Below are 55815 nucleotides of genomic sequence, written 5' to 3'. Positions count from 1 at the left end.
GGCCTCAGGGCTGGGCTCTTAAGGCTCTGGGGAAGATCTGGCTTCCAAGCTCACTGGCTGTTGGCAGAATGCACTTCCTTCCGCTTCCCATACAGCCACATTGAAAACAGCAAGCATGTGTCCAAACCCAGAGGCTTCAGGTCTCACTTCTGCTTCCAGCTCCCATGATCACACTGGGCCATCGGATAATCCAGGATAATCTCCCTATTTTAAGGTCAACCCACCAGTTACCTTAATTTCATCTGCAAAGCCCCTCTTGCCACGTGATAAGAGCATAACCATGGGCATGGCCCCAGAAGGTGAAGGTCATGGGGGCCGAAATTCTGCCTACATCAGCAACAGGTCCAGTTCGGGGTGAATCGCCTCTGAAGGGTGCTCTGAAGTGCTCCAACTGAAGTTTTGGCCATCTCCGCCGGCCACACCCCACTGGGTTCCTCCTCCCCAGCTCTGGCTGTTTCGTCCCCTCTAGCCATCGCCCACCGTCTGCACTGCTACACGGCCTCTCAGGACATCCCAGTTCCCTCCTGCCCCTGAGAGCTCTTATCTGAGGACACGCATCATTCCTCAGGAAACTCTCTTTCCACACCATCCCCAGCTGTTCTCAGCCACCCAGAAAAAAGGAACATAAACGCTAATGGGGAAAAACGTGGGGACACATCTCATTTCACCCCACACTCCCTCAGCTCAACCTGGGAATGTGACCTGCCGGGCAGCAAGACCAGAAGCAACACCACTCCGGTTCTCCTGAAGGCCAGTGGCGCAGCCCTTGGGTATTCTCAGGGTTCTCTTGCCCAGATAGGTGGCCAGCTAGCAGGAGTGCATACTCTTCCAAATATCAGCTAAAGTCAAATGACGGCTCAATCTTCTCCATCTACTAAATCAAATTGGTGCTAAGCTCAATGGCCAAGGATGCAAAGCTGGTTGTCTTTGGTCCCTTCCAAACTGTGGTCTGTGAATGAGCAGTGGTAGGTATTACCTTGGAGTTGCTACATCTATGGAATCCCTCCTAGCGAACTGGAATCTGCATTTTAATGATACCCAGGTGATCTGAAAGCACATCCTGAAATCCTGAGGAAAACCCAAAGTCAGCAGCAGAAAGGCAGACTCCAGCTGTGTCCAGGCATCCTTTGTTCCGAGTCCAGTCCTTACCCGGCCCATACAGGCCCAGCTCCCAGCCACTCTTCCTCCTCCATCAAGCACCACCTATCTCTTGAGATCTTTCACAAAAATAAACCTTTGGAATAATCTAGTCTTACCCCACCTCATGGCCTCTTGCATGTCAGTGCCATCACCATCATCACGCCACGTGCTGTGTCTCAGAGCCTGTTCCCTCCTAGTTTAAGATCTTTGAGAAACCATGTCTTTTCATCTCTGTATCCTCAAAGTCTGGCTGATCCAGTCCAGTATATAGCAGGTCTGCTAAATTGTTGTTAAACTGCCTTAATTTTGATAGATGAAGCAAGCAGAGCCAGAAGTTGGGGAGATCAGCTAAGATCATGGGGCAGTCAGGGGCTGATCCACGTCCAAACTTCTGAACCAGGGAGGCATACAAGATGCTTTAGTGACTTACATGTGTGTGCTATTTTTATTTCTCTCCAACACCCACCCCATGTTGGATGCCATCTCAATTCTTCTTGTGTATTCTGAGAATGAGTCTTTTATCTAAGCTCATTAAAACAGAAATTCCATCCATATTTACTTCAAAAGACTCAAAAATACAATAGAATACTTAATATGAATTTCACAGGCACCAAAGTTTACAGCTGTTGAGGATGAGATCACACTGGCCCAACTAAAGTCATGTCACCTCTCTCACATTGTAGCATTCTTTTATCCTTGTTTTACACTCTTAAGAGATAGCATAAAGAAGAAAATCAAAACCCAGAAAAGGTTTGCTATAATTACTCCAATAATTTCCTTCAGTGAAAATCTCTTATCACTATGATTTTAGTGATAGAGGAACAAGCAGAGCTCTCACGTGGGGCTGAGTGCCTGCTACTAAAGGGCAGAGGCTGCCGCCAGGCCACCAAGGCCCATCTGGCCAGGCAAGGCCACCCAGAGCCCTCATGTTTACTCCAAACGGCCATTCTTGAGCCAGCTGGGTTGGCTCCCACCCCTTCTGGCTTGCACCACCACAAAGAAAACCTCAAGAATATCTGCTTTGCCGTTTTTTTTTTTTTGGAGACGGAGTCTCGCTCGTGTCACCAGGGTGGAGCGCAGTGGCGTGATCTCGACTCACTGCAACCTCCGCCTTCTGGGTTCAAGCGATTCTCCTGCCTCAGCCTCCCAAGTAGCTGGGACTACAGGCATGCACCACTACGCCCAGCTAATTTTTGTATTTTTAGTAGAGACGGGATTCCACCATGTTGGCCAGGATGGTCTCGATCTCTTGACCTTGTGATCCGCCTGCCTCGGCCTCCCAAAGTGCTGGCATTACAGGCGTGAGCCACTGCGCCCGGCCGCTTTTTTTTTTTAAAAAAAAAAAAGGAGAAAAGTAACAATAAACAATAGCCTTAAGAAAAAACAAGAAGCAACACAGATCATATGGGAAGCACAACTTTCTCAGCCAAGTAGCCCAAATTATGATGAATAATCCTACCAAGAACACACCTAATACTGGAGGGGAAAGAATGCTTACACAAAACTGTTGTTTGCTTTGAAGCTTTGAATAAGTTCCAAGTTTTTATATTTCACAATTTATATACTTTATTACAGTCCACAGTCTGCTAAATAAAAGCAGTAACAAGATATTTCACAAACTATTGTACAAATTACGTCTTATGAATTTAATCTGATAAAAAATTAGGTGCATCGTCATACTGGCTAACCTAAAAATGCTATTTTATCTACAGCCTAAAATAAGAGACAGTTCCAACACTAAAAATTAATCCCGGTTTTTTTTTTTACATGTTTTACAAAAAAAAGTTTGTGCTCTTAATCAAAAAGATCCAGGCTAATTCAGCATGTAAAAAATAAATTTTACAAAGAACCCAAGATAATATTTTTCAAATACACTTTTATTTTCTTTTTTTCTTTCCTCACATACAGAACTTCTCCACATACCACATTTCTTGCAGCTATAAAGTCACTTGATGTTGGCCGGGTACCATTTTATCCCTAAAACTCTGTTGACATCAAAATATGACAGTTGTTATATCCATAAAATATTTACATAGCACGGCATATTAAGCTTTGGACACTTGGCAATTAAACCACATAAAAAGAGGACAAGACCCCCATCCTACATATTTGGAATCAGGTGTTCACCGGTCCCTATCTGGCGACTGTACACTGGTTCAAAGGGCAGCAGAGGCAACAGGCAGTTACTTCAGAGGACACTGAACACTATGATCTGGAAGCACGTTATGATGTAACCCAGTGTCATGTACCACACACCTTTCTCCAAGGTGGTCTCATAATTCTAGAATGGAAGGTCCAGCTGTTACAAAATGAAGACAGACAACACAACATTTACTCTGTGGAGATATCCTACTCATACTATGCACGTGCTGTGATTTTGAACATAACTCGTCCCAAAAACTTGTCACGATCATCCTGACTTTTTAGGTTGGCTGATCCATCAATCTTGCACTCAATTGTTACTTCTTTCCCAGTATTGTTAGGAGCAAAGCTGACCTGAACAGCAACCAATGGCTGTAGATACCCAACCTGGCAATAAAAGGAAAATATATTAATTCAAACTCTATGGAAACTTTACACTTTTCTCTACCAGGAATTGGCTTATTCTGTACATTTTCTTTTTGAGACTGTTGCCCAGGCTGCAGTGCAGTGGTACAATCATGGCTCAATGAAGCCTCAACCAATCCTCCCATCTCAGTTTCCTAAGTAGCTGGGACTACAGGGACACGCCGCCACAGTCCATTAATTTTTAAATTTTTTTGTAGAGACGGGGTCTCCCTGCCTAGGCTTGTCTCAAACTCCTGGCTTCAAATGGCCCTTCCACCTTGCCCTCCCAAAGTGCTGGGATTACAGGTGTGAGCCACCACACGTGGCTTGTAAATTTAAAAAAAAAATTAGATCTATTATTTTCTGTTCTCTGCATTCTTTTTAATTTTTTGGAGCTGTAAGTCCATACCTGTAATTACTGATAAAAATGTTGGCTGGGTGTGACAGCTCATGCCCCTGAGCTCAAGTGATCCTCTTGCCTTGTCCTCCCAGAATGCTAGGATTACAGGTGTGAGCTACCACACCCGGCCTATTATCATTATTATTATTATTATTTTTTGTGAGACAGTCTTGCTCTGTTGCCCAGGCTGGAGTGCAGTGGCATGATCCCGGCTCACTGCAACCTCCGACTCCCGGGTTCAAGTGATTCTCCTGCCTCAGCCTCCCAAGTAGGTGGGATTACAGGCACCCGCTACCATGCCCAGCTAACTTTTGTATTTTTAATAGACGGGGTTTCACCATATTGGCCAGGATGGTCTCAATCTCCTGACCTCGTGATCTGTCCACTTTGGCCTCCCAAAGTGCTTGGGAATATATAGGCATGAGCCGCCACACCTGACCCTTATCATTATTTTTTAATATTCTTTTTTGAAATGGAGTCTGTTGACCAGGTTGGAGTGCAGTGGCACGATCTCAGCTCATTGCAACCTCCACCTCCCAGGTTAAAGCGATTCTCCTGCCTCAGCCTCCCATGTAGCTGGAATCACGGGTGCCCACCACCATACCCAGCTAATTTTTTAATTTTTAGTACAGGGCTTTGCCATTGCTACTAAAGTTGGCCAGGCTGGTCTTGAACTCCTAACCTCAGATGATCCACCTGCCTCGGCCTCCCAAAGTACTGGGATTACAGGTGTGAGCCACTGCACCCGGCCTTACTTTTTTTTTTGAGACATTGTACTCTGTTGCCAGGCTGGAGTGCAAAGGTGCAATCTCGGCTCACTGCAACCTCTGCCTCCCTGGTTCAAGCGATTCTCCCGCCTCAGCCTCCTGGGTAGCTGGGATTACAGGAGTGTGCCACCATGCTCAGCTAATTTTTGTATTTTTAGTAGAGACAGGGTTTCACCATGTTGGTCAGGCTGGTCTCGAACTTCTGACCTCGTGATCTGCCCACCTCGGCCTCCCAAAGTGCTGGGATTACAGGCATGAGCCACTGTGCCCAGCCCCGGCCTTACTTTTTAATATTCTATAATCTTGATTTTAATTTACCTTTTCATCTTAAGTTGTTTAAGAGACAGTTTCCACTTGTCCCTCCCCCCATATAGAAGGGTCTTTTAAATAATTTTGAGTTTTATTGCATTGTAATCACAATGTATTGACTGTAATGTATTTCTACTTTATGGAACTTAAAAGATTTTATTATTATTTATTTATTTCTTTTTTTTTTTTTTGAGATGGAGTTTCGCTCTTGTTCCCCAAGCTGGAGTGCAGTGGCACAATCTTGGCTCACTGCAACCTCTGCCTCCCAGGTTCAAGGGATTCTCCTGCCTCAGCCTCCTAGATAGCTGGGATTACAGGCATGTGCCCCCATGCCCAGCTAATTCTGTATTTTTAGTAGAGACAGGGTTTCTCCATGTTGGTCAGGCTGGTCTCGAACTCTCCACCTCAGGTGATCCGCCCGCCTCAGCCTCCCACAGTGCTGGGATTACAGGCGCGAGCCACCGCGCCAGGCAGTAACGAGCTTTTTTATTTTCTCCCCACATGATACTTATTGATGACAGAGGAAAAAAAGTACATTGTAGAAACCTGGCTGATACCACCTTAACCAAGGAATCAAGGTAGTATCACCATTAATGGAACGAAATGATACCATGTCCCTCCTGACACTCTGAGAACTCAGCATTTCTTTTGAGGCACTCATGCCAAAATGCACAACCTACATTTAATCATGAAAAACCACCAAATTCAAACTAATGTACATAAAATAAGACATAAAGGTACTTATTTTTGAAGAGCACAAAGGCATGAAACAGACTGAGGAAATATTCCTGATTATAGGTTGCTAAACATGTTAACAGTGTGACATCTGGGATCAGGAAAACACTCTTGTCTTTTACTATAAAGAATATTACTGGAACAACTGATGGATTTTCAACGAAGTCTACAGATTCATAAGAGTACTATATGTTAACTTTCTTTGTTAACTGTAGTACTGTCTTTGTTTTCTGTTGCTTATAACACAATACTTGAAACTGGGTAATTTATAAAGAAAGGAATTTATTTCTTACAGTTAATGGAGGCTGAGAAGGCCAAGATCAAGGAGCTGCATCTGGTGAGAGCCTTCTTTGCTGCTGGGTACTTTCAACAGAGTCCCGAGGTGGTGCAAGGCATCACATGGCCAGGGGGCTGAGCATTCTAACCTGCTAGCTCAGTTCTCTCTTCCACTTCTTATAAAGCCACTAGTCCCACTCCTATGATAACTCATTAGTCCACTAACCTATTTTTTTTTTTTTTCTTGAGATAGAGTCTTGCTTTGTCGCCCAGGCTGGAGTGCAATGGTGCAGTCTTGGCTCACTGCAATCTCTGCCTCCCAGGTTGAAGCGATTCTCCTGCCTCAGCCTCCCGAGTAGCTAGGATTACACGCACCTACCACTATGCCCAGCTAATTTTTGTATTTTCAGCAGAGACAGGGTTTCACCATGCTAGTCAGGCTGGTCTAGAACTCCTGACCTCAGGTGATCTGCCCGCCTCAGCCTCCAAAATGCTGCGATTGCAGGCGTGAGCCACCACACCCGCCTGCAATGAGCTTTTGATTTTCTTTTTTCTTTTTTGAGATGGAGTCTCGCTCTGTTGCCCAGGCTGGAGTGCAGTGGCACGATCTCGGCTCACTGTAGCCTCCGACTTTCAGGTTCATGCCATTCTCCTGCCTCACCCTCTCGAGTAGCTGGGACTACAGGCACCTGCCACCACGCCCAGCTAATTTTTTGTAATTTTTAGTAGAGACGGAGTTTCACCGTGTTAGCCAGGATGGTCTTGATCTCCTGACCTTGTGATCTGCCCGACTCGGCCTCCCAAAGTGCTGGGATTACAGGTGAGCCACCACGCCTGGCCTTGATTTTCTTTTCATTTATTTTTTTGGTGGGGGGAACAGAATCCCATTCTGTCACCTAGCCTGGAGTGTGGTGGTACGATCTTGGCTCACTGCAACCTCCACCTCCTGGGTTCGAGCGATTCTCCTGCCTCAGCCTCCCGAGTAGCTGGGACTATAGGCACACATCACCACACCCAGCTAATTTTTGTATTTTTAGTAGAGAGGAGGTTTCGCCAAGTTGGCCAGGCTGGTCTCGAACTCCTGACCTCAGGTGATGCGCCCGCCTTGGCCTCTCAAAGTGCTGTGGTTACAGGAGTAAGCCACCACACCCAGCCTTGATTTTCTTTTTAAGTACTTTTCTACTTTCTCTACATAAGCACCTACTACTACCTCTATAATGAAAAAGAAAATGATATTTTAGAAATAATCATCTAACTTTAACGTATCTGCTTGGGTTCTGTGTTCTGAATTGTAGATGTGGGAACTCCATTTACCATCACCATTAAAATAAAACAAAACCTGAATAGATGACGCACAAATTAAACAGGGCTGGCGTCTACCTACCCCAGACAAGTGGTACGTCAACACATGCTCCAGCTTCCCAAAAGAGTAATCACCACATAAGAACTTCTCAATACTTACATGCAGTTTTTTCCCATAATATGGGAAATATTTTAAGTCTATCATTCCATTATGAGGATAAACTGCTACATTTGGTATATCTTCATTCTAAAGTTGAAAACAAAAGAAATCCTCTTTAGGTCACAAAAAGAATTTGTAAAAACTATGTTTATAATTAAAGGAATATCAATCCTGAACAGTTTGCAGAAACTACAATGCTGCTCCAACTATACTATCATTACAAGTGTATTTCTGAGAAGAAGCTTGCTCATCTTGATTGCAAATATTATCTAACTAAACCCTTCCACATGAACTATCCTGATACTTACACTTCCAGATACACTCTATACTCTCTTTCATGAGAGTCCCTTCTTAATTATAGCCAGTTCCACTCATGTACTCCTGTAAAATCTTATCTGCCCTCCAAATACCAAATGCCAGCCTTTCTACCTACTAACAGCAGGAATGCACCAGCAGGTTTAGGACCAATGTTTTCCTGAAATGAATAAAATGCTGTGCTTCCAGACTGGAAAGCAACAGCCACTACAAGGTGCCAACCTAGAATGCAGCACTCAGGCCTGGGAGACAGCAGGTGTGAGTTTCATGTGATTAATAACCAGAACTGCAACCAGAGGGGAAGCACGAGGGAAAATTTAAGGTACTCCAAGCAAAACTCTCCTCCACAAATTTAAATACTGTATTTATCAGGAATAAATTTATGAGCATATATAAATCATTAAGTATTACTTGTCTACTTGTCTACTAGAATTCCATGTTTATCAACATTCAAATCAAGCATCACCTATAATCCAATTAATTCATGCTATTAGTTATTTCTAGTATTATTCATGATAAATAAGCAATTTATGAAAAGTCACATGTAACACTTTCCAAATGGGCCTAATTCGAATGAGTGTAACTTTAACACAGACTGAGTAGTAGCAAACAGACCACAATGATTAAAATCAGTGCTGGGCTTACGGAACACTAGTTAAAATAAAACATTATTAAATACTTGAATTATATATATATATAAATTTTTTTGAGACAGGGTTGAAAGCACACATGAAACAGCATAAAGCAAAACTAAGAATCCATTCTAAGGAGTTCTAGATTCTGCTCATTTTGTTTCATTATGAAGCAGCATATGGCTGTGGGGTGGGGTGAGAAACAGATGAAAGGCACCGGCCAGACAGCACAAAGGACAGAGTGATGATGCGCCCCACCCACCAGACAAGCTCTAATGATCCAGATGAAGAATATGTGGAAAGGGTAGGAAGTAACAACGCTAGGAGAAATCGCAAAAGCCATTTTCAATCACTACTCAAACTCTACCCTACATTTGTACTCTTTAACTTAAAAAATAAGCTTAAAATCAAAGATAACATTTTATATTAGAGAAAAACTAGTCACTCTGATATCAGTGATTTTCTGCATTAATTGCTTTTGTTGAACCTATTTTACCTTAATATATGACCTTCACAGAACACATTTCTGCAAAATGAAAAAAAGGATTTTTTTTGAGAAACAGTTTACTGAGTATCTTGGAGTATGTTTCCTTTTTCTTTTTTTTTTTTGAGACAGAGTCTCACTCTGTTGCCTAAGCTGGAGTGCAATGGCCCGATCTCGGCTCACTGCAACCTCCTCCTCCCGGGTTCAAGTGATTCTCCTGCCTCAGCCTCCTGAATAGCTGGGATTACAAGTGTGTGCCACCATGCAGGGCTAATTTTTGTATCTTTAGTAGAGACGGGGTTTTGTCATGTTGGCCAGGCTGGTCTCAAACTCCTTACCTCAAGTGATCCACCACACCCAACCCAGAATGGGTTTCCCACCAGATACCACACTTAGCTTACACTACCGTCCTTTAGGCCTAACAACCCTTAGTGGACAGCATCAATTACACAGTAGGGCACTGGGGCTCAGAGTTAAGGCCATCAGGGCTCAAGACCAGCAGGTGTGGCAGATGCTCAGCTGCTCTCTCAGTGTGTGCCTAATCCGTGATCTTGGCAGGATTTTTCTTAATCTTTTAATTTATACCTTCTGTGAAAATAAACATTTAGAAATTGTAAAATATTAAAATGAGTATCTGAATAATAATGAGATACTCAGGGTGAAGCGTGTATGTCATAATTTTCTAAGTATATGAATAGCATATTTTTTTTTCTTTTTGAGAGAGTTGCTCTGTTGCCTAGGATGGAGTGGAGTGGCGCAATCATGGCTCACTACAACCTCTGCCTCCTGGGTACAAGTGATTCTCTTGCCTAAGCCTCCCGAGTAGCTGGGATTACAGGCACATGCCACCACATCAGGCTCATTTTTTTATTTTTAGTAGAGACGGGGTTTCACCATGTTGGCCAGGCTGGTCTCGAATTCTTGACCTCCGGTGATCCGCCTACCTTGGCCTCCCAAAATGCTGGAATTACAGGTGATAGCCACCGTGCCCAGCAATAGCATCATATTGTAAACTATGAGCAACTAACTCTAAGAACCTACTGATGGTCACTAAGTTCCACTGAAACAAAATGGAGTTTAAAAATTAATGCATTTTGTTTCTTCCCATTTTTTGATTTTCTTAGTATGATTCATTTTCATAAGAAAATAAAACACTGAGAAAATATGACATAAATATGAAAATTACATCTTTTGCAGGGATCATCTTTTAAGTTGATAATATAAAAGGCCACCTTGGCCATCTGCGGTGGTTCACACCTGTAATTCCAGCATTTTCAAAGGCAGAGGTGGGTGGATTGCTTGAGGCCAGGAGTTTAAGACCAGCCTGGCAACATGGCGACACCCTGTCTCTATGGAGAGAGAGAGAGAAAAAAAAAAGCACCTCCAAGGGTATATTCAGTGTTTGTATTTTCAGGACTCTAACTTGTATAAAAACAATCAAGGCAGAACAAAATCAATACAAGACAAAATAAAAGACATAAATATTACATAAAAGAACTAAAGAATTTAAAGAACGCTTGATATAGACAAATGTAATAGAAAATTGCAATTATGATATGTAGTAAATGCTTCCATCTGTTCTGGAGAGCCACACTTCTAAAATTTGTGGGTTCTAACTGGTTTACTACTTGTGACTAGCCTAGGGAATAAATGCCAAATTTTACAAACATTTCTTCCACTTTTGTGTTTTTCTAAAAACAAACAAAAAATCCACAACTAAATAAACAAAACTAAAAACCCACCTGCTTTGATTATTTTATGTACTTCACACACATCTCTCCAAAGCAAAAGGGAAAGCTAACTGAAATCCGAATAATTAAATCTAGATTTTTCATTACCATTTCCCCCAACTATTCTAGAAGCGAAGGATACATAATAGATAAACAATAAGAAAAATGCATTTAAAACCTTAAGGGGGCCAAGTGCAGTGGCTCACGCCTGTTACCCCAATACTTTGGGAGGCTGAGGCAGACGAATCACGAGGTCAGGGGATCGAGACCATCCTGGCCAACATAGTAAAACCCCATCTCTACTAAAATACAAAAAATTAGCCGGGTGTGATAGTGCGTGCCTGTAGTTCCAGCTACTCGGGAGGCTGAGGCAGGAGAATCGCTTGAACCCGGGAGGCAAAGGTTGCAGTGAGCCATCGCGCCACTGCACTCCAGCCTGGGCAACAGAGAGAGACTCCGTCTCAAAAAAAAAAAAAAAAAAAAAAAAAAGGAAGAGGTATATGGAATTGTTTATACTGACCAAAGGTTTACACAATTTAAAGCTTTTGCACTTCTGGCTTGAATGTGTTTTCCCTTTAGGTGGTATTGGCTTTGTAGACCCAGCACTCCATCCAAGCTTATCTATGCAGCCTGCTCACAGGCTCCTGTATACAGGCGCACTGTCATGAAATTAGCACTTCTACCCAGCTGAAGCCTAGCACCCAAGCCCCAAGAACTTTCTACCAGAAAGCTTTGTGAGCAAGCCCTGAGGATCATAAAGGGTTACCCAACATTTTTTCTAAATGTATCTTGTAGCTATAATGTTCTGACTTGAGAGCTGACAGTATATGCTGCCCACTAGATTTTTAGAAGAATTTATCAAGAAAAGCTCAGCTGGGTGTGGTGGCTCACGCCTGTAATCCCAGCACTTTGGGAGGCCGAGGCGGGCAGATCACGAGGTCAGGAGATCAAGACCATCCTGGCTAACATGGTGAAACCCTGTCTCTACTAAAAAAAAAAAAAAAAAATTAGCCGGGCGCTGTGGCGGGCACCTGTAGTCCCAGCTACTCGGGAGGCTGAGGCAGGAGAATGGCATGAACCCGGGAGGCGGAGCTTGCAGTGAGCTGAGATCGTGCCACTGCACTCCAAGTATGGGCGACAGAGCGAGACTCCGTCTAAAAGGAAAAAAAAAAAAAAGAAAAAAAAGAAAAAAATGCAAATTTTGGGCCCTATCTCAGACCTACTGAGTCAGAAACTATGGGAATGGAACCCAACAAGCCAACGTGATTCTGATGAGTGATCAAGTTTGAGGACCACTGAGCAAGAAGTTTCTGGCCAAATAAGAAGTCCATTAACGGTAAAAAGAATTTTTTTTCACAACTTTAAAAGTGATTTCAATGTAACATTTTAAGTAAAATATTTCTGCTATACAATCAGAGTTGAAATGTTAATATTTAGCACAGTGATAAATTTAGAACTTAATGTCTCCTCAGAACTCTTACCCATCTTTTACATTATTTGTCTTAGTGGCATTTGCAGCATGGAGAGAAAACAAAAGAAAGTTATGAGATGAAAACTGCACAGTATTCTGGAAAAAAAATTAAGTAGGGATAGGGGAGATAAATAATGCTTCTACCTTAAGGAAAATGCACCATATTTCATTAAATCTCAGATAGCACTGACTAGCACGCCAACTAACTATTAAGAAAGAGAAAAATGTCATGATACAGTATTAAGACACCATCAATTATAAGGGTAATCCCAATTTCAGCGTTACTGAGCTGGCAGAAAAAAAGTGAATCTTAGAATTGATGAAATACGGTATATGTGAAAATAAAGGCAATGTGTGCAAAATCAAATACACATGGAAAATGTCTTTCTGAATTATCATTAAGGAAGAGAAAGACTACTCTCAAAAAGGTTGGTGGAATTTTATTCTAAGGCACTACAAAGGACTTTAAAATATGACAGGAAAGAAAAAAAGATGACTAAATCATTAGACTTTTAACGTATTTTAAGAAACAACAAAGATTTAACAGGAGTTACTTTTTGAATACTAACCTTCGAAACACAATCTATCCTTGGCACTCCTTCAGGCTTTAATCCAATTATCTAAGGTTAAGAAATAGTGATAAATTTAAACTTCACGTAAGTGTGCAATGGAACTTCCTCCCTCTGTTGCTGGGAACAAGGGTGAAGACTTTGAGATTAACACCAACTCTGTATATTAACCCAGTGAGTTACATCTGCCTTTTACTTTAATCTTATTTAAGGGTATTAAAATGAACTTTTAAATAAAATAACTTCAGCAATCAGATATCTTATTACTGTACTGGGGCAATTTAGAAAATAAATAAATTACCAAAGAATTAACTGAAACAAAAGTATCCTTTGCTACCCTTAAAATATGAAACAGACAGAAACCCTTAAATCTAATTATTAATATGTATATGAACAAATAATTTAATGTATATAATAAGAACTGCAGAAGCATAATAATTAACTGTTCTTCACAAAACTACATTAGGTCACACTCTCCATGTTTCCATGAGGGCCCCACTGAGCCTCACTGTATCTCACAACCCATCTGCTCCCGAAAAGGCACGCACTGGGAGAGCCCTATTTTAAGACTCCTTTCATGTATGTAGCTGACAGAACTGAATCCTAACATATTTATACATTTTGTGAGATAATTTTTTGGCATTCTGAATTTATACAGTTTCCATGTGAATGCACGTAAAATCTAAATATTCCTCTCAAAAGACAAGTATTGTTGCGTCCTAACTGGGAACTATACTGGTATGAAACCTCCTGCTACACTACGTAAGCTCGTTTCATCACTGACTCCTGTGTGTCTGATGCTGTCCTGACAAAGCCATGCCCTGAGTCATCAGCAAGCATGGTCACAGGCCATTATCATTCAAGGAGACCATCTTGAGAAAGAAAACAAACCCAGAAGGTTGATCCTCTCCTGGCTTTCTACTGGGAACAAATGTTCAGCAATCTAGATGTCGTGAGGATACTTCTAGTAGACTGGGATTACAAAAGGCATCTCTGTTAAAACAAACTTAATTCATTTTATAAACTAGATCATCTAGTTTCACATTACTTTCAGCTTACTTCAATTCTTAATTCTGAATAAAGTCTGGTTGAAACATCCCACTAATCATTTACTGAGCACCTAGAATGCTATGGGACAATCTGGAAGCTGTCAGTTGTCCAAGGCCTCCCAAAGGGATGAAGCAGAGGTTGGAGGGGTGTCAGTCTGGGCACCTCAGGACCTAGCTGGTTCTCCCTACAGGGAAGCTCCTTATTTAGCAGTGTCAACTTCAAAAGATCCAAATTTTACTTTTATTAGGGATGGTGGTAATTTGCTCACCAATGATGACTTTAGTGGTTCATAAACTCATGATTTTGAGAAGTCTACACCTGTTTTAAATGACCAGGAATGACTTCACTCTTCAAGGGAGACCTTGCAGGCCTCAACAGTAAGTGCATCAGAATACAACTCTGAAGTACATTTACAGAGCAGCAAGGCACAGGGGCTAGGGATCACTTCATGACTCAAGAAAAGCCGTAACATCTTCCTTTGCACAATGACCCTAATTCATTATTCCTGTCACACAGAGAACATCAGCTTCTTCTTTTGCTCATTACTATACAATTTAGGCACCCTTCTGTAAAACAGCAAAATGCTGCTACTTTGGATACAACTGCAACATCCCACTGAACTCGTTAGAATGGGATTTTATTTGTATTTCCGTTATTTAATTACATATACATATACTGATACTATAAAACTATGCTTTGCTACTATTTCGAAAGTTAAATAAGTTTAAACTTTATGGAGTCTATGGAATTTTAAATTATTTTACAACACAGGATTCACAGATGAGCACTGCACCCTAACAAGTCTCTGCTTTGGGTATGACAAGAAGAACAGTTGCCCCTTGGAGCGTTAATCTGTGCTGAAATGCATGTAGGTATTTCCAAAGAAGAAAAGTTTAAGTTACTTTAACTCCTTACTCCATGATTAATCTATGAACCTCTCTTTTTTTTTTGCCATATAAACTTTCTTCCAGTGATCAATAAACATTACTGCTAGCCTTTAAAGCAAGCTACCCCCCAAATGATAACTTTTAATAAGGAAGGCGTTAACCCAACCACAACAATCTAAAAATCGTTGCCTCCTTAAAAGAGAATATTTGAAAAAAGCAGCAGCAGAGGTAAAATATGTACGTACTCTGTTCATTTTCACAAGAATACAAGGGTTTCCTTGAGAATAGCCAAAATCAGGATCATTCATACCACTGCATGCTTGAAGTAATGAAACAGGAAACTGACATGCAACATAAACTGGACCCTTCTGTTCAAAAAGTGCTCCATCAGGACAGACTGTGAGGTTCTTCTGTTCTTCTAAAGTATATGCTAAAAAGGAAACATACATGTGTGCTAGATCAGCCAAAAAAGGTATTAAAAACAACCAGGAATATATTAACCTTTGGAAAATGTTCTTCAAAGACAAAAACAGCAATGTCAATTACCAGATAACTTTCGGGAAAGAATGTTAAGTTTGCCCCTTTGCCTTTTAACAGCTAACTAGTGCTCTAAAGTTACTGGATTTCAATAATCATACAAACTGGATTATAGCTCTATCTCTTCTGTCACCATTAGGTGGCGGTACCAGCCATGGCTAAAGCATTATCTGAATGTCTTCTGCATGCTTGGTGATACAATGGAGAGGATGTAAAAAGGCACTGCTGCTGCCCTCATGGAGCTTACGGTTTTGTGGGGAAGAGAGACATTAAGTGAGTATAAAATCAGAATTGCAGAGGTATGAAGACACAGTGTTATGACAACCTACACTATCAAAGAGCGTTACAAACTGGTAACTTTGAAAAACGGATGTATTAAAAATCAGATACAGACATAACTTTAAAATAATAAACATAATTTCCCCTCCCCCAAGCAAGCACTGCATTGGAAACCTGCACGTTGTGCACATGTACCCTAGAACTTAAATTAAAAAAAAAAAAAAAAAAAAAAAAAGAATGCCTGGCACAAAAAAAGAGAAAAGATTCTTCCTTCTCAGTAACTATACTGACCTATTTCAAATTCAACATAAATGTATATCAGCTACAAAAAAAAATAATAAAATAAAATGGCAAAAAAAAAAAATCCAAATCCTCAGAGACACTATTTCATACAATATAGATTTGCTCTATTAATTAAAATATTTAGTTTTAATGCAGAATAAATGTTACATTTCAAGAAACTTAGTGTCCTTATTATAAGACAGAAAAATCAAATCTACTGCCCACGAGTAAGCCCCTGTGTCTTTCTATAGTTAGAATAGTCTCACAAGTAATTATAAAATGCACTTGCTCAGTTGTCTGTTTAACAGAAGGAAATAGAAGATAATACACATTCTAAGAATGATGTCTCTAAATGTAATTACAACTTGGGACTTTTTTTTTTTTTTGAGATGGAGTTTCGCTCTTGTTGCCCAGGCTGGAGTGCAATGGTGCAAACTTGGCTCACTGCAACCTTTGCCTCCCAGGTTCAAGCGATTCTTCTGCCTCAGCCTCCCGAGTAGCTGGAATTACAGGCGCGTGCTACCATGCCCAGCTAATTTTATATTTTTGGTAGAGATGGGGTTTCACCATGTTGGCCAGGCTGGTCTTGGACTCCTAACCTCAGGTGATCTGCCCGCCTTGGCCTCCCAAAGTGCTGGGATTACAGGCGTGATCCCACCGCGCCTGGCCCACAATTTGGTACTAATTTCTATAACTAAAATCTCTGACCTTACTCTAAGAAAACATACTCACGTTTTAGAAACTTCTTAAGGTCTTCAATGTACCCTGCATACGAAGTTGGATCAGACCTACTGAATGTATATTCCAATGCAGTCACTGGTTTTGGAAAAACCATAAGTCCTATAAAGAGATAAAAGGGAGAGATTATCAAATGTCCTTCTCTTCTTTTCCTTACTCTTATCTCTAAAAAGCAGATCTCAGCAAATTACATGGAAAATTGTGTTGATAGTATGCTGAAACTATCAAGAACTTCCCAATTCTAATTATGAAGGCGTAGACATCTAAAATTAAAAATAATTCAAACCTTCAAAACCATCTCAGACATTACCAATTAGAAACTGTCCTTAAATTTGATTATCTACAGTTAATTATAATCTTCCTTTTTAAAAGATGCAATTTTACTTTGAAATTTCTATATGCATTTTTAAAAAATCAAGTAACATTTTTAGGTTTTGTCAATGTGCCATTAATACAAGGAAAAAAATTTTAGCAAATCAAAGCCTAAGTACTTTTGTCATTTAAATTGTATGGAAACATTCATAAGACAGCTAACTCCTTTTCAATGAAAAAGGTCTATGCATTTTAAACCTTATGGCAAATATTCTTCCTTCAATAGCAGATATTGCTCTGTAATTAAAATGTGGTTTTCACATACTGAATTTGGAGTATAACCACCAACAATTTCCTATCAGAAGCTGACACCCATGTAATACAGACCATGTTGCTTAAGCTTACTAATGAAGAAAAGGCAAGCAATCAGGCTTCCAACTTTAATATAAGTTTTCCTTATTTAAAAAGCATTAGATCAGCTGGGTGCAGTGGTTCACACCCGTAATCCTGGCACTTTGGGAGGCCGAGGCTGGCGGATCACTTGAGGTCAGGAGGTCGAGACCAGCCTGGCCAATATAGTGAAACCCCATTTCTTCTAAAAATACAAAAATTAGGTGGGTGTGGTGGCGCATGCCTGTAGTCCCAGTTACTTGGGAGACTGAGGCAGGAGAACCGCTTGAACCCGGGAGACAGAGGTTGCAGTGAGCCGAGATCGTGCCATTGCCCTCCAGCCTGGGTGACAGAGCGAGACTTTGTCTCAAAAAAAAAAAAAAAAGCATTAGCTCTAGATTAATTCAACCTTGCACATAGGCTTTAAAACAATCCTAAAATTTTCTCTAGTCTTCAAACATTCCCATATTTAATATATCACACATGTACATGTAATACATATTATATGTATATAATATACAACACATAAATACATAAGGAAATGTTTAATATATCCCATATATAATATATATGTATTATATGTACATGTGTATGCATGTATATTTAAACTAATAATACTTTAAGTACTAAAATAATCGACAAATAATTTTAAGAAACTCAGTTTAAAACTGTGTACTTAAAAATATTTAACATATGCTTATATATTTCATGCAATTATAAACAGAGTTCAGTGTTTTTGAATAGATCAGACTATGTTCAATGGTAAGTCACATCACTTAAACAGCAAGTAAAGAATAATCTTAGAATTAGTCTAAGGTAGGAAAAAAACAGTCCTACAATGAGAGATGAAGGAAAAGTAGCATGGAGCTAATCTCTGACACTTGGCTCCAATACACTAAGAGTTTTAAAAGAGTTATTCAAGACATTTAGACTAAGATTAGCTGTAAACAAAAGAAATCATTAGAAAAAAATTGTTCTAGGAAAAAAATGGTTGAGACAATTAGTTCAGTTTGGCTGGTGATATAGCTCAGAAGTCTATACAGTGAGCAAGGATCTAGATAAGGGTGCTTCCATCTCGGCATTATTGGCATTTTTGGGCTGAATAATTCTTTGTTGTGGGGGTCGCCCTATGCACTGCAGGATGTTTAGCAACAACCCTGGCCTCTATTCACAGTACCACCTCTCTAGCTGTAACAACCAAAAATATTTCCAGACGCTGCCATATGACCCAGTGGTTGAAAACCACTGCTCTAGAGAGAAACCTGCTAGACTCCCACCTTCCTGGCCTGATTCCCCACTCTCCTGCCCTCTAAATCCCACTCCTCTAGGACTGAACTTTCTTCTCTAGGTAGAACCTTCCCTTCTCTGTCATCTCTAGCAGTTAGTTTACAGTCTTTGGAATTATACACACTGAAGTTCTGCAAATTACTGTTTCTTACTTTTCTAAGAATTATTAGCATCTGAGGAAAAGGGTCATGTCCAGTCACCAAGGGAGAGCTGGCATTCAAAGACTGTTTAGGCCAGGTGTGGTGGCTCACCCCTGTAATCCCAGCACTTTGGGAGGCTGAGGTGGGTGGATCACCTGAGGTCAGGAGTTTGAGACCAGCCTGGCCAACGTGGTGAAACTCCGTCTCTACTAAAAATACAAAAAATTAGCTGGGCGTGGTGACACATGCTTGTAATCCCAGCTACTTTGGAGGCTGAGGCAGGAGAATCACTTGAACCCGGGAGGCAGAGGTTGTAGTGAGCCGAGATCACACCACTGCACTCCAGCCTAGGCAACAAGAGCAAAGCTCTGTCTCAAAAAAAAAAAAAAAAGACTGTTTAAAAAGAATAAAATCAGGAGGTAGAAGAAATGTGGTTTAAATGTTTCAGTTTTTTACTGCATACATTCTCCTGTATAATGAATTTTTTTTCCAGAAGAAAATCAAGAAGAATTAAACATATGAAGAGTATATTCATTTTGTTCTCTATGAGGTATTATTATTTAACATCTTATCAATTTCATAACTAACCATTTAGAACCACAAAGTATGTATTTTACAAGCCCAAAGCTCTAACCCAAGCTAGTGCCAAAATATATACCTTAATTACTCAAGGCAAAGTAAAACTGCTCTACGATACTCATAAGTCACTCATAACTATAACTATATTCTTCAAACTTGGCTTTTACTAGAATTCTCAATATTCATTTCTGTTTACTTCTGACAAAAAAAAAAGAAACAGAAACAAACAAAACAAACCCACTCAAACTCTCAGGATTTATCAGTATATAAATGTGAAGGTCTTTAAATCGTACGTAAATATTAAACAACAACAACAAAAATTAAAACCTTCACATTACTCAACTCCAAGGTTTAGCTATCTTCTATCTGCTATATAAAACAGATTTATGGTGAAGATAAACTATAACTCAATTTTGTTAAAAGCCGTAACCACTGCCAGGCACAGTGGCTCACGCCTGTAATCCCAGCACTTTGGGAGGCCAAGGCGGGGCAGATCACCTGAGGTCGGGAGTTCGAGACCAGCCTGACCAACATGGAAAAACCCTGTCTCTACTAAAAACACAAAATTAGCTGGGCGTGGTGGCGCATGCCTGTAATCCCAGCTATTTAGGAGGCTGAGGAGGCAGGAGAATCACTTCAACCTGGGAGGCAGAGGTTGCAGTGAGCCAAGATCATGCCACTGCATTCCAGCCTGGGCAACAAGAGCGAAACTCTGTCTCAAAAAAACAAAAACAAAAACAAAAAAAAACAAAGTCATAACTGCAAGATAATTACCTGGGCTAGGAATCTGGTCACGGTATTTTGGAACCTCATCGTTGAGAGTCTGAAGCATAACCCACATCGTGAATGAGAAGAGTGCAGCCAGGAACCCATAAAAAACTAGGTAGAAGAGCAAGATCAAACCTGTAAAAGAAAATAAAACTTATGAAATGTGCATGCGTGTGTGTGTGTGTATGCATGTTTGGCCAGGTTAAAAAACAAACCAACTGTTCTTGCAAGGGTATGATCCCAAGCTTTGCCATGCACATAGCCAAATATCCTCATATTCAGGACACATAAATTTGCCCAAGCAAGGGATATTTCAGCAGGCAGCACCCACCCATCCCATGACCCCTCCTTTCCTCTGGTATTTCCAAGTTAAAGCAGCTTCCACCATTCATACTCTGGTTCAAAATCAAAGCTTTAAAATTCCAGCACATAGGGGAATGTTTCCCAAAATGAACTTGATGCCCTCTAGAAAGATAAAAGATGGTTTTAGGTAAACAAAACCCCCAATATTTACATGTTCCTTTCAGTGGCGAATATAAAAGAATTAGTACATGAAACGCATATTTCACAGACAGTAATTATTTGCTTAAATTTAAGTTTTAAAAAGTGAGTTAATGGCTTACACCTGTAATCCCAGCACTGCGATGGGAGGATCGCCTGAGCCCAGGAGTTGGGACTAGCCCGGGAAACACTTTGTCTTTACAAAAAATTAGGTGCTCACTTCGGCAGCACATATACTAACAGTGGAATGATACAGAGAAGATTAGCACAGCCCTTGTGCAAGGATGACATGCAAATCTGCGAGTCGTTCCATATTTAAAAAATTAAAAATATATATATTTTAAAAACTGAGTTCATTGAAAGAATATCAGGAAATGTGCAGATAAGGCCAACTCATGAAGATAGCACTCAATGAATAAAGTTTAGGACACACTGGTCAAATGGCAGGGCTCGTGCAAAAGTGAAAAAAGGACAAGGTCAGAAACAAGCCCTCTGATCAATGGAATTTCATAGCTCTACTGCTAAGCACAAAGCAAGATTTGGGAGACACACGTTTCAACATTAAGGGCTTAATCTCTTTCCTTTCACAATTTGGGAACACTAAGATAGATCTATCCTGAACCAGTGATTTACTTTGGGAACACTTAAAATCAATTATTTTTCTCAAATGTCTATATTCAAAGTTCTAACATCAGAAGTGGCTGCCGACAAGTATATTAGAATACATTGGTAAAGTCACTTGTATTTCAAGGTTTAAAAACTGATCAAAGATTCATTTCTGTAATAATATATTTCTGAATATATTTTCCCCCCGGGGAGTGGCTCCACAACTTTCTTCTGGTTCTCAAAAGATCCCATGACCCCAAAACAGATTGTGCTGAAAGCTAGACAACTTTTATTTCTCAACTGCAAGGTAGGAATCACCCCCAACCCCCTTTTTCAAGCAAAGGGAAATAGTTAAAGCAATTTCACGTTATAATTTAGACTAGCATTCTACCCTCCCCCCCAATTACCAGGTGGCCAAAATAAGGATCGAGAGGACAGAAGAGAGGAGAACAGGATGTCACCTTCAGACAGCATCACTTCCCTACCACATACTGCGATCCTGTTGCAGAAAAAGAAAAGACCAATCTCAAAGAAGTAATCAGTTTGCTATAGAGGGAAATGAAACACACAGAAAGCCCACAGGCCAGTTTAATAAGATACAGAAGAGAAATTCTTTGAGATCTAGGTGTCTGCAGGAACGAAGGGATAAAATCCTCTACACCAGGGCTGACAGAAACATAAATGTAATGAGTGTGGCTGTATTCCAATAAGGTTTTGCTTACAAAAATAGGCAGATTGGGGCCACAGTAGTTTGTGGACCCATGCAGCTGACATTAAAGTGGAGATGTCTGAAACAAAATTGCTAAGAGTTTAATTATTTAGCAGTGTTTTTAAGTCACCTTAAAATATTCTTATTACAATACTGTTTTGAACATTTTGATTTTAAATTTCTAGGAAAATAATGTAAATTAAATTTACAAAATAGTTAAAAAGCAAATAAATATACAGCAGATATGAACAAACTGTATCCAAATCTGCTTTCTAAGGAATTATTACACAATGAAAATAATTAGTATAAAGAATTACATTCATACAATATATACACAAATTAACAGCTATGTCCCAAATCTGATGCCATATACTAGTGGCCATTAGAAACAAGTAAATAAGTTATTTCCAGCACGGAAGTGAGTTTTCCTTACTTGAACAAGATCCTTCTGCCAAGAACCAAATCTAATTTTTAAAAACTTAAACTAGTCAGTCTCACATATAAATATGATGCTTTATCAACCACCTCTTCCCCCTAAAAGAAAAAACATCAGAAAATAAAAACAGAAGTTGTAAATTGCTGCTCTCACCCAGGTGTAAAATGGCAGTTAAATTAGTTACTCAGATGTAGTTTGCTGATGGGGCTCTAAATGGTGGCGTCCTGACTTAGTCATGGATAGTGTTCATGGAACCTGTTTAATATGCCATGCCTGCCTCAGTGGTACTTGATGTAAGCAGAAAACAGCAAATACAGCCTAAATAGTACCTATCATATTACTAACGTTCCCTAGCTAGTTTAAAATCTTTCAAGAAATTTCCTTTTTACCCAACTAAAGAAACTAACATGGGCCAGGCGCAGTGGCTCACGCCTGTAATCCCAGCACTTTGGGAGGCCAAGGCGGGCAGATCAGTTGAGGTCAGGAGTTCAAGACCAGCCTGGCCAACATGGTGAAACCCCATCTCTACTAAAAATACAAAAAATCAGCCAGACATGGTGGCGCATGCCTGTAGTCCCAGCTACTTGGGAGGCTGAGGCGGGACAATCACTTGAGTCTGGAAGGCAGAGGTTGCAGTGCACTAAAAATTACACCACTGCACTCCAGCCTGAGCGACAGAGTGAGACTCCAACTCAAAAAAAAAAAAAAAAAAAAAAAAAAAAAAAAAGAAACTAACATGGACTTAAATAATGAATAAACATCAGTATTTTATTTATTTGAGATGGATTTTACTCTTGTTGCCCAGGATGGAGTGCAATGGTACAATCTTGGCTCACTGTGACCTCCGCCTCCCGGGTTCAAGTGATTCTCCTGCTTCAGCCTCCCAAGTAGCTGGGATTTACAGGCGCCTACCACCACTCCTGGCTAATTTTTATATTTTAAGTAGAGACGGGGTTTTACCATGTTGGCCATGGCCAGGCTGGTCTCAAATTCCTGACCTCAAGTGATCCACCCAGCTTGGCCTCCCAAAGTGCTGGGATTACAGGCATGAGCCACTGCACCCAGCACCCCTCTTCATTTTTGTTCCTTCTCTCTCTCCTCATACTTTTGATAAGGGGGAAAGTGGGTGTGAGACAGAGATCCACCTGGAGGCAGTGCAGCAAAGTGGTTATACACATGGGCTGTCCTAGAGAATCCAACAGGGCTCAAATCCTGGTCTGACCTCTTTCCTGTGACTTTGGACAAGTGTCCTAATTTCTACCCCCATCTGAAAAAAAGTAGTAAAGATAATATCTATCTTTATTCACATGATAGAAAGGAAAATAAAGGTCAAGAGATTTGACAACATAAAAACAAAACTCCTAAGGGGGGGAAAAAAGCAAGAACAAACTAGAAACATTTTGGAATGATAATGCAACTAGACTTTATGGAAGCGTATCATTCTAGTTACCCTCAGGTACCCAGATATTAGGTACCTAATCAATTGCATTTTACTCTCAAAAAATGTTTTGACAAATGAGGTTTGATTCATGTGGACTCTACAAAAGAAAAAACCAAGGCTGGGCGTGGTGGCTCACACCTATAATCCCAACACTTTTGGAGGCCGAGGCAGGCAGATCACCTGAGGTCAGGAGTTCGAGACCAGCCTGGCCAATATGGTGAAACCCTGTCTCTACTAAAAATGCAAAAAATAGCCAGGCGTGGTGGTGCACTCCTGTAATTCCAGCTACTTGAGAGGCTGAGATGGGAGAATTGCTTGAACCCAGGAGGCAGAGGCTGCAGTGAGCTGAGACTGCACCACTGCACTCCGACCTGGGTGACAGAGAGAGACCCCTTCTCAAAAAAACAAAAACAAGAAAACAATCAGACGGGCAAGAAACCTAGCAAGGCTTACCACCATGTCATCCAGGGGAAGGAGAAACGGGCCCTGTCCAGCTCTTCTGCCTCAACCACACTGGGCATACAATTCAATTCTGGCACCAACTACCCCACGCTATGGGCTCAGTCCTCCATAGAAATGCCACTGCAGAGGTCCTCCTACTACCCACACTTCTGACCAACTAGTAACTAATACAGGAGGTTTCCACTGCACTCTCAAGTTTGTTCACTAGAATGACTCACAGAGCTCAGGAAAGTAAGTGCTCAACTTAGGATTTCAGTTTTATTATAAAGGATACACATAGAATGGGGTCTGGGAGGCAATGCAGCTTCTGTGTCCTCTCCTTGAGGAATCAGGGCTATCTCCCTCCCAGCACATGTGTTTCCCAACCTGGCAGCTCCACTGAACTTCAGTGTCCAGAGTTTTTACTGGGGTTTCATTATGTAGGTATGATTGACTAAACCACAGGCCACACAATAGAGCTCAGTCTCCAGCCCTCTTTCCTGCCTTCCTTGGAGGTCTGGCTAGCTGAAAGTCCCAACCATACTGGGAGTTGGCTTGGTCTTTCTGGGGGACCACGCTCCATCTTGAAGCTATCTAGGGACCCACTGCCAGTCACTTCATTAGCATAATAAAGACACTCCTACTACTCAAATTCCAGGGTCTTTAGAAGCTCTGTGCCAGGAACCCGGAAAAAACACCAAACAAAAAAAAAATTTTTTTTTGAGACAGGGTCTTTCTCTGTCACCCAGGCTGGAGTACAGTGGTGCAATCACAGCTCACTGCATCCTCAAAATCCGCGGCTCAAGTGATTCTCCTGTCTCAGCTTCCTGAGAAGTTGGGACTACAGTTGTGTGCCACCACACTCAACTGACACTTTTTTTTGGGGAGATGGAGTTTCTCTCTTGTTGCCTAGGCTGGAGTGCAATGGCGCGATCTCAGCTCACCACAACCTCCGCCTCCTGGGTTCAAGTGATTCTCCTGCCTCAGCCTCCTGAGTAGCTGGGATTACAAACATGTGCCACCACACCTGGCTAATTTTGTATTTTTAGTAGAGATGGGGTTTCTCCATGTTCGTCAGGCTGGTCTCAAACTCCCGACCTCAGGTGATCTGCCTGCCTCGGCCTTCCAAAGTGCTGGGATTACAGGCGTGAGCCACTGCATCCAGCCAACAAATTCTTTATTATGCAACACCAGCACACATAATCTGGACACAGGGAAAAGTCACTGGGCTTCATGAGGGCCTGGAAATATGCCCCCTTAACACATGACTAGACCCTGTGATCTTACTCCCAACCTCTGCACATTTTCTAGTTATCTTCAGGGACCTAGATGCTAGAAAGATTGGGCCTCTCAGAAAATTCTGATGACTAGCAACCATTTCCATTTGGTAAATAAACTAGCATTCTGTTTATAGTTTAAAACATTTTAAAGCAGAGACATGTATAATTTCTAAAAAATCCATTATATGAACAGGTGCAAGTTTATAATCTTTTGTATATTTGAATTTTTAAAAACAATACTGATTTTTAACAATATTATTTGCATACCATTCACATATGTAAAGTGTGAAGTTTACATTTTATATTCAGAGTTGTATAAACATCACCACAATAAATTTTAAAATATTTTCAACACCTCCTCCCAAAACTCCATACCCATTCCCATTCCTCTCCCTCCCTGCACCCAGCTCCTGGCAATCATTAGTCTACTTTGTTTATATAGATCTATTTTCTAGACATTTCCTAGAAATGGAATCATGTAATACATGGCCTTTGTCACTGGCTTCTTCCATGTAAGGTGTTTTCAAGGTTCATTTATGCTACAGCATATTATCAGTACTCCATTCCTTTTTATGGCTGAATAATATCCCACTGTATATGGATATACAATATTTTATTGATTCATTAATCAGATGATGTGCATGTGAGTTGTTTATATCTTTTGGCCATTGTGAATAATGTTATAAACATTCATGCACAAGTTTTTGTGTAAATAAATGCTTTCATTTCTCTTGGGTATATACCTGGGAGTCAAACTGCTAGGTCATATGGTAACTCTAGCCTTTTGAGTAACCGGTAGACTGTCTTCCAAAGCAGTTTCACCATTTTACACTCCTACAGCAGGGATCCAATTCCTCCTCAACCTCATTAACACTTCTTTTACTGTGTTTTCATACAGCTATCCTAGTGGATACAATGTAGTATCTCTTTGTGGGTTTAATTTGCATTTTCCCTAATGGCTAATGATGCTGGGCATTTTTTCATAAACTCATTGGTTATCTGTATATTTTCTACAGAGAACTGTCTATTCAGATCATTTTCTCATTTTTAGATTTGGTTATTTGCCTTTTTTATTAAGTTCTAAAAGTTATTTATATATAGATACAAGCTCCTTACCAAATATATAATGTGCAATTATTTTCTCCCATTCCACAAGTTATCCTTTTACTTTCATAATAATGTTATTTAAGCAAAAAAGTTATTAATAATTTTGATGAAGAACCACTTATCTATTTTTTCTTTGGTTGCTTGTGCTTTTGGTGGCGTATCTAAAATAACACTGACTAATCCAAGGTCATAAAGACTTGCATCTATGTTAACTTCTAAGAATTTTATAAATTAGCTCTCAAGTTTGGGTCTTTGATCCATTTTGAGTTAATTTTTGTATACGGTTTGAGGTAGGGGTCCACCTTCATTGTTCTGCATGGAAAGATCCAGTTGTCCCACTACTGTTTAAAAAACTATTTGTTGGCCAGGCACAGTGGCTCATGCCTATAATCCCAGCACTTTGAGAGGCCAAGGCAGGCGGATTACCTGAGGTCAGGAGTTCAAGACCAGCCTGGTCAACATGGTGAAAACCAGACTCTACTAAAATTACAATAATTAGCTGGGTGTGGTAGCATGTACCTGTAGTCCTAGCTACTTGGGAGGCTGAGGTGGGAGAATCGCTTCAGCCTGGGAGGCAGAGGTTGCAGTGAGCCAAGATTGTGCCATTGCACTCCAGCCTGGGTGACAGAGTGAGACTCTGTCTCAAAACAAAACAAAAAACAAAAACAAAAACCCAATGAACATGTACTGTTTTAATAAAATGTATGCACATATATGTATGTATACACACATTCTCACATTTTATACAATTAAAATTATTGTAATATAAAAGATTAAACAAGATTAAATAACCTGCCTAAGATTAACCTACCAGTAAAAGAAACAGACCAGTATCTCTCCATGTGGTACCTCACCTGGCCTGCTCTCCCAGGGAGTCTCAGGCTCTATTGTCTTTTCTATTAAAACTCCCATTCTCTAAATAAAAATGTCTCATTCAAGTGTTCTGTGTTACTCAGGGTGATAGAAATTCACATGTGAATAATATCTGCTGCTTCTCTACAAGAGTTCAGTTATTACAAATGACAGATATGTAAACAATGAATTATAGATAGTGGATGCTAGGACAAAAACAAAAATAATCCTCTCTAGCAGGAAGAGGAAGAAAAGGGACATCAGAGAAGGCCACCCAGAAATAAGGTAGTTGGCTCACCAAAGATGGAGAGAAGGAGGGAGCTCTGGGTCAAAGACTAGGTGATGAGATGGAGTACCACAGCAGGAGCAGTCAGGTGAGCACAGCTTTGCTTCTCTCAGTATGCATGAGCCCCTGGTGCCAAGCAACTAGCAACAGTAGCAGCAGCATCTGCTTGAAGTGGGAACAGGGAGCTTGGGCTGGAAGAGTGGGCCATGTTCTGAATGGATTGGTCAAAGGTTATAGGAGCAGAGAGCCTCCACACCCAGGCTGCTCTTGGCTATACAGGCTACCTCCATCCCCGAATGTTGTAATAGGAAAGTCTAAACACACAGAAGAGGAGCACAAAACCAGTAATTATCACACATTCAAAATAAAACTAATCCATAAAGAAAAGTACCAAACTCAACAAAGACAGCAATGCCTGAAAACACTGGGATGTATCAGCAAATAGAACAAAGAAAAATAAGCATAATTAAAACAGTAGAAGGTGAAGGATAATTTTTAAAAATTAGATATCATATTCTGATTATTGAAATAAAAAACTTAGTAGAAAAGCTTAACTGAAGAATCAAAACTGAAGAAGAACCCAGACAGTTACAAAAATGAAAAAGCAAACCAAAGACTGGGAAAAAATATTTGCAAAACATAAATGACTCACTCCTATCTAGACTATATGAACAACTTTTACAACAAAACATATTACTTACTTTATTTTAGAGACAGGGTCTCGTTCCACTGCCCAAGCTGGAGTGCAGTGGCATAATCATAGCTCCCCGCAGCCTCAAACTCCTGGACTCAAGCAATCCTCCTGCCCCAGCCTCCCCAGTAGCTAAGACTACAGGCACATAACACCGTGCCCAGCTAATTAAAAAAAATTTTTTTTTGAAGAGAAGGGGGTCTTCTTTAAAAAAAAATTTTTTTTTGGTAATTTTACTAGAGATGGGGTTTCACCATATTGGCCAGGCTGTTCTTGAACTCCTGACTTCAAGTGATCCTCCTGCCTTGGCCTCCCAAAGTACTAGGATTACAGGCGTGAACCATCATCCCCAGCCAAGAAGGGGATCTTGCTCTGTTGTCCACGCTGCTCTCAGACTCCTGGGCTCAAGTGATCCTCCCACCCTGGCCTCCCAAAGTGCTGGGGTTACAAGTGTCAGTCACCGCACCCAGTCCAAGACACATTTTTTGAAACAGGCAAAAGATCTGAACCAAAACTTCACCAAGATGTAAGGATTGCAAAAATAAGCCCGTAAAAAGGGTGTTCCAAATCATTAGTCACCAAGGAAGGGAAATCAAAACTATAATGAGCTACCACTACATACCCATCAGAACGCTAGAAATTTTAAAGACTGACCGTACCATGTAACGACCCAGAAGTGGAGCAACTGAAACTCTCACATCCTGCTGGTGGGAATGTTTTTGTTGTTGTTGTTGTTGTTATTTTTAAAAAGAAAAAGAAAATAAAAAGTTTGACAATTTTTTGAAAAGTTAGCAACATGCACACCTACCAAAAGATTCAGCCAATCTACTCCTAGATATTTACCCAAGAAAAATAAAAGCACATGTTCACACAGTAGGGAAATGCGAATGTTCAGACACTTTATTTATAATCACTGAAAACTGCAAAAACCCAAATATCCACCAACAGATGAATTAATAAATTTGGCTATATCCATACAATGCAATACTATTCTGCAATAAGAACTATGGATACACATGGAAACATAGATGGATCTCAAAATAATTATGCTAAAGAAAAAAGAGGCGGGATGCAGTGGCTCACGCCTGTAATCCCAGTACTTTGAGAGGCCGAGGCAGGTGGATCACCTGAGGTCAGAAGTTAGAGACCAGCCTGGCCAACATGGTGAAACCCAGTCTCTACTAAAAATACAAAAAATGAGCCAGGCGTGGTAGTGGGCACCTGTAATCCTAGCTACTTGGGAGGCTGAGGCAAGAGAATTGCTTGAACACAGGAGGCAGAGGTCGCAGTGAGCTGAGATTGCGCCACTGCACTCCAGCCCAAGGCGACAGTGTGACAGTCCATCTTAAAAAAAAAAAAAAAAAAAAAGAAAGAAAGAAGAAAAGAAAAAGAAAGAAAAAAGAGACAATAACATGCACAGGAGCTGTCATCTCCTATGACAGTCAGACCCTCCCCCTACAAAAAAATACCACATGATTCCACATACAGAGATACACCACGTAACATTTCAGTCAGCGACAGACTGCGTACACAACAATAGTCCCATTAAGATCATAATAAAGCTGAAAAATTCCTATGGCCTAGTGATGTCGCAACACAATGCATTACTCACGTGTTTGTAGCAATGCTGGTATAAACAAACCTACCAGTCACATAAAAGTCTAGTATGCAACAACTATGTACAATGCATAATACTTAATAACGATAATAAACTGCTATGGGTTTATATATTTACTATGCTATACTTTTTGTTGTTATTTTATAGTGTACTCCTTCTACTTACAAAGTTAACTGTAAAAAGCCTCAGGCAATCCTTCAGGAGGTATCCAGAAGAAGACATTGTCATCACAGAGGACAGCCCCATGCGTGTTGCTGCCCCTGAAGACCTTCCGGTGGGGCAAGATATTAAGGTGGAAGACGGTGATACTGATGATCCTGACTCTGTGTAGGTCTAGGCTAATATGCATGTTTGTGTCTTAGTTTTTAACAAAAAAGTTTAAAAAGTTAAAACTTTTAAACAGAAAAAAGGTTATAGAATAAGGATATAAAGAAAATATTTTTGTGCAGCTGTACAATATGTTTGTGCTTTAAAAGCTACGTGTTATTAAAAGCATATAAAGTCGCTGGGTATGGAGGCTCACATCTGCAATCCCATAGCTTTGGGAGGCTGAGGTGGGAAGACTGCTTGAAGCCAGGAGTTCGAGACCAGTCTGGGCAACATAGCAAGACCCCATTTCAATTAAACAATTTTTAATAAATTTAGTGTAGCCTAAGTGTACAGTGTTTATAAAGTCTACAGTAGTGTGCAGTAATGTTCTAGGCCTTCACATTCACTCACCACTCACTCACTGCAACTGCAGTCCTGCAAGCTCCATTCAAGGTCAGTGCCCTATACAGGTATACCATTTTTTATGTTTACATGGTATTTTTACTGTATCTTTTCTATGTTGAGATATGTTTACAGACAAATACTTACCATTGTGTTACAATTGCTACAGTATTCATCCAGTAACATGTTGTACAAGTTTGTAGCTAGGAGCAACAGTCTATACCATATGGCCTATATGTCTAGAGGGCTACGCCATCTAGATTTGTGTAAGTCCACTTTATGATGTCTGCACAACAATGAAATCAATGAAAACAGCTAAGCACATTTCTCAGAAGGCATGACTGTATTTAATACAGTGTCAAAAAGCAGATTTTTGCTTGGAGCCTGGGGAGATAAGAACAGAGATGGGTTACAAAGGGCCAAGAGGAAATGTTTGGGGTGATAAATGTTCATTATCTTGATTACAGTGACAGTTTCATGAATACAGCATATGCACACACATATACATGAGTGCATACCAAAACTTCAAATATGTGCAGTTTATTGTATGTTAATTATACCTCAATAAAGCTGTTAAAGACAAAAACTTAACCTCAGGAGAACTGGTCAAGCTGAAGAAAAATTCAGTGAGCTAAAGATCAAGTCAGGTATTCTATGACACTGGGCTAACAGAGAGGGAGTATATGAAAAATTGTTGAGACACTGGGGAGAGAACCAGAAATACAAACAAATCTAATAGGAAGTCCACAGGAAAAGTGGGGCAAGAACTCTCAAAGAAATAACTAGCTTGTGTCTAGATTGGAAATGTTAAAAAATACTGGAAAACATCCTATACCTAGACACAAAAAGGTAAAATTTTAGAACATCAAGAATAAAGAGAGCTGGGTATGGTGGCTCATGCCTGTAATCTCAACACTTTAGGAGGCTGAGGCGGGCGGATAGCTTGAGATCAGGAGTTCGAGACCAGCTTGGCCAACATGGTGAAACCCCGTCTCTACTAAAAATAAAAAAATTAGTCGGGTGTGGTGGTGCATGCCTGTAACCCCAGCTACTCAAGAGGCTGAGGCAGGAGAATCGCTTTAACCCAAGAGGTGGAAGCTTGTGGAGGCTGCAGTGAACCAACGGCACCACTGTACTCCAGCCCGGGTGAAAAAAAAAAAAAAACTAAGGCAAAGAGGAAACCTACATAAGGCAATGGTGAGCAGAGATCTGCTAAGACTTACTGGTAACATCTAAATAAGATGTTTTAATTGCTTTTCCTTATCAATTCTGAGGAATAATTTGCATATAGTAAGTTTCCTCCATTTCAGGTATACAATTCCAGTGAGTTTTCACCGTTGTATTATCTGTGAAGCTACCACTCCATTAAAGATATAGAACATTACCATCACATCCAAAAGGTTCCTTGTACCCCTCTGCAATCTACACACCCTTCACCAGGCAGCCAATGATTTTGTCACTGTGTTTGTATTTTACATAAGGCTAAAGTTTTAAATTCGTTTATATTTGATAACTTTTTTTTTTTTTTTTGAGACAGTCTCACTGTCACCCAGGCTGCAGTGCAGTGGCTCGATCTCCACTTGCTGCAGCCTCTGCCTCCCAGTTCAAGTGATACTTGTGCCTCAGTCTCCCGAGTAGCTGGGATTACAGGCGTGCGTCACTGCACCCAGCCTATGTTCAATAACAATTTGTAATTAAAATGTCAATAATATGGCAGGAATAATTTAAAAGTGGTAATAATAAAGGACATTATCAGAGTCAGTTAAAAAATCCACTTAATGCTGTTATAGAAGACAATCTAAAATTAAAACACCAACGGTTAAAATAAACAGGAAAATAAAATAGGTCTTGGCTAACAAAAGAAATGTAGATATGGCATTATTACTGTATGCAAACTAGAATTCAAGTAAAAAAGCATTTGCGAGGTGAAGATACTGTATATTTAATAAAAGTAAATAAAAACACATCAAGAAGATACAGCATAATAGCCATGAACCTCTGTGATGCTAAGTGGCTTCAAATGATTAAAGTAAAAGCAGAGTTATAAAATTCACCACAATCATGACCAGAGATGTTAACATACCTCTCCAGAAACCCACAGATTGAGTAAAGGACAACAAAAAAGGCAATATGTATTTTTAAAACACAACAGTTACTCAGTATATGTAGAACTTTGTAGTCACCAAGAAATGTACTCTCTACAAACTTGGAGCACTGCCCCCAAACTGACTATGACTTACATTACAAAAACAAAACACAATTCAAAACTAAAAAACATTAAAAAAAAAAAAAAGAGGCCACATTCTCTAACATCTCAAAATAAATACATTAGACATTAACAATACAAATTTAGAAAGTTGTATCTCAATCCTTGAATTAAAAAGACAATAAAAACAGATATCCAAAAATTTAAAACAATAATGTAATCAGAGCAGAACTCAAAGTAAAACCCATAGCCCTAGATGCATTCATTAAAACATCATTAAAATATACGACTAACAAAAAAGCCAGATTTTTAGCTCAAGACTAAAATAAATACAAAGAAAGTAGGAGAGATTTAAGATAAAAACACAAGTTAATGGACACAAAATGTAATGAAAAACCACACCAAAACCATTGAACACATTTAAATAATAAATCGATTTGATCAAAAGTGTTTTCAATTAGTAAATGTGAAAACAGATGAAATATAAAATTTTTTAGGAAAATTAAAATGTTCAAACCATGATTTTTTACAAAAAAAGAGGTTTACCCCAGTAAAAGACACCAAGTCTAAATGGCTTTAGTTGGTTCTCTCAAAATGGAAAGAACAGACTATTTTCTATACATAAACTATTCTTTGTGTATGCTCTGTAAGTTACCTTAATGGTTTTTATAAGGCTTGCATTATTTGGGTACCAAAACTGAACAGATAGTATTGACACAAATTTACACATGTATTTTACTTTGCAATCGTGAATACAGAGCCTACTATATAGTGTGATGATACACAGTAATCAAGATACAGATCAACAAAACAATATCCTAAAAAGAATCCACATAAAATGGAATTTTTCATTTAACAAAGTTGCCAATTCATATCAGTGGAGAAATGATGGATTATACAATATATAGGGATAAGTGATTAAGAAAAGCACATAGAAGACTGTTAAATCTGTGATAATGTTCATTTAAAACCATTACAATTTAAAAAATAAACCAAAATAAGAGTTGAGACAAGAGAACAAAAAGATAAGAGTCCATAAAGAATATTTACAAGTATAATAAAGGCTTAATATTCAAAGTGTATCAAAACTCCCTTTAACCAGTAAGAACATAACACAGGCTGGGGGCCGTGACTCACCCCTGAGATCCCAGCACTGTGGGAGGCTGAGGCAGGCAGATCGCTTCAGCTCAGGAGTTTGAGACCAGTCTGGGCAACATGGCGAAACCCAGTCTCTACTAAAAATACAAAAATTAGGTGGGCGTGGTGGCTCACGCCTGTAATCCCAGCACTGTGGGAGGCTGAGGCAAGCAGATCGCTTCAGCTCAGGAGTTTGAGACCAGTCTGGGCAACATGGCGAAACCCAGTCTCTACTAAAAATACAAAAATTAGGTGGGCGTGGTGGCTCACGCCTGTAATCCCAGCACTGTGGGAGGCTGAGGTGGGCAGATCACTTGAGGTCAAGAATTCAAGACCAGCCTGGCCAACATGGTGAAACCCCATCTCTACTAAAAATAAAAAAATTAGCCGGGCGTAGTGGTGGGCACCTGTAATCCCAGCTACTTGGGAGGCTGAGGCAGGAGAACTGCTTGAGCCCAGGAGGTGGAGGTTGCAGTGAGCCAAAATCACGCCACTGTAGTCCGTCCTGGGTGACACAGCAAGACTCCATCTCAAAAAAAAAAAAAAAAAAAAAAAGCCCCACAAACAAACAAACAAAAATCCAAAAATTAGCCAGGTGTGGTGGCAGGTAGTCCCAGCTACTCAGGAGGCAAGGTAGGAGGATCGCTTGAGCCTAGAAGGCAGAGTGAGCCAAGATCATGCCACTGCACTCCAGCCAGGGTGACGGAGCCACACTCTGTCTCCAAAAAAAAAAAAAAAAAAGGAAAAAAAAAAAAAGAAAAATTAGATTATAGGCATTTTTTAAAAATTAAAATTGAGCAAATATAAAAATATTGAAGAAATTACAAATTAAACCAACCAGATAGATACCAGCATCCTATCAAAATGGAAAAAATTGCACAATATTTTTGTATGATTGTATAATATTGTTATAATATCCAGTGCTTGAGGAGAAAAGGTACTTTTATCCACTGCTGGTGGGAGTATAAACTGGTACAGCTTTTTTGGAGAACTGTGTATATATATGTATATACACACACATATATGTACATATACGTGTATGTGTATACATACATATACGTGTATGTGTATATATACGTACATATATATATATATTTTTTTTTTTTGAGACAGAGTCTCGCTCTTTTTGCCCAGGCTGGTGTGCAGTGATGCAGTCTTGGCTCACTGCAACCTCTGCCTCCTGCGTTCAAGTGATTCTCTTGCCTCAGCCTCCCAAGTAGCTGGGATTACAGGCACCCACCACCACGCCCAGCTAATTTTTTTAGTAGAGATGGGGTTTCACCATGTTGGCCAGGCGGTCTTGAACTCCTGACCGCAGGTGATCCGCCTGCCTCGGCCTCCCAAAGTGCTGGGATCACAGGCGTGAGCTATTGTCCCCACTCAGAACAATATATTCATAAAAATAAATATATATTATAAACTGGCAATTCAATTTCTCAGTTTATCTATTCTAGATAAAAAGTTGCACTGCAGCAATTTAAACATTCATCAGAAAGAAATATATGTATTCTATAGTACAATCTCCACACTACGGAATATTATGTGATATGATTTGTCCCTGTGCCCCACCCAAATCTCATCTCAAATTGTAATCCCCACATGTTGGGGGAGGGGCCTGGTGGGGGGCAGACTTCTCCCTTGCTGTTCTCGTGATAATGAGTTCTCATGAGTTTGGTTGTTTGAAAGTGTGTGGCACTTCCCCCTTGGCTCTCTCTCTCTCCTGCCACCATGTAAGAATAAGAAGTGCCTTGCTTCCCCTTCGCCTTCTGCCATGATTGTAAGTTTCCTGAAGCCTCCCCAGCCATGTGGAACTGTGAGTATATTAGTCTCTTCTCATGCTGCTAATAAAGACATATCAGAGACTGGATAATTTATAAAGGAAAGAGGTTTAATTGGCTCACAGTTCCACATGGCTGGGGAGGCCTCACAATCATGGCGGAAGGTGAATGGGAAGCAAAGTCACATCTTACATGGCGGCAAGCAAGACAGCGTGTGCAGGGGAACTCCCATTTATAAAACCCACCAGATCTCATGAGACTCATTATCTCAAGAACAGCACAGGAAAGACCTGCCCCCATGATTCAATTACCACCCACTCAGTTCCTCCCATGGCATGTGGGGATTATGGGAGCTACAATTCATGATGAGATTTGGGTGGGGACACAGCGAAGCCATATCATGTGAGTCAATTAAACCTCTTTTCTTTATAAATTACCCAGTCTCAGGTAGTTCTTTATAGCAGTGTGAAAATAGACTAATACATTATGCTATGAAAAGGAATGACACAAACCTATATATACAGCCAAAACATATTAAGTGAAAAAAAATCAAGTTCCAGAACATATGAGTTTCCTATTACTCATGTAAAGGTAGACAAGAACCTATTTATTTCTACATACTCCACATATATACAGAAACATGTTTATATACATATATAAAAATGGTGCTGAAAAAAGGACGGACAGGAAACCTAATAGTCATCTGTAGGAAACACTCTGAGACTGGTGAAGGAGGTAGAGAGAAACACACGAATGTATTCATATTCTCCAACACTCAATTAGGAATGTTTACCCATGCACAGAAAAGTTGAGTGAAACCTAAAAGTGAACACCCATAAACCCATCAAGATTCTACAATTAACATTTTACTGTATTTATCTCATTTTAAAGATTCAAGTTGCAAACATCAGAGAACAATTCAGCATGCGTATTAACTAAAATTGAGAAAAAAATGCATATTCAGTGAAATACACAAATCTCCAATATACCACTTAATGAGTTTTGACAAATGCATTCACTTATGATCCAAAGCCCTATTCAAGATACAGAACACTTATCATCACCCTGAAAGTTCCCTCATGTCCCTTCCTAGTCATTCTCCCTGTCCACTGCCCTAAAGGCAACCACCGTTCTGGGTTTTTTTTTTTCCAGCATAGGTAAGAAATGCTTATTTTAGAATTTCACATAAATAAAACCATATAGTATGTACTCTCTTTGTTAAGGCTTTCGTTCCCAGTCAACCTGTGAGATTCGTCACATTTTGTATATCTGTAGTTCATTCCTTTTTACCATTGAGTAGTATTCCATCGTGTAGACATGCAAGTTTATCTATAGCCTAGCTGATAAAAACCTGAACTGTTCCCAGTTTGGAACTATTATGAATAGGGCTACTATGAATATTTTTGTACAAGGGCATTTTGTGAACGTATGTTTTCATTTCTCTTGGATAAACACACCTAAGAGTAGAACTGCTGGCTCAGCGGGTGGGTATATATTTACCTTTATAAGACACTGCCGGACCTTTATGGACATGCCACATATTACCTTTTAAAAAGCATTTACACACTTAACGGGGGTTACCCAGGGAAGAAGCTGAGGATGATGTTGGACTTACTGATATTCACATCTGTACTGTAAAAACAATGGTGTTACTTTTGTTATATGAAAAGAACAAAGCCAAGAGTCCACATCCCATTTAAGACCAGTTCAGATTTCTTGAGTCAGACTACACTGACCACTCACCAACTCTAACTTCTAAAGCAAACCATGGCTGCTGCTATTTTTGTAAATAAAATGCTAGCCATGCCTGTTAGTTCTATGGCCAATTTCAAGCTACAGTAATGGAGTTAGGTAGTTGCAACAAACACTGTATGGTCAGCAAAGCCAACAATAATGTGGTCCTTTGAATCTTGCTGCCTCCCATTCTAAAGTATTTATATAGGTAGGCTTTGTTTGTAATTTCAAAGTTACAATTGAAAATATCTCATACAACGTTTTTTTTCTTGTTTTTGAGGTACGGTCTCACTCGGTCACCCAGGCTGGAGTGCAGTGGCACAATCATGGCTCACTGCAGCCTTGACCTTCCAGGCTCAAATGATTGTCCAGCCTCAACCTCCTGAGTAGCTGGAACCAAAGATGTGCGCTACCACAGTCAGCTAATTTTTTAAAATTATTTTTTGTAGAGATGGGGTCTCCTTATGTCATCCAGGCTGGTACTGAATTCCTGGCCTAAAGTGGTCCTCCCATCTTGGCCTCCCAAAGTGCTGGGCTAAAAGGCATGAGCCACCATGCCTGGCTGAACTTTTTTCTTTTATAGAGGAAACAAGGCTAAGAGATCTTGAGTTATCTAAGCTTTGACAGAGATGTGGAACTAGAATTTAGGTCTATGAGTCCTATCTGGTCATCTTCTCAGTATACTGGTGTATTCTAAGATGCATCAAGTAAAAATATATAAACCTACCAGTTCACTTTTTATTATGATGCCCTATCTGGAAACTTTAAAAATTAATTAGAAATGTAGTAGAGCAGAGCCATTGTGAGCTGGGTGATAGAATTACACCTTTATATACAGATATAACATTTTAGATGTTATAGGAAATAAGTGATATTATTTCCACCTGAGCATATCAGAGAAGGCTTATGGCAGAGCCAGCACTGAAGCTAGGTCTGTGAAATAAGGAAGAATTCATGTGCACAGAACAAAGAGATTGGGGAAGGAACAGACAGGGGTTCCAGACTAAGGGTCTTAGATACATCTATGTAGCTACAACATAGGGTGCATAATGGGGTATGGGCAAGGTGGGAAATGATGGGTTACTTAGGGTTGGAAACAGCTCCACGCCCACATACAATAAACCTGGAATGCCAGGCTCTCTGGAACTTACCTAAACTTTCTGGAAGCATCCAGCACGGGAGAAAGATGTAGGCTAGGAGGCTAGGGCCAGTCTCTCCTTTTCATGTTTTTCTGCCAGCTTTATATTCGCTGGCAGCTGATTAGACGGTGCCCACCCAATTAAGAGTGGGTCTGCCCTTCCCAGCCCACTGACTCAAATGTTAACCTCCTTTGGCAACACCCTCACAGACACACCCAGGATCAATACTTTCTATCCTTCAACCCAATCAAGTTGACACTCAATAATATTAACCATCACAAACATTTAGAAGACAGGAAGAGCAAACAAGAAGGAACTAGGAAAGGAATGGTTAGAGAGCTAGGGAGTGGGAGCAGGAGTATGTAAAAGGCCACTTTTTATGAGCCAGATACTGCCAACATGCAAAAACCAAAAGAAAAGTACCCCATGCCTTGCAGGAAGGTCACTTTCAAAGTCATATCTTACCCACGGCACCAGCAAAATCCTGAGAAGTCACAAATAAGAGCTAGCTCCACAAATGACTCAGTAACAAAGTTTAAACAGGTATGTGGGAGGTTATTATGTTAAAAAAATATTTTCCGAAATATTATTAGTAATAGCACCCCATAAGGGAAGAAGGGCACTATTAAATAAACTCCCATTAAATTTGAGAGCAGGTAAAAGAGAAAAAGACTTTATAAGGGTCTTATAAAAGCAGTATAAGAAGCTGAAAAGAGCAATAAAGCAGGAAGCAAACCTAAATAAAATTTTGCCCTGGTTCTGTCACTATTATCAGATGCATGATCCAGGCATGTCACAAACCCAGCTGAGTCTCCAATGAGAAAGTTAAGTGGAATAATCACTAAGCTTCTTTTGAACACTGAAAACTCGTCAGTACTCTAACAAAAGAAAAACGAAAATGCCCCAAAATTGAGGGGATGATTATACTATGGGTACACCAATACCGTCAAACACTGTGAAGACATTAAAAACAATACTGCAGAAGAATAACTTCATGGAAACATTCATAGTAGTGCTCATTCAACCAGTTTGTATTATATTCCTAGTAAGTGCTAGGACAGGCCAGGGGTTAGAGAATCAGAGGAATAAGACACGAGTAAGATTATAGTCTAGTAAACAGGCAATGATAACAATATATAAAGTCATAAATGCTATGATAGAAAAAGCTTTTATTTATTTTATTTTGTTGAGTCTTAACTTTTTTTTTAGATAGGCTAACTCTATCACCCAGGCTGGAATGCAGCAGCACAATTACAGCTCATCGTAGCCTCGACCTCCTGGACTCATGTGATCCTCCCACCTCAGCCTCCCGAATAGTTGCGACTACAGGTCATCATCAAAGTCTGATTGCAAAAATTCACTACGCCACCACACCTGGCTAATTTTTTGTATTTTTAGTAGTGACAGAGTTTCACCATGTTGCCCAGGCTGATTTCTAACTCCTGGCCACAAGTGATCCGCCCACCTCGGCTTCCCAAAGTGCTGGGATTACAGGGAAGAGCCACTGCACCTGGCCTTAATACAAAGAGGAGTTCAAAGATGTTTTCTGGAGATCAGACTATCAAAGCTGACATCTGATCAGCCAGACCAACATGGAATAAGGGGATGAGAGGCCCAGAAGCTAGGAAACGGCCCAGAAGGAGTAGGAAATAACTATGTGGAATGGTAGAGAGAGATGACAGGAGAGAAGTAAGCCACCGAGATTTTAAAGAGTTTGTATGTCGTGCTAAGGAGCCCTTAAGAACAACACAGATTTACATGAACAGATAACTATGAAACATCCAACTGGAGATTTCTGATAGGCAGGTGGTTATAACATTAAAAAGTCATGAGGCCGGGCGCGGTGGCTCACGCCTATAATTCCAGTACTTTGGGAGGCCAAGGCATGTGGATCACCTGAGGTCAGGAGTTTGAGACCAGCCTGACCAACATGGAGAAAAACCCCGTCTCTACTAAAAATACAAAAATTAGCTGGGCGTGGTGGCACATGCCTGTAATCCCAGCTACTTGGGAGGCTGAGGCAGGAGAATCGCTTGAATCCGGGAGGCAGAGGTTGCGGTGAGCCGAGATCGGACCACTGCACTCCAGCCTGGGCAACAAGAGTGAAACTCCATCTCAAAAAAAAAAAAAAAAAATGGTATGATTAGATATGCAGCTTTGGGAGTCCCAACAGAGATAGTAACTAAGCCACCAGACTAGATAAATTCAACAGGAAGTATGTATGGTCACCACAAAGGTGACAGACCCAAGGACACCTCCGGCACATCAACATTTAGGAAAAAGGCAGAGGAATAAAGACCATTCTCCTTAAATGTTAAATGATAAGATCAGGTATTTACGTATGTTTTAAAAACTTATTTATACATAGGAAAAAGACATAAAATGTTAACAGTGGTTATATTAAGTGGTTAAAGATTACAGGTGACTTTTCTTCAAAACCAACAGAATGAATGCAAAATTAGAAAATAATAAATTTATCTTTCAAGGTTAAATGGGTGTTTCCTCCTATTTCACAATCAGTGTTAAATGACTGGTCCTTAATCAAACGATGATAAAATCATGGAAAAGTTGTTACTATAGATAGGAGGGCTTTTAAGACTTCTTTTAATACAACTAGTTTAATTGTATAGATATAAATCCAAAAGTCAATTTCAAAGAAATCAAATTACATCAGGGGTGGGGAGAGGCTCTTTAATAATCTTAAAGCACTCGTACTACCACAATTACAATGGTATTGTAACACAACACATACACTTACCCTTTCTCTCCCTCCCACCACAGGACTATTTCCTGGACAATCCAGGAAGTACTTTCTCCTGCTAGATAATGGCTCAGTACCTGCCCTTCTCTTCTGCTGCTGTCACCACTTGTACCATTGGCCTGCATTTATAGCCTGCACACAGGGTAAGGCAAGTCCTGTTACTTTCCCAGTGATGCACATTTTTGTAAAGTTTGTAAAGCTTCCATTTATGCCTTGTTCCATTATTGGAACGCTAAGCATGTGGGAGTTATATCCTACTGCTCAATGTCCTTGCCAAGGTCTCACTGCAAAAATTTAAAAAATTGCAACCTTCAGCATAAATGGGTTAATGGCACACTCCACAGGACAAAGAACACCATCTTACAATTATGTGACAGACACTGGAAAACAAACACATCTGCCTTCTCCCCTACTGTCAGATGCCCCAGATGGGATGAAGCCTGATCTCCAAAGCAGAACAATTACTGAGCCATGACCCAGAAGTGACTGAGAAAATGGCACTTCATGGAACTATAGTAAAAGAAAAGGCACACAAACAAAATATAGGTGCTAATAGTTTTGGTCCAGAATTCTGACTAGGCTCGGAAATCACTGACTTGAGTTTTAAGTTAATATTAATACAAAGCATTTACTGACAGACCACCTTAATAAAGATAATGAACCCCAAAGAAGCTCACAAGTAGATGTTATTAAATGACAACACATCATGGCATAGTTGGTTTTTCTTTTTTTTTTTTTGGAGATGGAGTCTTGCGCTTGTCGCTCAGGCTGGAGTGCAGTGGCGCGATCTTGGCTCACTGCAACCTCCACCTCCCGGGTTCAAGCAATTCTCTTGCCCCAGCCTCCAGAGTAGTTGGGATTACAGGCACCCGCCACCATGCCGGGCTAATTTTTGTACTTTAAATAGAGACGGATTTCGCCATGTTGGCCAGGCTGGTCTCGAACTCTGACTTCAGGTGATCTGCTCGCCTTGCCCTCCCAAAGTGCTGGGATTACAGGCATGAGCCACCATGTCCAGCCTTGTTTTGTTTTTTAAAAAATCTCTGGCCTTGGAGTCTGAAGCCCCAAGGATTTTATCACTAACTCCCTGAGTGAATTTTGGCAAATTAAGATGACCCATAGGTTTAATTTTGCCACCTATGAAATGAAGGCAGTGGGCTAGATTAGTGGCTTTCAAGAGTTTTTGGACTATGAGCCAAAGTAACAAATACAGTTTACATTGAGGTATCTATATATGCAAAATACACAAAAGTTTCATGAAACAACACTTTTTTTTTTAAGCTAGAATAAACCTATTAGGTAAAATAAACATTTTTACTATTCTATTTCATCATTAAAAAAATGTTAATGGCAACACTTGGCCCACTACTAGTAGTTTAAATAACACTAGATCTCTAAGCTTCATTAATTTGACTCTAATTGTATTCAATGAACTTAAGTTATTTAATATTTTGCAACATCAGCCACTAGGTGCTCAATTTTCTTTGTCCTGTGTATTCATAAATGGTAACTATTTATTGCTGATGTATACTTACTTTTCTGCTTGAAAACCAGTGCTAAGTACACTTGGATCACCCAACTAGTTGGCTTTAGGTTACTGTGAAAATCACATGAGGTAACTTATGTGTATATAAGCATTTTGAAACTGCTGTAACCACCTGTAAGATATTAGCCAAATACACAATAAAGCGGCCACTCAAAATCTTTACATAGCTGTTTTAAATAAGGCAATGCAATGTAACATGCAACATTTTCACTTTATCCAAAATGTAAATAGCAAACTACCTTTCAAATATGTGTGCTTTTTAACGTATCCAATGCACTTGGAGAGGAACCTTAGATCAAAATGAGACAAACATACTAAAGACTTAAATGTGTAAAAATAAAACCAGGAAACATCTTAAATGAATGATAAAATCCTGGGGGTAGACACACCAGGAGTCCTAGCAACTTTACAAGGTCAAAAAAGATGTGACTTTTTTTCCTTCCACCCCCTACAACAAATACATAATCTTCTTCTCCCACCACCTACATAAAATTTGATTAAAAAAAAAAAAAGTCAAAAAGACAACTAGAAAAAAATTTACAAAATGACAAAAGGCTGTTTTTCTTAAAAAAAAAAAAAAACAAAAAAAACTGTTACCAAAAAATGTAAGGGTTTTGTTTTTTTGTTTTGAGATGGAGTCTTGCTTTGTCACCCAGGCTGGAGTGCAGTGGTGTGATCTCAGCTCACTGCAACCTCCACCTCCTGGGTTCATGCAATTCTCCTGCCTCAGCCTCCAGAGTAGCTGTGATTACAGGCAGGCGCCACCACAGCCGGCTAATTTTTTTTTTTTTTTTTCATTTTTAGTACAGACGGGGTTTCACCATGTTGGCCAGGCTGGTCTCGAACTCCTGCCCTCAAGTGATCCACCCACCTCAGCCTCCCAAAGTGCTGGGATTACAGGTGTGAGCCACCGCGCCCGGCCCAAAGAATGTAAGGTTTTAAAAGAGATAACACTTGTAAAAATAGCCTCAGTGCTGATGAAGGTATGAGACACCACTACATACCGTTGGGAGTATAAATTGTTAGAAACTTCCTGGAAAGCACATGAAAACAAGTTTTCAAAATGTAAAAAGTACATATGAATGGCCTAGAAATCCCATCGGCATAAATATATACCAAGGAAATAAATGTGCAAAAATGTACATGAAAAGGGTGAATATAGGGAAATCTGTCTAAAAATCTTTAGTAACATGGAAAGATGCCCACAATATACTCAGAATATAAAACAACACTTTATGATCCTTTTGTTTTTAAAAAAAAAAGTTATACACAATTCAGTAACATATATACCAGAATGTTAATAGTATCTCTGAGGTATGATGACATCTGGCAGCAAGCCCATAGAGTCCCTTCAAGAGAATTAAAAAAGGAACCCTTCCTGGCAGACATATCCCCAGAGGCACGGAGCTCTCCAAACTGATCCTGCCTTTGCAAGAATTAGAATAAGGTGCCCCTTCTCTAGGCAGACCCAACCATGGTCTAGGATACACAGCCTGGCAAGCTGAATATGGATTTCAGCCTCCTCTCACGACTCTCTCACATATCCTTAGAGGAATACCCTTACATTGGGACAGGATTATGGTTAATTTTCACCTATATATGCCATTCTTCACTGGCTTACTATTATTACAATAAACAAAAAATTTACTGATAAGAGTAATACTTATCGATTTTGAAGAGATTGGCTTAATCCTTCCAAAATGAATCCCAACTTCACTTGTACTAGTTCTACAGTCCTTACACATCGCTCTATACTTATTTGTGCACATGTTATCTATTTAAATGCATTGCCTCAATAAAATAAAATCTCTACCCTAGGTCATACAATACAAAGGTTGAAGAGCACTATCTGCAGTAAGAAATGTCATTCTAACACAAAGTGGAGTTACTCCATTCTGGAAATGAGGAAGCACTGGGTAAGCGAGAAAGGGAGGAAGGTAGCCTACCAAAATTAATCTCTCTCCACCACTCAAGAATTTCTTCAGCAAAAAGTTAGTACACTCTAGAAACAAGCAATTAAGCTTTATAAATGTTCATCTTTTGTTCCCATGTAAGTCTGGATGCAAGATTTATTTCTTCATCACACTAGTGGGTTCCCAAAAGAAGATAGCAATTTAAATAAAAATCATGAGTGATTACCATGCAGTTAGGCAAGGCATCTGTAAAATAATACAACCGCTGGACTAGGATTAAAGGAGAACTGGGTTCTTTTCTTGGCTTTGTGGCATATGTAATTTTACACAAGGCAAAAATCACAACCTCTCTGGGTCTCATTTTTCTCATCTCTAACGTGGGGGTTGGGCTAAAAATCCTCCAAGGCCCCTTTCAGCTTGTGATAAGACTTCAAGTCGCCTTTTCACCCTGAAGGAGTCCATTTCAGTCTGCAGCAACAGTTTATTTTCTGAGTCATAGTTTATTTCTCCATGCTTATCCTAAAAATGTTGTGCCCAAATAGTTCTAAGCTCTCGAGATTTATTCCCACTCAGAAAGAAATGGTCAAGACCCACTAACAAAATATGTTTCAAAAGGATTAAAAAAGGTAAAATTAGTTTACTTAAGTATAAAGGCAAAAAAAAAAGCTCTAGCCTGCATTCAGAGATTGATACAATTTTAGAAAAAAAAGGCATCCTAAAGCATGGCATCTACATGGTAGATGGTTTAAATATATTAAAACAAAGAGCCCACGCATAGAAAAAAGCTGCTAACATACAACCATCACTCTCCTGTTTTGAAGACACGGGGGAAAAAAAACCTGTGTTGTTCAGACAGGATTTACTTTCCCCAAAGAAGCAAATTTGTAAGGAAGAAAACCTCTGTAATTAAAAAGGAATCCGGGAGGAACCAACCTTTTTAAGGGCCTTTTCACTGTCCAAATTCAAGTGCATTTTCTTGTACAATGTACTTCTGTGATTAACTCACCGCTACACGTTTAAGCAACCCACACCCACACTTAACACTCAGTCGCACTCTTCCGACCGGTCGGGGTGGCAAGCGTGGACGAGTCACAAGATAGCGGCGGGAGTGGAAATTTCCTCTCCCCTGGAGTGGGGCAGGGTCTGGCTTCCCCGAACCGCTCAGCGGGCCGGGCGCCTCCGCCAGGGCCTCTTGGGCCGGAGCGCTCCGTACAAAGGAGGCCCGGAGGCTCGGCTCCTGCACTCTCGGGGCCCGGCTTCGGGCAGGGGTCCCCGGCTTCCGGCGCCGCGCCGGGCGGGAGGCCCGGGCAGCACGTGCGCCCCACTCCCAGCAGGGAGGGAGGAACCAGCGCGGCCCGGCCGGGCTGCCCGCGGGCCCCGCTGCTTCGGGAGCGAGCAGCGGCAAGCCCGGCCGGCCCGGCGAGCAATGAATGGGGCCGCACTGCGCCGCCGCCGCCCGGGTTAGGGTCGGGCGGTCGGGGGCCCCGGCGCTGGGAGCCGCCTCCCGCCTTTCCGTTCCCACCCCACCGCGCCCTGCGCCCCCGGGACCGGGACCGTGGCCGGCCCCGGACGCCCAGCTGCCGCCCGCTCACCCCAGCTCTTGGCGGTGCGCCCCAGGAATTCTCCGGTGGTCGGGTTGTAGATGAAGAGCTTCCACTCGGCCAGGCTCTGGTTGAGGGACTTCTTCTCGTTCTTCGTCATGGTGTGCGCGCGGACGGCGAGAGGAACTGCGGCCGCGGGGATGGAGGCGGCGAGGGCTGCGGAGGCGCGTCCCGGCTCCGGCGGCGCAGCCCGGAGACGGCAGTGGAGGGTGGGACGGCCGAGAACACCTCCTTGTTACGGGGAGTACTCGAGCCGACTGCGCCGCGCCGCGCCGGGCGGCCGCTTGGGCCGCGGGAGCCTGACGTCTCCGCCCGCCGCGGCCAATCCCCGCGCCGCTCGGCCCGCGCCGCTGCCGCCTCCCGCCCGCGGCCGGGGCGCTGCCTGAGGCGGCGAGGACGCCCCACCCCGCCCCAGCCCCGGCCCCGCCCCGCAGTAGCCTCGGGGGCTCCCTCAGCCCAGGTCAGAGGAAGCGAGAAGAAAGTCTAAAATCCGAAGGTTTAGTCGCACGCACGTTTATAATAATAGCAAAAGGCGGGCGTCCCCGCGCCGCAGGTTGCTTAGGAGGAGGACTGGGTTTCCTGGGCGCCGGGGCGCTGAGAAGATGCTACCCCCGGCGGGCGGGCGCGGAGAGCACGAAAACGACTCCAGTCGGCCCGCGGCGTCCTCTCCGAGGGAACTTAATCATCTCCTCCCCGAACTGTCTCCCCGACCGTCCCCAGGCGTTCCCTGGGCTCTGTGACGTTCCTACAGGACGCTCTCTGGGCTCTGTGACGTTCCTACAGGACGCTCTCCGGGCTCTGTGACGTTCCTACAGGACGCTCTCTGGGCTCTGTGACGTTCCTACAGGACGCTCTGCGGGGGATCGCGCGGGGCTCCCACAATGTACATGGTGCGCTGCTGTTCCGAGAACGTCCTCGCTTGGCTCCCTTGAAGGGTTCAACTGGGAGCCTCGGGTCAATGGGAATTCCGTTCTAAATATGCCAGTGAATGGAGTATAATTTTTCTCCGGATTCAGTTGAATTTATCAATGAAATCTAAATATGTGCTTTCCCAAGGGTCCTGGCAACTGAAAGCTCCCAGCTTTTGCCGAGACGCTCCTACTCTTAACCCACAGGAAAGGAACACTCGTTGGAGGGTCCCCGCCTGTGTAGTGTCGCCGGCTTTTCATCTCCCCTGTAGAGATCGCGGCCCTTGGGCGGAGCTGAGGGTGCAGGTAGCGTTTTCCTCCGCGAGATGGAGCTGACGAGTACGAGGGGGCCCTCAGACTCAGCGACAGGATAAAAGACTGTAGGAATTTGCACAGAAGGTGCGGGGGGGGGGGGGGGTTGTTGTTGTTGGTTGTTTATTTATTTATTTATTTATTTTTAGAAAAAAGCGCTGCCTCCGTTTTATTAGCAAATAAAAATTATGGAGAAATAAAATAGCCATCTTATTGTTTGGAATGATGAATTATAATCTGTCTGGAAGTTTAAACAGCCTGCAAATGGATAAATTTTCCTTTTTCCTCACTTTTCTTACCAAAGCAAGAAATAATTATACCTCCCACAAATGGAAAAGTGGTAAAATATATTCCTATAAAGTGCTTTTTTCACGCTTAAAAAAGCTAAATTTATAATTATGACATTGAAAATAACCAAAATCCATTTACGTTTTGAGCTAATGACACTAAAAGAGCTATAGAAGCATGTTAGAGAGTTTGGCATGAAATGAGTATTAGAAATAGCAAAGCACCATGCAAGCAGACTGTAATGCACTTCTTTAAATCATAGGCAAGATTGAAAGAACTAAAGAATGTTACTTACCGGGCGCGGTGGCTCACACCTATAATCCCAGCACTTTGGGAGGCCGAGGCAGACGGATCAGGAGGTCAGGATCGAGACCATTCTGGCTAACACGGTGAAACCCCGTCTCTACCAAAAATACAAAAAAATTAGCTGGGCGTGGTGGCGGACGCCTGTAGTCCCGGCTGCTTGGGAGGCTGAGGCAGGAGAATGGGGTGAACCCAGGAAGCGGAGCTTGCAGTGAGCCGAGATCCCGCCACTGTACTCCAGCCTGGGCGACAGAGCAAGACTGCGTCTCAAAAAAAAAAAAAAAGAATGGAAGTAGTTAACTATTTTCAACTCGTTACAAATATAACTACAGGTTAGAGGAGACCTAAAATACTGGTAGAGTTGATAACAGGCTTTTTCATTTAGGTAAGAAAGAAAGATATTTAGAATGAAACAAAACCTGTCCGCTTCATTTACATTATGTGTGTGCATGTATGTGTGTGTGTGCTAATAATAAGCATGCTTTGATAACTAATTACCTGGCACACAAAGAAAACGTGGTAAACAAGAACATTATGAAATAGTGTTTCAAAGATATTGGCTGCTGTCAAGGATTTGTAGTTTGTGTATGTGTGTGTATACATATATATATACATATTTTTTTTTTTTTTTTTTGAGATGGAGTCTTGCTCTTGTTGCCCAGGTTGGAGTGCAGTGGCTCGGATCTTGGCTCACTGCAACCTCTGCCTCCCGGGTTCAAGCAATTCTGCTTCACCCTCCCAAGTAGCTGGGATTACAGACACACGCCACCACGCCCAGCTAATTTTTTTATTTTTCAGTAGAGATGGGGTTTCACCATGTTGGCCAGGCTGGTCTCGAACTCCTGACCTCAGGTGATCCGCCCGACTCAGCCTTCCAAAGTGCTGGGATTACAGGCATGAGCCACCATGCCCAGCCTGTAGTTTGTATATGTTTAATGGTCATTAATATGACTTTCATATTTAGTGCTTTGTGGTTTTCCAAATAAGGATTTAAATACAAATATATAATTCAGTAAGCAGTTTTGAAACGCATGACTAGTTCAGTATAGTAACTAGGTCCAACAGATTTCAGTTTGGTGAAATTTTTACATTCTACTCCAAAACATGGAAGCTATTTGTTTCTCTGATACATGGTAACTTGAGCATTACCTGGAAAAGAAAATCCTGTGTGTACTGGGAACCACTGGTCTACCAAGTATGAGCAGATAAAATTTAATTACAGTTACATTCTCTGTCAGTTTATTTTACTCTAAGTTTCTCCTCTGAAGGAGAAGTTACTTTGCTAGATAAAATACAGAATGCCCACCTAAATTTAAGTCCAGATCGATGATGGATTTTTTTTGGTATACATTCCATACAATATCTGGGACATAGCTACTCCCCCAAAATTATTCTTGTCTGTCTGAAATTCAAATTTAACTAGAAATCTTGTTTTTGTTTTTTTGGAGATGGAATTTGATCTTGTCGTCCAGGCTAGAGTGCAATGGCGCAATCTCGGCTCACTGCAACCCCTGCCTCCTGGGTTCAAGCGATTCTCCTGCCTCAGCCTCCCAAGTAGCTGGGATTACAAGCATGTGCCACCACACCTGCCTAATTTTTGTATTATTAGTAGAGACAAGGTTTTACCATGTTGTCCAGGCTGGTCTCGAACTCCTGACCTCAGGTGATCCACCCACCTCGGCCTCCCAAAGTGCTGGGATTACAGACATGAGCCACTGCGCTCAGCCTATTTTGTATTTTTATTTGCTAAATCTGACAGCCCTACCTGTAGAGGATACTTAGGAATTCCACAGTGATAATAATGACCTCTTATAATTAACTAAGTCCTGGGCCCTGTACTACTTGCATAGTGTGATTTATTTCTCAATCTTTACAAATACCCTAATGGGGAGTTACTGTTTCCCTAATTTTGTAAATGAGGGAATTACATTTATAAAATCGTACTTAATTTTGTAATTAATTATCTAATTACAATTACTGAAATTAGAGAAATTAACTCATCCGTGGCTAAGAAGCTAGCTAATGACAGCACCTGGATTCAAATACCCACCTCTCCTCCACCACCCAATACCATTAATACCTCCACAGTAGGCCAGGCAAGGTGGCTCATGCCTGTGATCCCAGCACTTTGGGAGGCCGAGGAGGGCGGATCATGAGGTCAGGAGTTCAAGACCAGCCTGGCCAACATGATGAAACCCCGTCTCCACTAAAAATACAAAAATTAACCAGGCACAGTGGTGGGTGCCTGTAATCCCAGCTACTCAGGAGTTTGAGGCAGGAGAGTTGCCTGAACCACGAGGTGGAGGTTGCAGTGAGCCTAGATCATGCCACTGCACTCCAGCCTGGGTGAAAGAGCAAGACTCTGTCTCAAAAAAAAGGCAGAATGTTGAGTTACTGAAGCTGGGTGTGTGAAAAAAAAGAAGAAACTTTTTTTTTTGAGACAGGGTCTTGCCCTGTTTCCCAGGCTGGAGTGCAGTGGTGCAGTCATGGCTCACTGTAGCCTCCACCTCCTGTACTCAAGTGATCCTCCTGCCTCAGCCTCCTGAGTAGCTAGGACTACAGACATGCCACCACACCTGGCTTATTATTATTATTATTATTATTATTATTATCATTATTTGAGATGGAGTTTCGCCTTGTTGTCCAGGCTGGAGAGCAGTGGTGCAATCTCGGCTCACCACAACTTCCACCTCACAGTTTCAATTGGTCAACTGATTCTCCTGCTGCAGCCTCCTGAGTAGCTGGGACTACAAGTGCGTGCCACCATGCCCAGCTAATTTTTGTATTTTTAGTAGAGACAGGGTTTCACTCTGTTGGCCAGGCTGGTCTCGAACTCCTGCGAACTCCTGACCTCATGGTCCACCCACCTTGGCCTCCCAAAGTGCTAGGATTACAGGCGTGAGCCACCCGGCCCGGCTACGTCTGGCTAATTTTTATTTTATTTTTGTAGAGATGGGAATCTCACTATGTTGCCCAGGCTGGTCTTGAACTTCTGGCTTCACTTCAAGCGATCCTCTTGAGTTGACCTCCCTAAATATGGAATTACAGATGTGAGCCACTGTGCCTGGCCAAAAAGAAGCTTTTTATGTGAGGGAGACTAGCCCCTTTAAATTATCAGGCCCAGAGAGGCATTGAAATTAAACACAAGGAATGAAACTCCTCCTTGAACTAAATCATTATCTCTTGAAGCCCCTTCATTTCTGTAAACCAATGCATTCCTGATGAACAACTTTTGCAATTGTCCCTTTCTCCTGATTCATCCTTTTTTCTTTAAAAACTTGAGCCTCTCCTTTGTTCCCTGAAGCACTCGCCAAGACAACCTGGAAATGTGTCCTGGGCTGCACTTCTCAACCTTGGCCTAAATAAACTCTCTATATTAATTTTGCCTAAGCTTCTTCCTTTTAGGTCAACAGGTGATGGGTACATGAGGTTCATTATACTGTATTTGCTTGAAATTTTTCATAATAGAATGCTTTTAAAAATTGGAGCAGATGTGAAAAAGAAATTGGGGACAAAGGATGGCCAATTTTCCTGATACACATTTTTGTGGTTCTTTTATTTGAAAAATAACCAAAAGAAGGTATAAATTTGGCTAGGCGTAGTGGTGCATGCCTGTAATCCCAGCTACTTGAGAGACTGAAACCCAAGAATCACTTGAACCCAGGAGGCAGAGGTTGCAGTGAGCTGAGAGTGAGACTCAGTCTCAAAAATAAAAAGAAGGTATAAATTTAACACTTTTAAAAGGAGATATTTTAAAAAGCTGACTTCATAGGAAACAGATAATTCTGGGGACATAAGAGAATTTTTCTTGTATTCTAAATAGTGACCACAGCAAAATCTAAGCTACTTTATCCATAAGATAAGTTGATTATATATATGTAATCAACATATAGATGTGTATGTATAGATCTATATACACACTCATATATATACACATACATATATATTAGGCACAATCAGTGACATGAAGAAAATCATTGGAAATTAAAAATATAATTGCTAAAATTAAAAAATCAATATAAGGACTGAACGGAGCGGTCAATGGAATCTCCCAAAGCGTAAAGCAGAAAGACAAAAGGAAATGAGAATATTTTTAGAAGTCCAAACACATAGAGGGCTAATCCAGGAAGGATGCTGTTCAACTAATAGTTCCTGGATTGACACTTTATGTGTTTTCAGAAGAAAGACAAGAAAATTCAGGGGAGAATATAATGAGAGAACTAATAGAAGAAAATTGCCTAGAGGTAAGAACAGGAGTCTTCAGCCTGAAAATGTATGCCGGTGCCAGGCATAAGAAATAAAAATAGACTCATACTTAACCATAACCTTCTGATTTTATAGTACAGAAAATACTAATAGAAGATCCTGAAAGCTTCCAGAGAACAAACAACAGTCCAACTACAATAGAACAAACGTCTGAAAAGCACCAGTCTTCCCATTGCACTCAGGGCCAGAGGACAGTGGAGTGCCACCTTTAGAGGAATAAGTCTCAGAATACCATACCCAGCCAAGCTGCCACGCATATTCAGACATGTCAGAACTCAGGAAACTCATGTCTCATAAAGTTTTCCTGGAAAAAAAAAATCAATTAAGAGCGGGCCAGTAAAAAGACAAAGGAATCCAAGAATGAGAAAAACTTGGGATCCAAGAAAAACTGGTTCTAACCCAGGAGTGCAATGTCGGGCAGGCCTAGAATGACAGCTGTCTGGGAGGCCAAGCGAGCAACTGGTTTCCAACAGAGAAGAATGCCTGCAAGCAGAAAGTGGAGTCCATGCCACGGAGTGTGGGATTAAGAACCTGGATAAATTTAGTCCTATGATGAAGGCATGTGCTTCTTTTGTTAAGAAGCAAAATGAAAAGCAATGGAAAACAGCAGAAAATTATGTTCCAAATATAAAGCACACTAATAGAGTGTTTGAAGATGTAATCATTCAACCCTGATGTTTGGTGCATCCTCTTTCTAGTGGCATAGATTAGTGATAGAGATTTACCTTTTCTAACTGATGCACTTTGTTCTGCTGTGAATCCTATTTACATAATCAAAACAATATAATTGCAGTTTATTGACTTTAAATACTTAGGATCAGCAGAATGACCAGTCATAGAGCACAATGTCCATGTTGTAAACTCTGACAATATAATGGTGGTGGAGCTGACAGAAGGCAGGAGGTCTATGGAGAAGAGAGAGTTGAAGGAAGATGTGGAAATGTTCATTTCTTTTTCATACATAATAGGAAGTTTAGAGATCCTATTTAAAGATAGTGGGCCAGGTGCAGTGGCTCACACCTGTAATTCCAACACTTTGGGAGGCCAAGGTGGGTGGATCACTTGAGGCCAGGAGTTCAAGACCAGCCTGGCCAACATGATGAAATACCGTCTCTACTAAAAATGCAAAAATTAGCCCTGTGTGTTGGCGCACATCTGTGATCCCACCTACTCAGAAGGCTGAGGCAGGAGAATCACTTGAACCTGGGAGGCAGAGGCTGCATTGAGCTGAGATGGCACCACCACACTCCAGCCAGGGTGACAGAGTGAGACTCTGTCTCAAATAAATAAGATGGTGGAGCTGGAAGCAGAAGTTTTAAAATTGTAAATATCACCAACAGAATAACAAAATAATACTATCATTAACAAAATATAAATGAAGGATAAAGTGGAGCAACACACAAGTAGCTCATTTATCATATCAGAGACTTAATAGTGTTTGGAATTGACTAATAGAAAAATAGGTATATAAGCATGTTGCTTAGAGCTAAAGACAGAGCAGATGAAATAAAACTGGAAAGGACTGAAAGATCTTGGATATTTTTCTGGTGGGATAGAGGCAGGATATGAGTACTTTTCATTCTTAGTCCTTTTGTACTTTGATTTTTTTTAATTGTGTATATGTTTTATTACTTTGATAGTTTAAGTGGTTGGGGAAAATGCCCTTAAGCTGGCTCCTCCTATTATAAACTCTGAGCCCCACAATTCCTAACTGCATACTTTTTTTCCTCCTTAAAGATTTAAGTTCATGCCTGTAATTCCAGCACTTTGGGAGGCCGAGGCAGGAGGATCACCTGAGGTCAGAAGTTCAAGACCAGCCTGGCCAACATAGTGAAACTCTGTCTCTATTAAAAACACAAAAATTAGGCCGGGCGCGGTGGCTCACGCCTGTAATCCCAGCGCTTTGGGAGGCCGAGGCAGGTGAATCACCTGAGATCAGGAGCTCAAGACCAGCTTGGCCAACATGGTGAAACCCTGTCTGTACTAAAAGTACAAAAATCAGCCGGCTGTGGAGGCAGGCACCTGTTATCCCAGCTACTCAGGAGGCTGAGGCAGGAGAATCACTCGAACCCGGGAGGTGGGGGTTGCAGTGAGTGGAGGTCATGCCACTATACTCCAGCCTGGGCAACAGAGCAAAACTCGGTTTAAAAAAAAAAAAAATTAGCCAGGCATGGTGGTGGGTGCTGGTAATCCCAGCTACTTGGGAGGCTGAGGTAGGAGAATTGCTCAAACCCGGGAGGCGGAGGTTGAGTTGAGCACCATTGCACTTCAGCAAAAAAAAAAAAAAAAGTTATTTAGTAACGTAGTAACAGGATAAGAACATTTAAATAAATCGAGTTACTAGCTACTAGGTGAAACCAAATGAAATTTTGACCCATGAAGATAGCAATTTCATGTCATTCAACTTAATATATGCTCTTCTCATTAAAAAGTATAAATGGGGCCAGGCATGGTGGCTCATGTCTGTAATCCTAACACTTTGAGAGGCTGAGGCAGGAGGATTGCTTGAGCTCAGGAGTTCAAGACCAGCCTAGGCAACATAGTGAGACCTCGTCACTGAAAAAAAAAGTATAAATGAAGCCAAAACCACAGTAGCTATGGACTCTTATGTACTATATATTTAGTATTTTATATTGATTTTTCCACCTAAATAAAAATATAATTTTTAAACCCCACAGAGCTGTGTCAAAAACACAAAATTATTTTTAATTGTAGAAGGGATTAAGATATCAATCTCCAATGAGTTTTGATTTACTTTTGATTAATATTTCAGTTACAGAACAATCTGCAAATTTAACTCAAATTTGAAATATTATTATTATTTATTATTATCAAGCAGCTTCCTGAGCCAGAGTAGGCTTGCACAGACTCCCTCAAATGTGAATTTTTTTTTTTTTTTTTTTGAGGTAGAGTCTCGCTCTGTCACCAGGCTGGAGTGCAGTGGTGTGATCTCGGCTCACTGCAATCTCTGCCTCCTGGGTTCAAGTGATTCTCCTGCCTCAGCCTTCTAAGTAGCTTGGACTACAGGCACGTACCACCACACCCAGTTTTGGTTTTGGCTTCATTTATACTTTTTTTTTTTCAGTGATAAGTTCTCGCTATGTTGCCCAGGCTGGTCTTGAACTCCTAATTTTTGTATTTTTAGTAGAGATGGGGTT

At 41.0% G+C, this 55815-nt stretch overlaps 1 protein-coding gene and 1 non-coding gene across 3 annotated transcripts; one reads left to right on the top strand and one right to left on the bottom strand.

The window, feature by feature from the left end:
• Positions 1-2680: 2680 nt before the first annotated feature.
• On the bottom strand, positions 2681-46937 carry ATP1B3 (ATPase Na+/K+ transporting subunit beta 3). 2 transcript variants are annotated; one of them, XM_002814122.6, is made up of 7 exons: positions 46572-46937; positions 20093-20221; positions 16605-16712; positions 15020-15204; positions 12838-12888; positions 7637-7723; positions 2681-3669 (listed from the first exon to the last, which is right to left on the bottom strand). In XM_002814122.6, the coding sequence occupies exons 1-7, from the start codon at positions 46678-46680 to the stop codon at positions 3499-3501; spliced, it is 840 nt and encodes a 279-aa protein (XP_002814168.1). In that variant the 5' UTR covers positions 46681-46937; the 3' UTR covers positions 2681-3498. The 2 variants fall into 2 exon arrangements, with proteins under 2 accessions (XP_002814168.1, XP_063578312.1); XM_063722242.1 differs by lacking the exon at positions 7637-7723 and having other exon boundaries at positions 46572-46910.
• LOC112132801 (U6 spliceosomal RNA) lies at positions 20800-20906 on the top strand. Its single transcript, XR_002914523.1, has one exon. It is a non-coding gene; the product is annotated as a U6 spliceosomal RNA (small nuclear RNA).
• Positions 46938-55815: the final 8878 nt, after the last annotated feature.

This window comes from Pongo abelii, chromosome 2, assembly GCF_028885655.2.
Source record: "Pongo abelii isolate AG06213 chromosome 2, NHGRI_mPonAbe1-v2.0_pri, whole genome shotgun sequence".
NCBI classification, from domain to species: Eukaryota; Metazoa; Chordata; class Mammalia; order Primates; family Hominidae; genus Pongo; species Pongo abelii.
The sequence above is the reverse complement of the archived record's forward strand: the minus strand, read 5'-3'. Positions and strand labels throughout refer to the sequence as shown.

Bases quoted from the DNA above. Each gene is read 5' to 3' on its own strand.
- ATP1B3 (XM_002814122.6), bottom strand. From the start codon at position 46,680: ATGACGAAGAACGAGAAGAAGTCCCTCAACCAGAGCCTGGCCGAGTGG. The intron at 15,205-16,604 runs GTGAGTATGTTT...TTTCCTTTTTAG, and splicing joins CCTTAAGAAGTTTCTAAAAC to CATATACTTTAGAAGAACAG. The intron at 3,670-7,636 runs GTAAGTATTGAG...TTTTATTGCCAG, and splicing joins ATTATGGGAAAAAACTGCAT to GTTGGGTATCTACAGCCATT.